The sequence below is a fragment of the Octopus bimaculoides genome, chromosome 2, assembly GCF_046866305.1.
Source record: "Octopus bimaculoides isolate indiv1 chromosome 2, ASM4686630v1, whole genome shotgun sequence".
Lineage (NCBI taxonomy): Eukaryota > Metazoa > Mollusca > Cephalopoda > Octopoda > Octopodidae > Octopus > Octopus bimaculoides.
The window spans coordinates 20,589,874-20,659,873 of record NC_142929.1 but is presented as its reverse complement, the minus strand read 5'-3'; the positions used below and the strand labels follow the sequence as shown (position 1 = coordinate 20,659,873).

The window sequence follows — 70,000 nt, the reverse complement described above, 5'->3', positions numbered from 1 at the left end:
AATATATGCTATTCTATATAGAGCCATTATGTGAGAAATAACAGATTTCGTAATTTACTTTCCAGATTATTTCAACAAAAGTTCCTTTTTCCTTCATATCTAATGAGAAGAATTCAGATGTTTTAGCAATGAAGTTTACTGTTCTAAGCTGGGATTAATAGTTTTATTTAGTTTATAATACTTCTCCGTAAAGGTTTCTATTCAATTAACATTTCATTTATAGAATGTATGCATGTCAGAGTGAGTTTTTATAACAATTACCGCAAATGTTCAATAATCTACGATCAACTTCATTTAATAAATATATATATATATATATATATATATATATATATATATATATATATATATATATATATATATGTATGTATGTGTGTGTGTGTGTGTGTGAGAGAGTGTGTGAATGTGTGTGTGTGTGTGAATGTGTGTATGTGTGAATATGTGTGTGTTTATGTATATATGTATGTATGTGTGTATGTATATATATATATATATATATATATATATACAGAGAGAGAGAGAGAGAGAGGGGGAGAGAGAGAGAGAGAGAGAGAGAGAGAGAGAGAAATACACATGAATATCTCAAAAATAAAATAAAATGAGTGGATGTTTCAGCTAATTACTACTTATGTTTGTACAGTATCCATATATATATCTGTGTCTGTGTGTGTGTGTGTACAAAGATAGAGAGAGAGAGGAAGGGAGAGACAGAGAGAGAGACACAGACAGGCAGAGACAGAGACAGATAGATAGATGGATAGATAGATAGATACATAGATAGAAAGATAGATAGATAGATGGATAGATAGATAGATAGATAGATAGATAGATAGATAGATAGATAGATAGATAGATAGATAGACAGACAAGGTAGCTGTATTAATACCTAAATGCAAACTTTATAATTACCTTAACGTGTATGCCTCTTTAAATCACTTTATACTGCGTTATTAGCCACAATAGAAGTTCTCATATAGGTGTATTGTATATAAAAGCACACAAATGGATCGTAGCAGACAGTAATCGTCTATCATGGGCGCGGAAACGGCCATATCAAGCGATTCCAGTCTATGGACATCATGAGTGAGATAGGATAGGCCCCACATATCAAGCAAGCCTCAATATATTTTCAGCCACTGGTGTTATAATCAACCGCAGGCTTATTAAAGATTAATTATTAGCGACGTTGGCAGTATTAGCACTAATAGGTGATCTTAATATCTATATTAACGTGGGTTCTCTTGTTTGAACACCGAAAACAGTGTTGTTTACGTTGAGAGAACCGCATTGCCTTTCGATAGTAATACTACTTACACACACATACACACGCACATACTCACATGTATATTCATCCATACGCATGCATACATACATGCATCTATATTTATGAATACATACATACTTGTATGTATGTATAAACATCTACTATACACATAATGAATTCTCTTGTCACTTTCGTCTTAACTCTGTCTAACAGCATTCTGGCACTTTTGTTCGGCATTCACGTGCATGTCTCTTTTGAGTCTTTAATCTAGCCAATAATTTACACTTATCTCCCACTATATTTGCTTTAGTTCTTTGATATGATCCAAACATCTCAATTCATAATTCTTAACGGCTTTGCACCAATAGCACCTCCATTCGTTGTTATTCAATTCCATTAAATTTATACACCTTGGAGAAAATATGTTACTCGTCGGTGATATTTCACTTTATACATGGAAATAACCATGGTGCCACTAAGCGTCCCCTTCCATATTATACATACATACACACACTCACACACACACACACACACACACACACACACACACATACATATATATATATATATATATATATATATATATATATATATATATATATATATATACATATATATATAAATATATATATATATATATATATGTATATGTATATATATATATATATTGTACAGAGTACAAAGAGAGACTGAGAAAGAAAGGGATATATATTAATGCATTTTAGATTGCTCTGCATTTTAATTAGATGCTTGCATTGTACAAAACTCATTGCTTTCATGTAAATACACACAAAACTTTTAAATTCACAACGTATCTTTTATTTCATGTGTAAATTTTTTCTCTAGCAACATCGATGTGGTTAGTTTCCTGCAATTTGATCTCTCTGTCAATATCTGTTTTTCACAGTTTGGACAAATATATTGTCATCTCAAGAAATAAATGAAAAGGGAATTTGGGGATTAATAAAATGATTATTCTATTATTATGCAATTTATCTTCAACTTTAGTTTTAAATTCATGAAGCGATTTACTATACAATTATCAATGTGGTGTTATTTCAATGCTTAGTTTCTCTGCCTAGAAGTCTGAAGATGTAGTTTGCTTTTTATTTTTATTTATTATATTATTTTTGCTGCTAATATCTATACAATCTCTAAACGGAGCTATTCAATAACTTCTAGGAATAAAGGTAGTTATGATAGAGAAATATTGAGACAGCAGGTAAATTTTTAGGCACCCGCTTTATGCAGAAAATCTTTGTTGTTATTAGTTAACTAGTTTTACATGAAACATAAGTTTCTAAACGAAGTTCTTTCCACTCACTTGCATCTGCGTACATAGAATTTTAAACCAAGGATGGTGACTCATGCAATATAGAAATAATATCCAGCTATCCCTCGCCCAGTCCCTACTCAATTCGTGCTTTGGCGTTTGCTTCTCAGACAAAAAAGACAAATGATCCTAAGAAGAAATACATTTGCACGTATTACTACTTAATCAGAGATAACTTTAGAACGGAAAAAGAATTTAGATGATAATTTGTATACAACACAAGAGGAAAAAATATTAACATGTTGAGATCTTTGTTTTAAAATATTCCAAATATATTAAAAGATGAGACATTAAAAGCGTTCGAAAACACAACAATGTGCAGTAAATTTCAGGTGATTTGAAAAATCCATGCCACGTTTATGGCTTTGATCACCAAATATTACTTATGTGTGTGTTCTTTCATATGCAAAACATGCTACATAACCACTTTGAATAAACATTGAGAAACAATTAAATATATGGAATTTTGTAATCGGCCTCCGCTAAATCTATTTCCATATTTGCAGACAAAGATGGAATATGTATTGGGAATCAACTCAACATAAATAACGGAAGAACCAAAAACTAATTTGAAATAGAAAAATAACAATGACTACTTATTGATGCACTACTTATTGATGCACAACATGCAATACACATGGGGTACATGATTATATCCAGGAAAAACGGGTGAGAACGTTTCAGATAAACAAAAACTACAATAGTTTTCATAAAAACTAAAAGTTATCCAATCACAGTAGCTGACCTTTGTTAATAACTACAGAAGAAGAATAACATTGCCTATTGTATGAGTGGGAAGAAAGAGTTATACAACCTATCCAACGCTAGAATATCAATTATATTCAGTATTATATGTGTATTCTTATAATGTCAAATACACACACACACACACACACACACACACACATATATATATATATATATATATATATATATATATATATATATATATATATATATATATATATATATATATATACATATATACATTCAAACATATATATATATATATATATATACATATATACATTCAAACATATATATATATATATATATATATATATATATATATATAATATATATATATATATATATGAATATATATATATATATATATATATATATATATATATATATATATATATATATATATATATGAATATATATATATATATATATATATATATATATATATGTATATATATATGAATATATATATATACATATATATATATATATATGTGTGTGTGTGTGTGTGTGTGTGTGTGTGTGTGTGTACATATGTATATATGTATATGAATAAAATCAAAACAACCAACAGGATATCAAGTAGTAATGCAGTACGACCGTTTCAAGCGACTCCATCTAATTGAACTATACAATCATTACATGAATTTAAATACAGCGATATCTTCAGATATGTATACAAAGAAATGTATATATATATGTGGAATTTAAACTGGTGGAAAACAGTAATATAAACAGAGTAAGAAAATGGAAGAAATTCATATTGTCGCTGTTGTAGCAAGAGTGGCTAAGAAAACACAGACTACAATTTCTTAGAATAGCATGGAGCATTATGGGGTTATACGATTGTAATTAATTTCCAATTTATTTATCTCTCTATCACCTACTAAAATCTGAGATTGTGCGAATTTAGAATAAAGAACAAAAGTGAGTTATCAGCTCATGGTTAGCTATTGTTCATAAGCATTTTCATTGGTATCCCTTTCTCCACAATAGAAAAGAAACAAAACTTTAGAAAGAATCTTATTCCTTTTTTTAACTCGTCAATATGTATGTGTGTACTTTTAGTGACACTCACACATATATACATACACACACACACACACACACACACACATGCACACACACACATACACACACACACACACACACACACATATATATATATATATATATATATATATATATATATATATATATATATATATATATATATATACATTTATATATACATGTGTATCTTTCTCTCTTTCTTTCTATCTATCAATGTTTTTTTGTTTATGCGCACAAACACACAATTAGATAGGCAGGGTAGGGGTAGACTTTAATTCATGATGTTAATTACCAGTTAAACGGGCATGACACTATGAAACTTAAGATGCCGATATAGGGGGAAATATTATTTGGGGGAATGTATTATGTTGTATAGAAAAGGAATAAAATTTTTGAATTCAAGAAAATGATATCATAAGCAAAAAACGTATTAATAACCATTTTTCATTATTTAGACTTAAACATAAGGCTAATAGTACGTCTTTATCTACTAAGATCTGGGAACTTAATGAAAACGGAACGGATTTAGCCTTAAAAGGGATATAGTACGGAGGGTGCAGCCTTATAGAGATAGACGATATAGGTGTGAGCTTTGCTCGATGGAAACGTATGAGATTTTTAAGTACAGAGACAAGAACAAACTGATTAATAATAGATTAGACTTAAGTGTATCATGCATGCATTGCATCACGCGCACATTTAAGTATTTTCGAAACTAATAATATTACAATTAGCATACTTGAACTTTGATGGTGGGAATTAATTTTGGTGTCTTATCCGTTATAACTTACCCTCTAGTATGATATATAAATTTATAGGATATTATGTTCGATTAGTTATATGATATGTGTTGTGTTTTAAGGTGTACTATATGTATTATTATCCCATGATAACCCCTGCCTAATTAGTTTGGTGATTACACTATTTTTTTCCTTTCTATGAATTTCTACCCTACCAGACATATTATGTACATTTGTAATGATTTTATGAAAGCATGTCTCCCTTGACTAAATCGAAAACCTCCTAGAATCTATACGATCATACATACAATAACACTTGTAATATTACAACTTATAAAACCTCTTCGGTTTGAATACATTTAACTGCCCTCACTACTTCTATACCTATTACTCCCACCTTTTTTTAGGTTCCCTTTGGTGACGTTTATCTCTAGTTGATGAAATACATTACAGAGAATATGCATAATGTTAGGCCTCCTTTATTTAAAAAAATTAGGATACATTTTAAGGAAAGTTTCCCTGCAAAAAGTTAGAAAGTTTCCGAGTATTAATCATTTCGTAAGATCAACTCCCAACTGAGCCTTCACATGCCAATATACTATCATGAAGCTGCGAAAGCAAGTTTTATGCAAACGTTGGCCCTATACAAAATCTTGTACACAGACTTTCACGTATGAAAAGTCAGTAATCATTATTCTGTACCTAGAATTCAGAATTGACCTGAACAGTACCAAGAGTGCTGTCTGTATGTTTTCTTTTTATTTGATGCAGCGAATTAGCTTCATTTGGCCCTATTCAATAATTTGATTTTGAAGACATTCAGGTGTAATTATCTCGTACATTTTTTTAGACATGTCTCTATAATTATATTATCTAATGTTAATTTTATTCCCTTACGCTTTTAGAGTGTGGTTTGGGGGAGACAAGCAGTTATATATCTAAGTTCGAAAGGTCACGTAGTTCTATCGTGTTACTGATAGTGTTTCAATTCAGAAAATGTTAGCGCTATTACCTTTTGCACAGTTGAAAGTGGAATCTGGATGTGAAAGAAGAATTTATATTGCAATGAAATTCGGCACGACACCTTTCTAGTCATCTATATATCAACACGTTCCCCATCCGAGGTACAAGTCCGGGCAAGTTCGTTTATGGAAGACCAGCAGTCACCCATCCATACCGACCTCCACATTTCACACCATTGATGTTCTCCAAGTGAAAGGCAAAGGTTGATTCAGCTTGGCACCAGTGACGTTGCAACTGGTTCAACGTTAAATAAAGTGTCTTGCAAAAGAACACAACACACAGCCCGGTCCGGAATTCGAACTGACTACCTATTGATTGAGAGCCTGATGTCTAACCATTAACGCCATCTACGTAACAATTTGCTTGCTTGTTCACCTGTTATACTTTACTTAATTAGAGAAGCGGAAGGGGAGTGAGAGATGGAGTAAAAGTAAGAACAAGAATGAAGGAGGAGATGAAGGAATGTGAACAGAGAAAAAAAGAATTGAGGAAGTGGTAGCGAAAGAGGTATAATAAAGGTAAGTGCGTCACATGGCTAGTAGAAGAGAGAGAGAGAGAGAGAGAGAGAGAGAGAGACGAAGAGCAGGTGAAAGGAGCATTGAGAGAAAAGAGGGAGAGAGTTTTAAGGACGTACTGTAGGGTGGGAGGAAAAGTAAAGAGAAAGCGAGATGTTTGGGATACAATATTTAGCAGAGGACAATGTTATGATGGTGAGGTTAATGAAAGGCAGATAAAGTGAGATGGGCAGAAGAGGCAGTTAAATTAAGAGAGATAGAAAAAAGAGAGAAAGAAAAAAGCAGTGGAATTGAGAGTCGAAGAGAAAGAGGGAAATGTTTAAAACATGAAGACGAGACGGGAATTACTCGGTTAAAAAGAGTATTGAAGAGGTAGAGAGAAAGAACGAAATATCAACCTTTTAGTAGAAAGAAATTTTAAAATATAATATATTATTGTGACTGGAAGTGAAATTCTCAACAAAATATAAATAAAAATGCAAATCATCCTGTCTTTCTTAAATAGCTTCTCTTAATCTTATTAGTTCTATGTAATTTCCACAGGACCAACTAATAGGATATTAACCAGTATACAAAATATAACTTCGTGTATTATAATAACTTAATATATATTCATCTAAAGAAATTGAAAAATGTAGTTATCACTAATCAATTAATTATGTCAACATTTTAAATTTTATATAAACTATTTTAAACTGATTTAGATAACGGTATAGTCTTAACTTTAATTCTTAATAGCAATCAGCAATTTCAATAATTATTATCTCTTCTTATAACACGTGTTGTATTTAGAATATATTAGTGTACATTAAATAACTTAGCGTCCACTTTACTAAAGCAAGTGCGGCTAGGCATTTAGTACACAGGTAAAAATAGCACCAACCTAATAGATACATGCTTTAGAATATTATTTATAAAAATTAGTCGGTAATTTATAATATACTCTTTCTTTTTTTATTTCTTTTATTTGCTTCGGTCAATTGACTGCAGTCATGCTGGAGCACCGCTTTAGTCGAACAAATCGACCGCAGAACTCAGTTTTGTAAACCTAATACTTATTCTATCAATTCTTTGCTGAGCCGCTAAGTTACGGGAACATAAGCACACCAGCATCGGTTGTCAAGCGATGTTGTGCCGGGGACAAACACAGACACACGAACACACACATGCATACATACATCCATACATATATATATATATATACACACGACAGGCTTCTTTCAGTTTCGTCTTTTTGTCTGCCAAATCAACTCACACGGCTTTGGTCGGCCCGAGGCTATAGTAAAAGACACTTAGCCAAGTTGCCACGCAGTGGGACTGAACCCGGAACCATGTGGTTGGTAAGCAAGCTACTTACCACAGAGCCACGCCTATATTATTTAATGATAAAATATGTTGCGTACATGCTTTTACTTATTATTCTAGCACATTTTAAATATTAATTCATGATTATGTGTGTGCGTGTATGTGTGCGTGTGTATGCATGCGCGTGCGTGTGTGTATGTGTCAGTCTGTATGTGTGCGTGTGTACTCTGCAGCCGTTGTGATGGGGTAGATGTTTAATGTATCAATCTCACTGGTGTCATGGGATCTGTTGAAGTAGAAGCGCTATACATCCAAAAGTAACAAATAGTTCGTTTTTGCATCTGGTTTGCAATATTCCTTATGTAGATACGTGTGTAGAAACAAATTCTCCTGTGCCTGCGGAGAGTCATAGCACCTTAATAAAATGCAGACCCCCTTTTCAATTTCCACTTATTTATTTATTTATTTATGTATACCAGAAATCCTTTTTTGCCGCTGCATTTTTGACCATATCAATGGACGTTATTTAAGCTACGTTCTTTTCTATTTATTTTTTATTTGTTTCTTTTTGATTCTTCGGGGGTTTTTTTGTGAGAATTGTGATGCGAGATTTTCTCGTGTGCACGTCTTTATGTGTACGCGCTAGCGTGCTTGTGTACTTGTGTATGTCGAAGTGACGAGTCCTTTGGTTGCTTGGATAAAATGAAGATCTCAATTCGGTCCAGTGTGCCTCCTTGTTGGCCTTTGACGTGTTTATAAAGTATGGAGGACTGTTTATTGTCATCATATCGCTTCCAAAACCCCCTTAATCCTCTCTGTTACGTTCGTACATGTCTCACCAATGTATGCCATATTCTTGTCCTTATAAGCGCCTTCTATGTACCTTATGCTGTATTTAACGCGTGGAAGTATCAGTAGCTTCCATAAAACATGAAATATTTCAAAACTTTGTAATTATTTACATTTGTTTTTCCCTTTGGAAATCCTTCCTTAAATATTGATTTGAACTATAAATAAACGTTCAGTATTCAACGAAATTCATATATGTATAAATATGACAAAAGAAAAGAATTACAGTAACAATCGTTATAGACATCGGAACCTGAATAGCAATAGGCATACTTTAAAATTTACGCTATAGCACAACGCAATGTATCAAAGATTTCATTATAAGCAAATACAAAATTTAATAATTCAAGACAAATCAGAACTATTTCGTTTTGCAAGGAAATGGAAAGTGAAGAACGAAATCCGAATAAAAATATTCAAGTGGGAATGTTTCTACTTCAAATAAAATAATATTCCTTTTGACAGGTCACTCTAAAATGAAGTGACGAGAGCAGCTCCAGTACTGCGTATCCTGATTTCGCTACCATAAGTTTATATTTAACTTATATTAATATAACACAAATGCAAACACATATACATACAAGCACTCAAACACGCACACATAGATATTTTTACACACACACACGCACGCACACACACACACACACACACACACACACACACACACACACACATACAGATAGATAAGTTGATAGAGATTATGATATAAGTATATGTAAATTTCAGTTATTGTACAGTGGCTTCGTCTTACAATCTCGTCTCTCATTCTGTATCTAGATGTGCATCTTCCTGTCTTTCTCAGTTTGTGTCGTTGTCTTTCTTTTTCACGGTTTCTCTCTCCCCTATTCTCTTTCTCTCCCCTCTCTTACTCTCTCTCTCTTTCTTTCACTCACTCTCTCTCTCTCTCTCTTTCTTTCACTCACTCTCTCTCTCTCTCTCTCTCTCTCTCTCTCTCTCTCTCCCTTGTTCTCTCTCTCTCTCTCTCTCCATATATGTGTGAGTATTTGTGTGCGGGAAAAGTAAAGCATGAACACACAATTAGATATGACACACACACGCACACACACACACAGATGAGTAGATACAGACAGACAGACGACAGACAGACAGACAGACAGATAGATAGATAGATAGATAGATAGATAGATAGATAGATAGATAGATAGATAGATAAGGTTATATAAATCGATTTGTGTGACTATATGATTTATTAACAGCCCTAATAATAATTGCAGCATAGCTCGCAAAGTCAGCTCTGCATATAAAATATTTCCTGTAGCCAAAAATGAAATTAGAAATAAATAAATAAACAGGCGTAGGAGTGGCATTGTGGTAAGTAGCTTGCTTACGAACCACATGGTTCCGGGTTCAGTCCCAGTACGTGGCACCTTGGGTAAGTGTCTTCTACTATAGTCTCGGGCTGACCAGAGCCGTCTGAGTGGACTTGGTGGATGGAAACTGAAAGAAGCCCGTCGTGTATATGTGTGTGTGTGTGTGTGTGTGCGTGTGTGTCTGTGTCTGTGTTTGGCCCCCAACATCGATTGACAACCGATGGTGGTGTGTTTACGTACCCGTAACTTAGCGGTTCGGCGAAAGAAAACGATGGAATAATAACTAGGCTGACAAAGAATAAGCTCTGAGGTCGATTTGCTCGACTAAAGGCGGTACTCCAGCATGGCCACAGTCAAATGACTGAAACAAGTAAAAGTGTAAAAGAGAGAGAGAGTATAATATCCCAGGAGAACCATGTCTCAGAGAAATCCAAAACGATTCTGCTAACAAGTACTGCCCACATCCTTAGAAGAACCCTATATGTTTGAATGTCTGTGTTGTTTTATATGAAGATATTTCGAAACAGCCCCTGCCACTTACCCTTCCCAAGCTCATAGTCATACTGTAACATCACTAATTCTTCACTTGCACTAGGACGCTGGATGTGTCTCGGCAAGTGATTGTAACAAGCATACATATTACAGGTAAATGATAATAATAATATTAATAATCAAACCCAATATAAAATACTAACTAAATTAGCATACACTAGCGTAATAATAAAAATGATAGTTGCAGTAGTACTAGCTGTTGCAGCAGCTGTAAGAGAAATGTTAATGTGATAACGTGAATATTAAATGAACGTGTGATGGGAATAAATGATATTATAGAGTATTTAAAAATTGATTTTCGGTGATCATTACATACAAATAATATCATGTGACAATATCCTGTGTGCAAAACACTAAAATTCTACACATTCGTGCGCGCACAAACACACACACACACACACACACACACACACACACACACATATGTACTAAAGCTTCCACCGATTTCAAATGGCGATAAATAGCTCATGTGAGTTCCTTCTCTTATATTATTCGCATATCTTTCATCTCGTTAGGAAATTATATCCGTCATCTCAAGACTTGTTAGATTCCCCGTAATATTACCCAGTACATTAAGAAAATTGGAACACCTTACCAAGATAGCTGACCAACACCTACAGCAAAAACTCCTTGCAGATTGCAACAAAAAATGCAAAGTACAGCGTAAATGAATGAAAATTTCTTATGCAGCCATGATAGTTCGAAGATTCCAAAGCAGAACAACAAACCTGACACATTGAAATTTAGCGGTCAGGAAAATTGCAACAACTAGAATAACAGCAGTGACAACAACAATGGCAAGTAATACAGCAATACAAATACTTAAAAATATATATTCAAAATAAATAGCATATATTAATATTAATTTTAGTAAAATGAGAACCACGTTACTAGGAATTTATTCACTACATATTGCTGCTACAATTAACAGCATGTTATATACTAATCTTATTTCAATTGTAGCGCATCTTCGCTTAATAATCTGGGGATATAAGTCATGATTACTGTTCATTAGTTGCGATATTCACAGTATTAACCTAACAGCAAATTATAAATTGTGATATCATGATACGATATAGGTTCAAATGCTTACTTCCATTTAAACCACTTACCTATTATAACTTTATGTCCGTAAGACCACAGTATATACTTTAAATAGTAAGATTAATTATGACATGCTTATCAAAATATCACGCACGGTGTGTTGTAATCGATTAGCTTGACGCTGTTACTATTAGAATTATATTTGCATATATAGGTACTACGTCTAATACTTATCAAACATCTACCATTAGCAATGGGCTTAATATTCGATACTTACAGATTAATGCTATAAAATGTACAGAATATATTTCCCACTTCGTGGATGTGACATTTTGTAGCAACGAAATTTCATATATGATCCTATGTTTAACCTTAATCAAATATTGATATTTGAAACTAATATGAATTAAAAGCCTTAGACGAGGCGATAAATGTAGAAATGTTTGGATTGGAATGAAACGATAAATATGAAACTATTTTAATATGCGAACATTTACAGTTGATGCATTATTCCATCACCTAATATTGCTTGACAATCTATAAACAAGCAAAGAGATGTCAAAGTTATTTGATCTCATACTTAAACGTGATTTTAACGATTCTTATCCTTTCAGCCATTGTTCACTCTGTCCACGTGATATTCCGGTTCGAGTATACTAGCAAGCATTGACGTAAACTTTTTCATTTTACTTCCGCTAAAGTATGTAATTTATATTTGACAAAAAAAGACAAGAAAAAAAAACAATAATAATAGAACGCAAATCTTTTTTGTAGTGGTAAGTTCGCCATAAACTATGTTTTATGAAATGAGTTACAATAGCTACGGCCCGTCTCAGAGAATTTGATGTTATAAGTTACTAGCAAAGTCTTCCTACTATTTTTTTTAAATGTATACTCTCAGTATCATGAACAATCGACTGAATTTTAGCACACACACAAACACAGACACATACACACATACACATAAGCACACATTTTCTTTGGTGTATTTGTATAGTAGAGACAGTCCCCGATTAAGAAACTAGTTCTTTTGTTTCATCTGTCAGACTGAAGAGTTAAGTATGCTTCCATCTTTTAACATATATTGCACATTTTATTTTGACATTCTGAACGCAATTAACAACTCTATAAAACCATCACTCTGATCCCAATATTTTCTGTGATAGCTGCAGATTTCTTCTTTCTGTAATCTCAAGCGACACGCAGGTGCTTAGGATACGTCCATTAACTAGACAATTCCAACTACATTCACACTTGTGATTATAAATTTACTGGATGTGCAGCACCTGCCTCCCGGCACCCAATGAATTTCATTTCAAATTGAAATTTGAAAGAGTCGATGAGTGACTGGCTGAATAAGAACGTATCTATGGGCAGTTCGTTTAGTCGTGCCCAACTCACTTCCCCTTCCGCCATGACGTCTTCCTTATTCGGGTCATTTCTCTGACAACGCGACGCACTTCGGTTGCTATGCCTTTACTAAGTGTCTCTTCAAGTTTCCTAACTAGGTGCCCCTCTATTCTCGACTTTTCTATCGCTATTTCGTTGCTAAACTGTATGCGTAGCGGACTTACTGCCTGCAGCATTCAGTACTATGCTATTAATTCTTTTCAGTTATCTACTACTTTCCTGATTATTCCGACCGTGCCGAAGAGACAAACCTTTTGTAACAGTTCTACTGTGCACTCTATCCCAATTTCCTTTATATTCCTCTTGATGCCTTCTGATACTGTTCTCAAGGACCAAACAATAATTGGCACTATCTTCACCTTCTTCATTTTCCGTAGCCAGGCTATTTCGTACTTAAGCGGGGTTGTCTCTATCTACCATTTCGCCTTCCTTCTTCAGAATTCGTGGGTCAAAGAGACATACAGCATCAACTACATAGCATATGCGGTGCACCTTGTGCACCACCACAAGGTCCGGTCTGTTATGCCTTAGCACCTGATCTGTTTGGATTGGGAAATCCCAGAGGACTTTACAAGTCTCCGACGAAAAACTAAGTCGACTTCGGCGGGATGTATATTATATATATATTGATAATATTATGCAGAGATAATATTATCCTCTACTTACCAGCATAAATGCCAACACTGTATCCCAAACCATTCATATAATGAACCTAAGGTAACACTTGTTGTTAATTTTATCTATAAAATAAATAAAGCAGGGCATAGCTTTGGAATAAATGAATTTGCCTAAACTCGAGAAAACAGAACGATTGGGAACAAGTGAGAAAAGTTTCCTTATATGTACAATGAATCCGACGACATAACGACAATACAGTATGACTTGTTAAACTAATACGTATTGAAAAAAATTCAACGCAAACTTTATGTCCGTTTGTATAATATAAGAACATGAATACCTCGCTAAAATGAGAAATATCAGACTGGAAATAGAAAAGTTAAGTGCAATTACTCACTCTGTAAACTTGGAAATAATTTATCTATATTGATAATTCTTATTAATATTTTATTTTCAATGCAAAGAAAATAATAAATCGCAGAGAAGAACAAAATATATTTTAAGAGAACATACTAATATAATCTAAGCTTAGACTGAAGAAACATGAAGAATTTTCCTAAAATAGATAACAAGTACAAATAACTTCACTGAATCCAAACATTATAAAATATAGTTACAATGTACTGTTCACATATAAATTTTTCTCCTTTCTAATATAGGCAAAAGCCTAAAATTGGGGTGGGGGTGCTAAAAAATCATATGGACCCCAGCGGTGGATTTGTACTTATCATGCCGACCTTGATGGCACATCAGATAAGACATAAAGCCGGAAGAAATGCTACTGAGCATCAGCTTTGGTGCTAACAACTTTGGTAGCTCCCCGCCTTATTGGTCATGTATGAAATACAAATAAATTATTAAACAGTAATAAGACTGAACATTGATGCAATATTGATACGCAGAAAAGTTTGAGGGAACTTATCATGATTAAACTTATGAACAATATTAGCAAAAGCTTAATTTGTCGAACATACCGGTATCAAACTAACTCTTATCATAAATCAACTTAGAGAATGCGGACAGAAGCAATTTCATTTAAACATTCAATTGATTCCTTCCATTATATATATCCTTTATAGAATATATATATATATATATATATATATATATATGCATAGTGGGCTATTCTTATTGGTACGTAAAATGCTGGGTTTTATTACGGACAGGTTCGCCACTCTCACCTAGAAAAATGACTTGCTGAAATGTATGCCTAAAATATCGGTCCTAGTTGGTGAATATGTACGTCACTAGCATGACCATTATGCTTTGCTCCATGTATTGTAAGAAAAGATTGGATTGGCTGTTTTACTACTTCTTGTAGATTAGAAATGTTTCATTTGCTAAGGACTTTCTCTGTTCAGTAACTCACATATCGGTACAGATTTCTGGACAGTGTGCATGGCTGAACGCCCTCTGTAAAACATGTTCAACTATATCCCGTGGCTTTCACGGAGCTGCGGTCTTAATTAAAGGAAATTCTAAGACTCTACGCTTTGCATCTGAAATACTGTAGAGCACTCACGGCTTCTGCAAATCAGACATTCGTTGGATGGAATTTCCATGATAACACACTATAGAGATAAGTGACTACGTATTCAGAGGAATTGTAAGAGTCGACATGAATCCAATAATTGGTGAGTTCCGGAGAAGTTCCTATCATGGACAATTGATAAATGCTTGAACTTATTGATTTAACAGGCCTGTACAAGACGTGTGAAGCAAGACGGATTCCTCTGGTTAGCAGACCTTCATTTTCAAGTCTTTTCTATCCTGTGCAGTTTAGATTCGTTAGTCATCTAGGTAACTAGTAAGAAGGAACGTAGTAGACAACTATATACGGAGAATATATTTTTCCTTATTTACTAATTCCATTTTGAGGTCATACCTGTGTTGTTTTAGAGAAGCATTCTTTCAGAACGATGACTGTCATTAATCTCGCTTTCCAACATATTCACATACTACTTATACTATTTTCATCGACGTTGCAGTTATAGAACAGTTACTGTCATTGGCGATGCAGTCAGGACTCTAACTATCTGTAATGGTGCTAGCGTTCCACTTGATGCTCAACTGTCGACATTGACCTCATCCAGCTATTAATTACCCGCGTATCAGTGTTGATAATGTTTCTCATTGATGTGCATGAGTACTTCGTAATGTCAGTGCTACTAAAAACTACATTTCTCAACGATATTATTTTAAAAATTCTCGAATCAAAAACGACGCCCACAAACTGGGACTGTATTTGTTAGTGAACATTTTAGATTATTGCTCTTCTGTCACACTGATACAGGTTCATTCTGCTTTCTATCACCGCCATTGAACGTGTTCTTGTAGAGAACGTCTACTGTTTCGGCAACTTTAACAGAAATGATTTTATCTTATATACTACGTATTTCTTCTCTCCATTCAAGAGCATGTAGTAGTAGTAGTCGTAGTAGTGGCAGCAGCAGCGTCAGCAGCAGCAGCAGCAGCAGCAGTAGTAGTAGTAGTAGTAGTAGTAGTAGTAGTAGTAGTAGTAGTAGTAGTATAGTGGCAGCAGCAGCAGCAGTAGTAGTAGTAGTAGTAGAAGTAGTAGTAGTAGTAGTAGTAGTAGTAGTAGTAGTAGTGGCAGCAGCAGCAGCAGTAGTAGTAGTAGTAGTAGTAGTAGTAGTAGTAGCGGCAGCAGCAGTGGCGGGCAGCAGCAGCAGCAGTAGTAGTTGTAGTAGTAGTAGTAGTAAGAAGCAGAAGAATAGGATTGCGAGGACGAAGAAATGTTAGAGGAATAGCTAGCACATTAATAATAGACGTTACTACCAACAAAAATACAGTCATATATTTCAAAGGCAACTATAATCGATTAATGCATCACCGTTCCACTGCCATTCTACACTTACGTGTTTGTATGTGTGTGTGTGTGTGTGTGTGTGTGTGTGTGTGTGTGTGTGTGTGTGAGTGTGTGTGTATGTATATGTATATGTATATATATATATATATGTATGTATGTATATGTACGTACAAGCATGCTTGTGTGTATCTGTGTGTGTGTGCACGCACGGGTAGATGTATGTACGCATTTATGTATATGCACGTATTGCACACTATGCGCATTGATCTAACACAATGTCCAGTGAAATTATAATAATAATAATTATTAAGAAAAAAAAAAGCAACAATATAATTATTACTAATATCATTTCCATCGACAGCAGCGGCATCATTAATCATCACCATGCTCCTATTCCTCTTCCTCCTCCTTCTCGTCTTCCTCCTCAGCATCATCATCAACTTAATTATTTCTTCCATTTACCGAGTGCATATTCCCAATGTCTTTGCTCTCCAAGATATGGCTTTATTTCTTTTTGTATTTTCTTTCAGTGTTCTTCTCTTTATTACGTTCTTTCCATCTCCAACCCGCAACTTTTTCGTTGCTTTCATTCAGTCAATCCTTTCAAAATCTATCTAATGTTGTTTAGTATAAATATTAGGTGCTGCTTAATTCCCTCGTACCAAGTTACTGGGCGGTCTTGTTTTATAGAAAGGCAGTCTATTATGACAAAACACATCAGAGAAGAGGCAAGTTAGACTGCTAAACTGATTGCTTTTCTGTGTCGGTTTGTTACAAATCTGACAAAAGACATTTTATAAGAAGATGGATATTGACTTCCACCGTAGGCCAATTTCACCGTGCATCGCCATTGTGTACTGATTTTAGAATGATTGATCGACATATACAAAAGCGAAGCGAGACAGAGTTATGGCATTTTAAAAGTAGGTCATACCTATCTATCAGTTCTAATTTTAATCAATTCTAAAGAATAATGTATTTTTCTTTATTATACAGGCATTGTGTTATAAATACATCTGATTTATTCATTTCATTTCATTAAAAACACACACACATTGAAGCGGACATTTATGTATGTATGCATGCATGTATGTATGCATGCATGTATGTATGTATGTATGTATGTATTTATATGTATGTATGTATTTATGTGTATGGGTTTGTATGTTTTTGAGTGTTTGCGCGACTGAGTGTTTGTGTGTCTGTGTGTATTCTATTTTTATGTTAGCAACACAATTTCGTTTATTTTTTTTTTTTACTCACTTTATGGAAGGACTTCATTAAATTCTCTTTAGAAAAGATGATGTAAATAAATGTAGTTACTACATCTTCCCCCTCACTTAGTTTGCCTTCATTTCACTTTCTTCAGATCTTTTTATATATATTTATCTTATCCTTCCCTTACTCTAAGTTTTAGATTCAGAAACATAAATACTCTCATGTAAAATTGAGGCAAGCAAAGATGCACCAGCATTTACGCGCGTACACAACGAAGCTTGGACGTACGCAAACATGAAATCACAATCACACATGCACAAACATAGGTGCATATAGGAATAGAGAAATAATGCACACACCTACACAAAAACAAGGATATATATATATATATATATATGTATATATATATATATATGTATATATATATATATATATATATATATATATATATATATATATATATATATATATATATATATATATATATATATATATATATATATATATATATATATATATATGTATATGTATATATATATATATATATATATATATATATGTATATATTTTATATATAGAGAAATAGACGAAGACAAACAGACAGACAAAGAAATATATATATATATATATATATATATATATATATATATGAATGCATATGTATATATATATGTGTGTGTATATATATGGATATATATATATATATGCATATGAATGTATATATATATATATATATATATATATATATATGCATATGTATATATGCATATATATATATATATATATAAGATATATATATATATATATATATATATATATATATATATATGTACATGCGAATATGTTTATGTAAAAATATATGCGCACATATAACATACATATATGTGCGTATATGTTTCTATATATGCATATGTGTGTTACGTATAAAGATATATATAGTACTGATAGAGATATAGATAGAGAAGAAAGAGAGAGAAGAGAGGACAATAGACAAGTAAGAGAGTGAGGAACGAAAGAAGCTTGAATCGTAAATATAATTTTAAAAAAAGAAATAGAACCTAATTAGACAAGTCTCTCAACCAAGCAGCACATTTCATGTTGAAGTAGATGTTATTAACATAAAATGTTTTCCAATATATTTTTTGTTTGCAGACATATTTGCAGAGATTTTCTATACAGCTTTCTTTTATTTATATAAGTTGTGGATTTATACCTTAATATCTCTTCTTGCTACCATGTTCGTATATTTTCTGTCATATATCTCTCTCTCTCTATATATATATGTATATATATATATATATATATATATATATATATATATATATATATATATATATATATATATATATATATATATATATATATGGGAGAATATACAAATAATAACAACAGACGAGGACAGGTGGTGTAAATAACAAAAGGATATATTAGTATGACGCTCGGGAATACGGAAAGTCTTTGACGTTTCGAGCTACGCTCTTCAACAGAAAGAATACGGAGACAAGGAGAAAAACACGGAGAAAAAAATTGAATAGTGTTCAGTCAACGGTCAATCATAATAATGGCCGATCATAATATTGGCCGATCATAATAATGGCCGAATGTATGTATGTACGTATTTATGTGTGTATATATATATATATATATATATATATATATATATATATATATATGCATTGCATACATATATGTATGTCTGTATATATACATACACACATATATATATATGTATGTATATATATATATATATATATATATATATATATATATATATATATATATATATATATATATATATATATATATATATATATATATATATACATATATATATATATATATATATGTGTGTGTGTGTGTGTTTTAGCCTGCGTACATGTGTGTATTCATGTGACTGCCTCAATATACAGTCATGCGTCACTTAATGTAGTAGACGTTTCTCGAAAACGTGACGTTAACCGATTTGGACGTTCTCTGAACGTTACATTTTGAACAGTGTATTCGTATTTACAAACATAATGGTGCTGCATACAATATCGACAAAGGTTGCCAGACAATGTATACTAACTATGAAACACGGAGGTTGAAAAAGCTAATAATGTCTACATTAGCTAATATATTAATGTGACAAAATACCTGTCGTATACATGCATACAACGTTGCACAAGTGAAACTGGTGCAAAGCTGTAAAGCAAGTTCAATGGGATTTCCCTGTGCCGTAAAAATACCATGTAACAAATGTTTTGTGAAATTATTGTCCCTTGGTCATTTAATCTTTTGTGCAGCACGGATTAACTTTTAAAAGCCTGTCATCAGGAAGCACATTTCGAAACAAAAAATGAACATTCAGATATATGCGACTCTGTGTGAGTGTGTGTGTGTGTGTGTGTATGTGTGTATGTGTATGAGTGTGTGTGTGTGTGTGTGTGTGTGTGTATGTGTGTGTGTCTGTGTCTGTGTGTCTATGTGTGTGTGTGCGTGTGTGTGTGTGTGTGTGTGTGTGTGTGTGTGTGTGTGTGTGTGTGTGTGTGTGTGTGTGTGTGTGTGTGTGTGTTCTCCAATGAATCTGTAAAGTGTCATTCGGGCACACAAAAATGAGACCAATCCATCTTAGAATAGAAGCAGCTGTAAACTCATGAATTTCATAAGACAATCGTTTATTCCTGGGTCATCTAGTTTTCTTATATGTAGAGATATATTGATATAGATGTATGTACATTTATCCATAATTATATATGCTTTGGTTAAGTAATTATTAATTTTGAGGATCAGCAGCCTCAATTTCACCGGCTCCATTCCCTCGATTTCGATATTTCGTAATTGCTAACCGTGAACTATAAAAAGAAACATTTTTTAGCTTATCGGACTTTGATATGGAAAAAGAAAAAAACTTCTACGCAAATAAAACGTTATTGTTTCTGAAAGTCGTTTTTCATACCTACGAAGGACTGCTCAAGGCTTACTAATTTCCCACAGCTAGATCCGTAGATTTTACAATACATACACACATACACACACACACACACACACACACTCATATCCCCTTTCAGTCTAATGTGAAATCTGAAATTAAATACTTTAGCTCGTTTTCCCTATATGAAGTTAATAATGATTTATGCGATAAGTTGCTAAAAGATACCATTTCCTGTAAATATCAGGAATCTAACGTAGTTAGATACTATGGTATCAATGATGAAGCGAAATTCCTCGCTAAACGTAACAATATTGATGATAGATTAGAATGCTTATCTGGCAGAGAGGCGTTTATTACTTTAAAAAGACCATAAGCCAAATGTTCACGATAATTTTACTTGCAGATTGTTAAACTCAGAAAGATCTGCAATTGGGTCAGTAGCCCCAAAAAGATACTTAGAAATATTAATATTGGAATTAGGGAAATTACTGGGCTTCAACAATGGAATAACAGTTTTACTGTAATAGACAGGTTCAAGAATATCAAGAATAAGAATACGGCTAGATTTACGCAGTTTGATATCATAGACATTCATCCCCCTATATCTAGATCGTTGCTTGATAAAACTTTCGAATTTGCTAATTCATATGTTGAAATTGTCATGATAGATCTAGATTTTATTAGGCATGCGAGAAAAACACTTTTGTCCCCTAATGGATTAGCATGGGTATAAATGTCACATAGTGCCGAACTATTTGATGTATCTATGGTGTCATATGATAGTACTGATGTGTGTGATCTGTCCTTTTGGTCAGTTGAAAGCAGTTTTTGCACTAACTTGGAGACACAAATCTCATGCCCAAATCTTCAGTGATAATGGACTGAACAGAACCGTAACTAATCAGCACATCCCCTGATACCCCTGGATAGTGAATTTACGATTTCCGATCACAGCAGCACGTACATCTGCAATGTTTTTCTCAGTTATGCTGGTTGCGGGACTCGCAGAACGTTCGTCAATATCGATATTTTTTCGGCATTATGGAAACACTCGAACCTCTCGTACATTTGTGTGCGGCTCATATACGCCTCTCCATACACTTTCTGCAACTTTGCGTAGGCCTCTGTGCAGGGATCGCTATGACAACATTCTCTGTCATGGACAATGCAACAATCACACCTTACACACCTTCCTTCCAAACACAGCTGTAAACGGCTCACATACGCCTCTCCGTACACTTTCTACAACTTTGCGTAGGCCTCTGAGCAGGTATCGCTATGACAACTTTCTCTGTCATGGGCAATGCAACAATCTCACACTACACACCTTCCTTCCAAACACAGCTCTAAACAGCCGAAGTGAGCTGGAACGTTAAAACAGTACACAAATGGTGAAGGTCAAATATTTACTTGCCAAGCATGTAACTATGTTTGGATGTACATATATATGTGAGTGTGTATGTTACTATGGCAACAGTCCGTATACTTATTGATGACTGATGACACCTCATAAATATATAAGTAACAGGATGTCAAGTATAGGTATATTCCTGTTATTTATGTTGATTTTATTCAACATATTTCGAGCTTTGCGAATAAAACCTGTCTGATCTAGTGCCTCAACTTAAGTACCTAATTCAACTGAATCTTATTCATTTCTCATATGTGTATATATACATACATATATATATATATATATATATATATATATATATATAAATATATATATATATATATATATATATATATATATATATATATATATATATATATATATATATATATATATATATATATATATATATATATATATATATATATATATATATATATATATATATATATATATATATATATATATATATATATATATATATATATATATATATATATATATATATATACATATATATATATATATATATATATATATATATATATATATATATATATATATTGAGAATTTACAAAAAAAAAAGATGAAGACGTGTGTGTAAACAAGAAACAGATGTAGCATTAGTTTAACGCCCGGGAACTTAGAATGTCCCATCTTTCTGTTCCCCACGTGACCATCTTTCTTTTCTTGTACGGACGTTCAGAAGAAGGGAGTGTCTCTCTCTCTCTCTCTCTCTCTCTCTCTCTCTCTCTCTCTCTCTCTCCTATCTTTTCTCTTTTCACTATCTTCATCTCTTCTGTTCTAACCACCCTCCATGTTTGTTTCCGTTCAGTTTCCCTGTATGTCTTCACTGTCATGTTTTTGCTCATAAATTTGACCCTCCATAAATCCTAAATTTTATTATATATATATATATATATATATATATATATATATATATATATATATATATATATATATATATATATATATATATATATATATATAAAACTCTACCAGGAAATAGAGGAGAGATATAACACCGAATTTAGGAAGCTTATAGAAAAAGCATGGAAGAGATACCTGGACGATTGCTTCATAATCTGGACCAAACCTCAAATCATTGTGGAAGAATTTAACACCCTCCTGAACAACCTACACCCATCCATCCAATTTACAAAGGAGATGAACAGTAGGAAATTACCATTTCTAGATATAATGGTAATTAAAAAGAACACCGCCATTACCACAGATATATATTACAAACACACAGACACACACCAATACTTGAACTTTAAATCGTGCCATCCACCCCATACAAAACGCAACATACCATACTGCCTAGCCAGGAGAATATGTACTATTGTAGAGGATATAGAGACCATAAATCAACGCCTGATGGAACTGAAAGAATTTCTGGTGAAGCAAAAATACCCATCACGACTCATAGAAAATGGTATTCAGCGGGCTTCAAAAATACCCATACAACAACTGAGGACACCGCAAAGAAAAAACAAACAGGAAAAGATCATTCCATTTATAGTGACACAAAACCCATGCCACCAGAACATCTTTAATATCGCCAAAGCTAACTTACCGATCCTTGCACAAAGTAAGGAATTGAGAAATATCATTACAGATCAAAATATAACTCTCAGTAAGAGACAACCTAAAAACTTGAAAAAGCTATTAACAAAGGCAAGGTTTGACCTCAGCAACAAAAATCATGCCGATCAATCCATACCGGCCGATATATGAACACAAAAACAGGGAAAATATTCACCAATGCGAACATGAACTGCAAAAGTAGAAATCTAATCTACTGCATCAAATGCCCTAATTGTGAAGAATTGTACGATGACCAGACAGGTAATGCACTATCGGAACGCTCACGGGTACATCGACAACAGATTAAAAACCCAGAAGTCCGCCAAATACCACTGAGTAACCATCTAGCAACATGTGGTCATCAAACTTTTATTATATTTCCATTCCATAAACTTTACAACCCACACAAAACAATAAATTAAAATATCATCATTTCTAAAAATAGATTTGACATCAATTCTAAAAATAGCCAAACACCTACTGCTGCCGTCCAAAGGAATTGGTATAAAAGACAGAAAACCAGCCAACTTATTACAGTCTGTTAAAGTCTGTCATACCGGCCATGACGAAGGGAAATGGCCCTGAAACTCGAGTCGCCTTTATATATTTATATTTATATATTTATGTATTTGATCCTTTATACTGAACACTCAATATTTCATCTACATTCAATGCTTTCTTTCATGGTGCCATCCATTTTTATTTTATTTTATTTCGTATTATATATTGTATATTATATTATATATTGTATATTCCATATTCTATACCCCACATTAGTTCTGCAGGAATATAAATAAAACATAAAAAAACAGACAGTGTTGGAACTCTTTTTTTAAACAAAATAATATATATATATATATATATATACATATATTATATTTTTTTTAATATATATATATAAAAATATGCAGAGTTCTTGAAGTCGCGTAACATAAAATTTAACGGATTTCACACATGTTAAGGATGCAGGACACTATTTGATATATACGTATGCACACACACGCGCGCGCGCACGCACACACACACACACACACACACACACATACACACACACACACTCGCGCACACGCACGCACGCGCACACGCATACACAAACACATATATATGTACATCCAAACATGCAATAACTTGCTTGGCAAGTAAACATTTGCGTGTATATGTATATGTTGATGTCGTATATGCATATTTTTTTATGGGCGGGGGCCCTCTTTCCCTCTGTCTCCCTCTCTGTTCTTATATATATATATATATATATATACATATATATATATATATATATATATATATATATATATATATATATATATATATATATATATATATATATATATATATATATATATATACATACACACACACACACACATATGCATACACACACACACACATATATATATATATATATATGTACATATATATCGGGAGAAAGAGGATGATGTAAATGTAAGTATGTATGATGTGTACTTGTATCAGTTTGTGCATGTGTGTGTGATTATGCGTTCACGCTTTTGAGAGCGAGATTACATTTACCTACGTATATAACACTTCCCGGTTGAATAGCATACATTTCAAATTTATATGGTGTGCTATGTTGATATTTCTTTCGTTAAAATCGCACTGTCCAAATTTAGTAGGTGTAGAAACCTCTTTCTTAAAAGTTACTGAAATAAAAGAAAGTTTATAATTTCATTTTCTGTAAATAAAAATTTTACAGCCGGAGAAAGTTTTACAGTACTATAGAGTAAATGATTATATTGTAGTATTGTTGTAGTAGTAATAGTAGTAGTAATAGTAGTGGTAGGAGCAGTAATACTAGTTATTGGTGTTATCAGAAGACGAATAAGAACTAAACGAAGGAAAAGAATTTTGAACAGTATTAGGAATTATTGTACATGCACCCTCGTACATGTGTCTGTACACACACACACACACACACACACACACACACATACACACACACACACACACATACACACACACACACAATATATATATATATATATATATATATATATATATATATATATATATATATATATATATATACATATAATTTCTTTTCACTTTTCTTAGTTTCTTTTATAAAAATTATTATCGACGTGAAAAATTAGGAGCGACACGATGAAACACAAACACTTTTAGCGTATTCGTATGAACATCAGAAGACAGCATTATATATATGTGTGTGTATATATACATACACACACACACACACACATATATATATATATATATATATATATATATATATATATATATATATATATATATATATATATATATATATATATATATACATATATATACTTATATACCTATGTGCTGTTTTTATGTGTGTGTTTGTGTGTGTTTGTGTGTGCACACCTCTGGATGCTACAAATTTTACGACTACGTTGTAAAATTGTACCTTGTTATTTTTGTTCTTTTTTGTTTATTGTGTTGAAGTTTATAATTTGCTATACAAAAAAACAAGTGAGAAAACGCATATACCCATGTGCAAACACGCACAAACTCAAATAATATATATGTAGACATAGTTTTGTGATTGTCACATGCCCGTGTCTATGTGCAGATTTGTGTATGTGTCTGCACTTACTGAACACGCAAGAACATCACACCTAATGCGTCAGTTCTTTTAGTTCCAAATTACTGTTCGATATGGAATTTTTGGTGGAATACAGAGCAACCTTTTTCAATAAGAATTGAGTATGAGTTTATATCTGGTTTTCTTTAGTTGGTGAGAAATGTCAATTTTGTACTCCCAGACGATAATTGTGTTCACTGCTTTGCATGGCAATAAAATACATGTTCGAAGATGAGATTTTCCCTTCAGTTTCATACTATCTTCAAGCCTGATGCTTCATACAAAATATAACACGAGTCCCCTACCAATGCTTGTATCTTGGGAACATTTTAAAATTCATTTTGGAAACAGTTTTCTTGCGTGATGATAGTACACTTCCTAAGCCATTATTCTCTTCTTATCCTTTCAGTTGGCAATTTCTCTTCGTAAGTCGTCATGTTCCACTTCTAATGGCCTTCTCCCTCTACACTTAGGAGAAGGCCATTAGTGGTTTAGGGTGCAAAGAGCTTCTCCATACACCCTACAGGATAGCTCCTTCTCTTTGGCCCGTATCCAATGTTATTTCGGGCTGGCACAGCGGAAACAACAGCTCGAAGAAGGGAAACATTATTTCCACTCGTCAGTACTTCAATGACCCTTCAGAGGAAAGTAGGTGCTTGAGCATCTCCACTGTCTCTAGCGATCAAACCCTACCACTTTACACAGCAATCTTCCCATTAGTAGGAGCGCAAAGTCTTTTGATTATTGGAACTTTCCTACCCATGTCATTAGAATTTCTCTATATCAGAACCATTAGAGTTAGAAATGGGTCGCCTAAGTGACGATATTTCCAATCCGCTGCCGATTATACACAATGGTTTTCGATCTTTGGCGTGACCACCACTCCAGATACCGCACAGTTCACAATCGAAGTGAAAGTTTCGTATTTCATCTCCCCAAACATATCATTTCCCTCTAAATTGTTCACCTCAATACTTTACTATGTGTGTCCACTTCTTCCATCACTGTATCCCGTTTTTTTTTATTTCCCTGTCTACACTGTCGCACACATGTAACCCATTTTCGGACATACCCTCTACACTACCTACCTCTCACCCTACGACCGTCAAATACATCTGTATTCCCTTAAAACACCAACACATTCCTCGTGATCACACCTTTTCCTACAACTACATACCTCTCACGCATACACAATCCTCATACCTTCTAACCCTGAACACCGCTTTCACATACACATCTCTCAAAAATACACATACAACGGTCGACTGGAAAATCCATAGGCTGACCAGGACACTTTCATGGAACGTGACCAAATGAGGTTTGTTTTTTCAACATAGTCCTCCTTTGCGATCCGCACTTATCTCCGTTGGAGTTGCAGTTTTTGGTCCCCACACGCACCACACACCTCATCTCTTTTGCAACTTTGTCCTCTTGTCACCCTCCCGAACACCAGATTACACACACATATTCACATTCACCGTCACGTTAACACACATATAACTACTCAAATCCAACCTCCGAATATATATACCTTCGTACACACGCGCATACAGGGGTTGGACTAAATAATGGAAACACCTAGCATCATAGAATCATAATGTTGAAATATCTATAAAACTGTCAAATCTTGTTTATTTTTATGCTGTTTGATTTATTATTAGTGCTGCTTAATATGTTTTGCTAAAATTGCTGTTTCTTTTCAGATATCATCAGGAAAAGGTAATTAAAAATTCATTAAAATGACAGATCAACTGGTCTTTCAAAGAGGTCGAATTGTTGGTGCTCATATGGCAGGGACTAGCGAAACGAAAACAGCCGAAATATTTGGTGTGTCAAGAAGTACTGTCTCGAAAGTAATGACAGCCTTTGAGAAAGAGGGAAAACACCTCTCGTCGAAACAAAACTCCCGAAGCAAACCAAAACTTACGCGAATTGTTAGATGGATCAAAAAAGTACAGCTCCCAAAATTACTGCAGAGCTTAATGGCCACCTCGAGAATCCAATTTGCACAAAAACTGTTCGCCGGGAGCTGCACAAAGCCGTATTTCACGGGAGGGCTGCAATCAGAAAACCACTACTTTCAAAAACAAAAGCTGCAATGCGTTTAGAGTGGAGTAAAACCCTACAGAAGTGGTCCTTAGAGCAGTGGAAGAATGTTATTTTCTCTGGCGAGTCATCCGTTACCTTATTTCCGACAACCGCCCGAGTATACTTGTGCCAAAAGAAACATTTCATCAACACTGCCTTCTTCCAACTGTTAAACATGGAGACGGATCTGTGGTGATCTGGGTGGGGGTATATCTTGGAAATCCGCCGACCCAATGGTTTCCTTTTATGGCAGAATTAATAATCAAGACTATTTAAGCATTTTCTCTGATCAAATTCATCTTATGGTTGCGGAACTGTTTCCGGCGGGAAAAGCAATCTTTCAATATGATAATGCACCAATTCACACAACTAAAGTTGTTACTGAATGGCACGAAGAACATTCTAGAGAAGTTGAACATCTCATCTGGCCACCATAGTCACCAGATCTCAATATTATTGGACATTTATGGTGCATTTTAGAAAAAGAAGTAAGGAGTCGATATCCTCCATCATCATCACTACAAGAATTGGAGACTGTTTTAGCTGAAGAATGGACAAACATTCCTTTGGAAACAATTCAAACTCTGTACGAGTCCATATCTCATACAATTCAAGCTGTAATTACTGCCAAAGACGGTCCTACCACATATTAAAATAACACATACGCTCTCACTCCCACATATAGCCAACCGCACACGTTCATATATCCTTTTTCACACAAACCCACACACTTTCCTCCCCACAACTTTCCCTCATTAAAAGGCTCACATACACCCATACATATTCACACGCGCATGCACGCGAAATTACTCATATATTCTTCCTTCTCCAATTCTTCTTAGCTTGTTACTTCCCTTTCTCTCTGCAGTTCTTATTTAAGAGATATTCTTTGCGCGTATGAAACTGATCGCCGTGCGTTTATCAGCCTTAATCGATACTTCAGAACAGCGTATTTTGTCCTGACATTTAATTCCATGTTTTCTACATTCCCACGATACATCTGATGTATGAATAATAAAATACCGTAGCCGGGGGTACGCATCTGATATACAATTATGGACTTATATAAGTAAACATGTCCTAATGAATCATAAATTTCGTCTTATTTACAGGAACAAAGAAAATTGTTTTTGCATCCGATAATTACCGTCAGGTTAATTTTCAATATATTGAAACTAAAATAATATAATTTCATTTCGAATCCATACGAGAGAATCTTGTGTTTCATAGTCAGAACGCTAGTTCCCATCGAAATGCCATGTTATTTAACTGTGTCCGTAAAATAGAAATATAATTCGCTTAATTAATAAGCAAAGTTTCATAAGGTTAGCAAAAACATCTTCTGGTTCAAATATTTAGCACAGCGTTCTTTGTTTTTTTTTTTTTTAATCTGAGCTTCGATAAATAATTCTACTAATAAAATGGTATATAGACTGAGACTTTGGATGTACTGTATAAGATTCACAATGAATTCTTAATGAATTATAATTTACCTCTTACAGTAATGAAGATTGTAGAGGTATTAGTTAGCGCTTCATAAATAAATGAGCGAGTAATTTCAATAATTAAGAATGAATTGTAATCTGATGGTTGTTTGAAATGAAGCTGAAAGCCACGGGCCATTTCTCACTACTTCTGGATCTCGTATTCCACACTAAAAGCCGATATATAATTAAATATGGGATTTTACATAATGAATATCCGTTGCTAGTTAATTTCTGATATCAATTTGCATAGTGAAAACATATCGTCCACCGGAGACACCTAAATACGACATTGCAATGCGCACACAGTGAGTAGTGTATGCAATAAATCTTAAATTGTAAATTTCTCTCAGCGTGAGAGAGAAAATATCACACTAGCTGCATTTGCTAATGAGCCACAAAAGATGCGATTATAATTATCATAAATTGAGAACGAATTAACACAAATTAAATCCGCATGCATGATGTTGAGATTGATGGATACTGAAACCAATGGGGAATGTTTGTTTCTCTGTTTTTGGAAATCCCTAATGTATACCATTTAGTTATCGGTTTCAAATTTTGGCAAAAGGCCAGAATCTACGGAGGCAATGGCTAGTGCTCAACTGTTACTTATTTTCTCAACCCCATAAGGATGAAAGTCAAAGTCGAGCTCAGCGGAATTTGAACTCTGAACGTAAAGAAAATGCACCTAAATATTAGCGACTCTGCCAGTTCACTGCCTTAATGTATACTATTTACTATCACCGTGTCATTTGGTTAGTAAGCAAATGTAATTTTTCCTTGAAAAACGTGTTTTAGGGCATGTCTTCGCTGGCAGTATTTTACATAAACCCAAAATAATATTGTCCGATTTAAAATATTTGAAATAAAGGAATATTATGGATAAGGGTCATTCAAGTATTTGTGGATGTATTTAATGATGTTCGCAAATAATATTTTATACAATGATGGTTCTACTTAATTCTAGAACTGGAAATAATGAATGTGTTCGATAACGTATAAATTATGAATAAATTTCAATAATTAAAAAGTACTCAAAACAGATATTATTCACATATTTAAATGGAATTTCAAAAGTTGCAACAGAGGATGACAGTATTATGACAACATTATATATATTATAGTTGTAGGACTTCTATTCGAAGGAGAGATGAAAGCATTTTGCTTAATCAATTATTACATATATCATACAATTCACTTTCCTGTAATAAATTTAGTATCAAGAAAGAGCATGGATGAAGTTAAGTATAAAATGATGCGCAGTATGACTTAGTAATAAAAAAAAATACATGACTTTTTAGGTTTTTTTTTTTTAGTACAAACTGTGGTCACAGATTATTAAGTGAAATAAAAGAAAAGCTTAATAACTGAGAATTAATTTCAAAACATATTTCGCTTGCTTAGATAAAAGTTATTTTGTTCGCCAAAGTGAAAAGATTTGTATTACTGTAGGTAGATCAGATAGGAAAATTTAGTGTTATCGGTTTTAAATATTGATGAATATGTAATAAAGATTTGAGGAAATAGAAATGTTTTCAATAATGTTTTCATTTCACTAAGTAATATGGACATAATTTTCAATTTGGTGTCTATTATTGTAAATGTATTAAATACGAGATAGTGGAAATTTCTCGAGAGAGTTCCATGTTAGACAGACATCTTATTACATGAACTAAATGTCATATAACTTTCGCATTCGCAATAAGTCATGTTCTTTCAGAGAACCGAAATCCGGATCTTATAAATTCTTACCTAAAAGCATCGACAAATTTCTTCAAATGATATCGATGTGAAAATTACAATTTTTACTTTTCTGCCTCAACACCTATTAAGAGTAACATAAAAATGGTTGGCTGGAAATCATTTCAGTAGATGCTTTTATAAACGGATGTAGTTATGGTCAACATTAGCTAAAAAGGAGATGACGCTTCGGAACAAGGCATACTACATTAACTTAAAACATTACCCTGACACGTCATCATTACATCACAGACAATTAATGGTGTAAATATAATGGTGAAACCAATCCTTTCTCGAATAATACATAGCTACCAGTGAAATATCAAAAATCCATAATTCCTGTAGACAAAGAAAAGGACAAACTTAACAGATCATTTATTGACGGAAAAACCAACTTATCAACAGTTGTAGAAACATGAAGATAGTAAATATGGAAAAACACTCGTATACTGGACACCTGAAATTTCAGTGCATTATGTTAAGTTTTGATGATCATTTCTGCCGACCTTTAATGATATAGATTTAACCTTTATATAGTAGCATCTAATAAAGAAACAAGAAGAATACACTGACGAAGATAATTGACTGAAATATAAAAGGAATTATGCATTTTCTTCTTTTTATGTATATATACATACATACGTACATATATATATATATATATATATATATATATATATATATATATATATATATATATATATATATATATATATATATAAGGCAGCGACCTGGCAGAATCGTTACCACACCGAACAAAATGGCTAATGTCATTTCGTCTGTCTTCATGTTCTGTGCCCAAAATCTGCCGAGGTCAACTTTCTCTTTCATTCTTCCGAGGTCGATTAAATAAGTACCAGTTAAGCACTGGCAATCGGGTTTTCCCTCTCCTCAAAAAATGCTGATCCAGTGCCAAAATTTGTAATTATTATCAGATGTCTGTGTATATATATGTGTGTGTGTGTGTGTGTGTGTGTGTGCGTGCGTGTGTGTGTGTGTGTTTGTGTGTGTGTGTGTGTGTGTGTGTGTGTATGTGTGTAGTGCATGTATATGAGTGATTGTATTACCACCCTTACGACGCTTGATTTACTTTTTCTTTAGACACCTTGAAATATATATGCCCGTTAAGGCGGTGAGCTGGCAGAATCCTTAGGAAGTCGGACTAAATAATTGACTCACTTCATTACGTCATTTTACATTCTTTGTTCAAATTCAGCCGAGATCGACTCCACTATTCATCCCTTCTGATTCGAGAAAATAATGTACCAATCAAGTAATGGGGTCAATATATTCGACTAATCTCATCCACCCAAAATTGCAAGCCTTGTGTCAAAATTTGAAACTAATATACATCCATATTATTTTCTCAGCACCAGGTAATCCGTGTATGTAGCTTAAATTTTCAATTCAAGATCCAATTCACTTAGTGAACTATATATATATATATATATATATATATATATATATATATATATATATATATATATATATATATATATATATATATATATATGTAGCTTAAATTTTCAATTCAAGATCCAATTCACTTAGTGAACTATATATATATATATATATATATATATATATATATATATATATATATATATGTATATGACGTCTTTGTTAACTTTAAGAAATGTCAATTCTTTAGTAATATATCATGGGAGCTTTGGGCTCGTTTCCAGAAAGTCGCTAAAACATTTAACTAAATAGTTCATTTAATAGCATTAACTGCTAAATAGGTGTTAATATTCAAATGATTAATGCATTTCAAATTAAACGTGATTAATGTTTCCTTTATTCCTTCCCTACTTCATGTGTAAGCTGAATTCCGCTCACGCTCCAATATCCTGTAGCTTTCTAACTGGAGAGCTTCTCATTTTTGGTTAGCTTGTACAAGTCAGTACTCGTCAAATCATTGGACATTTATCCTGACTAACCAAATAATATATGATGCATTTAAGTTATCCGAGCCATCAATTTAATCTAGTTCATCGATCATGTCGAAACATATTTGGCAAATTTACGGGAGTTGAAAACTGCGCTGGTTAGAATTTCAAACTATATTTACTTTGATCAGCTTTGCATTGCGAAATAGTTGCTGTTATTTTAATTAATCAATTATCAGAAGTTTACATTCTACTTGAATTTTCCATGCATCAAACATTAAAATTCATTTGGCAATTACATTTTCAACCATACGATAAAAATATTAATACGTTTTATTCGGTTTTAATTTCTGAATCAAGAGAAAATTTGGTAAATGCTAAAACCAAGCTACACTCTTCCTTGCGTGAAAATAGTATCAATATCTATCATGTTGCCACACTATCCAAATATCACAGTCTATAATCATTTATTCAGTTCTTAAGAATATTAGATATTTTCTTCCATAAATCTGTTCAGTATGAAGGAACATTATGACATTTTTCTAGGTAGTTTTGCACCGTGTTATATGATAAATCTCTCTACCGTTTTGGCAATGCTACCGATTGCTCATATTCCAAATTCATAAGGGATATACAGTGGTTTAGTGATAACTAGAATATACCATATTATTTTCAGAACAATTTAGAACGTGTTGACTTTGACAATGGAAATTAACTATTTTGAAAATGATTTATTAGTTGTGAAGATATTTTACTTGGAAATTGACTACATAGAAACTATTTCAAGATGTTTAAATACTTATGAAAGTTTATATCACTTTCATTTTTTTCTATTTTTCTCTTTCTCTTGATAATGAGCCTAATATAGAATAATGCAGTCTTCATGTATTTCCATTGTGCTGCATATTTTATGCAAACAGCACAAACTATCGCATGTATAATAACATTTTTGAGGTTGTTGATATACATCAAAATGTTCCAAACAAACTTCAAAACTGAAGATATACGCTTGCAATTTAGCAATATAATTTTGATTTATTTTATTGTTTGTATTAAGTATTTGAATATTTTTACATGAAATGAATCTTAATCTTACGCTTAATCCAAAAAAATCTGTTCGCAATTTAATCTCTAATACTTTGTACAATTAGCGTGTGATTCCTTTAAGATAACGTATTTTACAATTATTGCTATCGTTCTTTTAGAAGGTTATCAAAAGAAAACAACTGTATAAAAAATAGCGAATTCAATTTTAAATTATAGTGTAATTGGATCATCTCAGCGGATCATAAAAACTCACGGCACTTACCAAATAATCATAGAATTTAAAAAATTACCTTTAAGATATGAGAAATGAAGAAATATAAGACCAAAAAATTGTGAAAGTAGCTAATGTTAGTAGTTTTCTAACATTAATATTGGACATTTATCTTGAATGTCTTGTCTTTTTTTATTTTCTATAATTATACCCAAAGTTTCTCCTACAATTCAGGTGAAGTTATCGTTATATGAGCAGTCGTAAATCGCCTTCAAAATGATTGATCTCTCAGAAAAGAGGAATTTATACACACCCCTCTTCCTTTCAATGCGTCAATATATAATACAATATACTGTCAAACGTACACCGGGCAAATATGCATGTGCATTTCGTTATACATGAGGTCATTTACATCATCAGATGCATTACAAGGACATAAGCCATTCTAGATAAGGTATAGGGAGCAATACAAAAACGAAACCATACTTTATATCTTCCCCGCAGTCAAATCTTGTTTATCCGAAATACGTGAACTTCGAACTTGCTCTCCGACCCAAGATTACAGGGTTTTAGGAGTTGCAAGACATTCAATAAACATTTACTACAATACATGGAATCACAATCTCCAGTAGTCAGGAGACAAAAATAATCTGTGTAGGCCAACACAGAACGCTAAAGAGACAACTAAATGTTGAATCCTTCTAACTACATTGAACATTACTCGTGCATATTTCTATACGTATTTTCTATTTGCATTTGCATGGTATTTTTCTTCACCACTTGTTCTACCTATTGAACAATGCCCTATTGAACAACGCCAGGTGATTATTTCTGTATATCTACCCGCCTAATATTTTCTGTTTCTTGTGAGCTTTATTCGCCTGTACGTATGTGTATAAGTACGGGATAAGAATTAAATATATAGCATATATGTTATCCATAACGGCTTTGATATGTATTGTACAAGCGTACACACATATGCCAACAGAGTGTGTGAGCATGCATAAAGGTATTCGGAAATGTGTTAGTATAAATGTGATGAATGCTTTGTGAACGTATATATATATATATATATATATATATATATATATATATATATATATATATATATATATATATATATATATATATGTATATATATATATATATATATATATATATATATATATATATATATATATATATATATATATATATATATAGGCATACACTAGCAGGGAGAGTGATACATGTAGCTTAATGATGTAAGCGTTCAGACATCAATAAATGGCACCACCGAACTGTGTCTTAGATATTAGCTCTCATGAGCCATGATCACTTTTGTTGATATATATATATACACCATTGTGCATCAGGGTATATACATCGCAAATATATCGCATATGTTTATAGTTCTTTATAATTATGTGTGGGTATTTACATATATGCCTAGCTGGCTGAATGAAAGAGAAATAGAGGTGCCAATACGTCCAATACATATATGGTTGACAGAATATTGATGCTGCTTTGTGTATAAAAGTCTCGATGCATATGGTCGTTGTGAGTATACATCTGTATAATTTACATGTTTATATACAATTATACGTGCATATATCTACATGATTATCCAAAACATCTAACACCAAAATGTTATAAAACTGCTAGCAAGTTGTAATCAACGTAAAGATTTCTTCTATATTTCGTGTTCTATAGATCATGACCAATATCATATGTATAAATATGTATACTCCTTTACTTTTACTTGAATCAGCCATTTCACTGCGGCCATGCTGGAGCACCACCTTCGGTCGAGAAAATGTCCCCCAGGACTTATTCTTTGTAAACCTAGTACTTATTCTATCGGTCTCTTTGCTGAACTGCTAAGTTACGGGGACGTAAACACACCAGCATCGGTTGTCAAGCGATGTTGGTGGTGGTGGGGGGCAATCACTGACACACAAACACACAGAAATACACACACATACATATATATATATATATATATATATATATATATATGTATATATATACATATATACGACGGGCTTCTTTCAGTTTCCGTCTACTACATCCACTCACAAAGCTTTGGTTTATATATATATATATATATATATATATATATATATATATATATGCTCACATACAGCCATGGCGCATGCACGGGACAAGAGACATGTACACACAAGTATAAATAACTGTTATGAAATGAATACTATATAACTAAAAATACTGAAACTGTTACGTTTTATAGAAAAGATCACAACGATGTCCAAATAACCACGTACTATATTTGAAGATAAAAGTAATAGATATACAAGGTCTCTCGCTGTTGAGTTGATTGGAAGAATATTTTCTTAAATAATTATAATTTGTAGCATTTATCAAAAACTCATCGCGTCTTGTTATATTGCTTAATAATGCAAAAGCATTTCCCTTGATAACGTGTGTTTTTGTGCACTTTGGTGGCCCTTGAATTCGTCATGATTTAAAATTACTTCAGATATTTTTTTGTGATTACAGCCAATGCGACTTTTATAATGTTGAATTTCCGTGCTTGTGGTGCGTGTGTATGTGGTTAAAAAATTCTGTATATTGGTCAAATACACTACAGTAAGTATCTTCTTGAAGAATAACGGTATATGTGGGAAAGATAGATTTTTTGGGTTTTGTTTTCATTTACTTTCCTTTGAGTATCACTTTAGTTTGATTTATTGGAAGCTTGAATAAAGCATATGGAAATATAACTTATATAAACTTTAAACAATTATTTTCACTACAGTGAAATGTGTCTATTACACTTATAGAACTACCCAAATATTTCTCATAGAGTTTTATATTCGCAGCGTGATTCCAATCAAGAAAATTTCATTTCACTGAAGATGATTTTATAGAGCATTCGAGGTTACATGGAAATTCATAAAATGTAATGTAAACACGCCAAATACACCATAAATCATGATTGGAATACTTCGTTCATATTTTAATAATTTAAGCTCTGCAATATTTCTCCTACATTAATAAAGAATTATTTTTGCAATATTTTTTCCTTTCATTTTATTTTTTCATTTTCTCTAGTATGAAACATCGTCCCTTTTCAATATTTGAAAGGAAATAGCCATCAATCAATTATATTTGATCGATTATTTTACATAGTTATCCGGACCATCCATTTTCTTTATTTCCGAAGCTATTCTTGCAAAAACGATACCTCTCAAAGGACAAAATTTTGAAGATGGGATTGGAAAACTTATAAACTGCAAACATGGAAGCAAAAACACAAAGAAAAATGTAGTCATGATTTATTACATTTTTGCAAAATGAAACATGGTTGGATTTATTTAATAGCAACAATATAGCTTCTTTAAAAGTACATTTTCATATATAAATATTAAATATATCGTCCAGTAAAAGAAACAGCAAGTTAATCAAACAATACCTTATGTAGTACTCGTCAACAACATGTGCTGAGTTTATCTCAAGACAACTATTATAATATAGTCTATGAGTTTCTGCAAAGGGCCAGAAAAAGTTAAGAGACAGTACGAATTATTAAGAACCAAATAAAAAAAATTGTCACCATTTGACAGTTATTGACTACAAACACGTGGGTAGCATTTCCCGAAATAATAGTCATATACTTTGCTGCTAGACACCAGACCGCGAAAGCCTTGTCAATTTTCAATAAAGTAGAGGAGCAATGTGGAAATACATATACAATTTAACAGATACGTTAGCGCAAGCTATCCAATTCCCAGACAGTTTACACGGATTTCCTGGGGCACCATATCTGAGAAACACTATATAGTGTCTCATCGAACTTTTGCAACTCAAATCAATATGAATAATGATGGAAAACAACCAATAATAACAGGCTGCATTGCGTGGTTGTCCTAATAGGAGAATTAACTCAATGCAACATTCATAAGTTAAGGCCATGATAAATACAAGAGCAAATAAAATCAAATTATGAGCATTCGCAATTCTCAAAATTAGGATGGTCATGCTGCTAGAGACGAATTTTATGATATGTTCATTGATGTTTTGTAGTCAATATCTCAACTGAATGCAGATTAAATATTAATTTGGCAATGTTGCTGGCAAAGATGCGTGAGTTATTTCAATAATATCGTCAATGCAACTTGGAGCTGTGCAATGTCCGCAACATCTATATTCTAGAAAGAATCCTTCATCCCTCCATGTTGTCCTTCGAAAACTCAACTTCGGAAATTTTCAGTTTTTCACATTTCCGAAACGATCATCGCTGCAAAAATATTTAATGTCACGGCCTTCGTTAAAAGATTGATTGAGAAATATGAGCAATCTAAATAATTTCTAATGCTGGACGCACGACACAACTTTATGCTTAACCCATTGATTCAATATTGTTATACACACGAACTAATGAAATTGAGACGGCGGAAAGTGAGTATAGAAACTGTGCTAGGATTATGCGAAAATGTAAAATTAGTGTATGCCGTCAAAGAAAAAACTAAACACCCTTGAAAAGTGATTCCTAGTGATATGTGGTGGAAATAAATGTGGCAAAATAACTGACAACAGCATCAACACTTCCAGGATAAACTGAAATCGTAGCTAAAGGTGCCGGGTGAGCTCGTTGTTTATTTCTAGAAACAGCTATCTATTTTGACGCTGCCACGGAATATCTCTGCTACATGCTTCTCTAGAATCGGCCAGTATGCAGTGCCTCCTCTCATTGCAGTTTTTGTTCTGAGTATACTTCTTAATAAATCTTCTTTAATCTCCAAACTATTACCACCGTTTCGATTACACCTTATTCTCTCGCAGTACGGTGTATGCTTCTAATGCAGCTTAAAGCCAGCTTTATATTTCCTTCGTTTATCAATCGGAGCCATGAAGGGGTTTTACAGTTGCTGGAAATTGATGCTTACACAGTGAGAGTACTGCTGCTTATGGAAGAGTGACAACTTGAGCTTTTTCAAGAAACTCTGTAAATGTATAGAAGTAATTGGTAACTGAAAGGTTTATTGCAACTGATCTGACACGAACTGGCCAGTCTACTCTGAAAGCCCACGGTTGCCTGAGCGCTGTAGAAGAGAGAGTTCCAATGAGGCAATGTAAACAGAGATGAATATATCTATTTGCTCACGTGTATATATAGGAATTACTTTTGTGTCTTGAATCCTGAAATGAAGAAAGTTTTAGAACGCTATGTAAGAAATTTAAAATATGAGATATCTTTATCCAGTCCACTGAAAGCTAATTGGTTAGTGGCTAATATTTTGATTCGAAGGTTCTCCGGTTATAATTTCAATTCTGGAGATGACCATTCAGTGGTGTTCATTAGGGTTGGAACAGTTTACTAAGATTCAAATGATTACCAGCCAGTTGCTGCTAATCATTTACGTCCTCTCTTTTTATTGTTCAGGTTTTACAAGTTGAGAGGATATAAGCATGTGCTTACTACTACAAACGCACCTAAATCAATTAGCAAAAGTACGGTTCGTGCTCCCAGTCAGACTTTCTCACATAGAACGTCTGGTTGATTGGTTGGTTGGTTGGTTGTTTGGCTGGTTGGCTGGCTGGTTGGTTGGTTGTTGATTGGTTGGTTGGTTGGCTGGTTGGCTGGTCGGTTGGTTGGTTGTTGATTGGTTGGTTGGTTGGCTGGTTGGCTGGTTGGTTGGTTGTTGGTTGGTTGGGTGGTTGGATGGTTGGTTGGATGGTTGGTTGGCTGATTGGTTGGTTGGTTATTGATTGGTTGGTTGGTTGGCTGGTTGGCTGGTTGGTTGGTTGGTTGGTTGTTGGTTGGTTGGTTGGATGGTTGGTTGGATGGTTGGTTGGTTGGTTGGTTGGTTGGTTGGTTGGTTGGTTGGTTGGTTGGATGGCTGTTTGGCTGGTTGGTTGGCTTGTTGGTCGGTTGGTTATTTGGATGGTTGGATGGTTGGTTGGTTGGTTGGTTGGTTGGTTGTTTGGATGATTGGTTGGTTGGCTGGTTGGCTGGTTGGTTGGTTGGTTGTTGATTGGTTGGTTGGTTGGCTGGTTGGCTGGTTGGTTGGTTGTTGGTTGGTTGGTTGGTTGGGTGGTTGGTTGGATGGTTGGTTGGATGGTTGGTTGGTTGCTTGGTTGGTTGGTTGGTGGGTGGTTGGTTGGCTGGTTGGTTGACTGGTGGCTGGCTGGTTGGTTGGATGGTTGGTTGGCTGGTTGGTTGGCTGGTTAGTTGGTTGGTTGGTTGGTTGGTTGGTTGGTTGGCTGGCTGGTTGGTTGGCTGGTTGGTTGGATGGTTGGTCGGTTGGTTGGTTGGTTGGTTGACTGGTTCGCTGGTTGGTTGGTTGGTTGGTTGGTTGGTTGGATTGTTGGATGGTTGACTGGCTGGTTGGTTGGTTGGTTGGTTTGATGGTTGGTTGGATGGTTGGTTGGTTGGGTGGTTGGTCAGTTGGTTGGTTGGTTGGTTGGTTGGTTGACTGGTTGGTTGTTTGGTTGGATGGTTGGTTAGTCAGTTGGTTGGTGGGATGGTTGGTTGGCTGGTTGGTTGGATGGTTGGTCAGTTGGTTGGTTGGTTGACTGGTTGGCTGGTTGGTTGGTTGGTTGGTTGGTTGGTTGGTTGGTTGACTGGTTGGCTGGTTGGTTGGTTGGTTGGATGGTTGGTTGGATGGTTGGCTGGTTGGTTGGTTCGTTGGATGGTAGGTTGGATGGTTGGTTGGATGATTGGTTGGTTGTTGGATGGGTGGTTGGTTGGTTGGTTGGTTGGTTGGGTGGTTGGTTGGATGGATGGTTGGTTGGTTGGTTGGTTGGTTGGTTGGTTGGTTGGTTGGTTGCGTCGCTGACTGACTTTATTGAAACCTCTCTGGTTTAAATCTGTAAAATGAACTAAATATTTATTTAGCAATACATCAGATCAATGCAGACTGGAAACGTACAAAACAATCACAGTTTATAATGTATTAATTAAAATGTGATTTTATAATGTATTTGTTCATTACACCCAAATGGATTATAAATTATAAAGAATGTTTACATAAATCTTTATTCTTTAATCTTCTTTCACGTAACTCCTGTTTAGGTTTAGTGTATTGCAACATAAAAGACAAGGCTACCATACCTTAAAATATGGGAAATGTGATATGGTGTACGTCTGTTTATATTTGTACTGTTATATACCACAAACTCTATTCCATATTGATGTCATGAAAACACTCTTCACAGCAGATTCTGATAGTGTGAGGAGTGTATTATTATTAAAGACCAAGTGTATATGTTTATGTGAATATAGTTTATAAAACGCACAAATCATATTGCACGGAGAAAATAACAAAATTTGATTCATTATTATAACTACGGTATGCATCAAAAATTATATACCCATAAAATACCACTGACATTCACTACAAATCTTACTAAATACGGGGGAACAGTTTACAATGGTCTTAAATTCCATTCTAGTTAAGAAAACAGTATAAGTCAGGCAATTATAAAGCACAACGTCTGAACGTCTAGAATAAGCTACGTATACAGATACGCGGTGTGGCTGGTATTATCTTATTTCCAAGCATTCATTTCATTTATCATGTACACATAGTGACATTTTAGGCTGTCTTGTTGCGTGCTTCCTGCCTCAATCCAAAAGCACAGGAAACATATTGAAATCGCAGGCTCATCCGACAATAATGGCACGAGACTACTGAATATAGATTTACGACATAGCGATAATATATTTCTAAAACCTCATTCACCTTTTATATCTTTCTTTAATTCCTTCTCGAATACACACACACACACACACACACACACACACACACACACACACACACACGCGCGCATACAAACTTAACTTTAGCTTTATAGACATATAAGTGTGTGCGTGTATGCGTATGTGTATGCGTGTGTGTGTGTGTGTGTCTGCATGTATATGTATGTACATGTGTATGTATACATGTGCATGTATGTGAGCACGCACGTGTGTGTTACGTGATTAAGAGATACAGAACATGAACGCCTTATATGTACACCTTTAATCAAGACGTAAATTACAACACACAGCTACCATAAATAAGCTTTCTCTTGTCCTCTTCTCAGGATGATTAATTGCAGCGTTTCAATGTGTTATACATTTAGTTGTAATGTTGAACTAGAGCCCACTTTCTGTTATTTAAAAGACTTTTAAACTATTACGCAGATTTGGATTTATACATTTATACATTTATGCACATTCGTATTAGGAACTAGAGAGGAGGAACAATTATTGAATAAGAATATTGACTATCAATCAGTAAAAATATTCTTCCATTCGTATGGTACGAGTGTTATCTCCAGATCGGTAACTCTATAATTATCCTGTCTTTCGTTGAAATAGTCTATCTAATACTAATATTTAATGTGATCATAATGATATTTAAGGGAGATTTGTCAGTAATTTCTAAGAGATCGTATGATCACATAGTGGTTCCTTGTCTGATAGTGTGATGTTACCAATACATACACGTATAACAATATAAAATTTGAATCGAATGGCCAATCAACATAAACAATCGCAAATCCAATTTGGTAAAATTAGCTACGCTAGTTGGGCCAAGAATTAAGAATCTTTCATATTGCTAGTGCACCTAGCGTTATGTTTGTTGCAGTTAAATGAATGATAAGATTAACATATACCATATTATGTACAGATATACACAAATGTGTTTATAAAAGTGTTGAGAGGATATAAGCATGTGCTTACTACTACATACGCACCTAAATCAATTAGCAAAAGTACGGTTCGTGTTCCCACTCAGACATTCTCACATAGAACGTCTGGTTGGTTGGTTGGTTGGTTGGTTGGTTGGTTGGTTGGTTGGCTGGTTGGTTGGTTGTACATGTTTTTATTGTGTCATATGCTATTATCATATCTTTTTTTAAAATAAGCTTACTTGGTTTGAAGAATATAACAGTGTCTCTAGCTTTAGCAGATTCGTCGAATCTGGTGACATGTAGTTAAAACTACGCTTAAGCTAAAGAAAATCATTAATTCAAAAAGATAAAAGAAAAATATGCTCCTGGGGAGTTACTAGGTTTCTGGGATGTAAGACTGAGAATGTTGATCCTCTTCTGTGCCCTAGTACTTGATTGTACTGAGTTTCTGTTTGACTTATCATAGGTACGAGTGGATGATATGCAAGAAAGTTGCCACTGTCAAAGTGAAACACGGACTTACATTAAGGAAATAAAGGAAAACAACTAGAGAACGGAGTGTCACTGAATTTTCTAATGCCAACGAAACAAGTTGTTTGCTTCTGGATAGGGAACAGAAAACCTGTGTGTGTAGGAAATTCAGATTCTTTTGCTGTCATTCATTGATGATTTTATTGACCGTGTGGCTTCTGAGATGTCTTTAAATGTTTCTTAATATCATTTGTGATATTATATAAACAATGAAGAAAATTAGACTGAAACAGTGTCATATCAGGAGAGACTAACAACTCAGAGTTATGCATGAAGGATTTCTGACGAATATATGACGTTTCGGCAACTACGTAATCCAGTATAGTAACTTCCTAGGGACTCCAAATACGAATGGGTTTCTAACAGAATTCTACGCACAACATATTCGAAGGTCTTTCGATGTCAATTTATTTTGAATCAGTATTAAATTACCTTCCACTTCATCACACAATTTGAACTTTTTCAGAACCCCTTTTCAGCAGAAACTCACACCGCGTGTACCATGCTAGTTTGCAATGGAGTCATAATGATAATTGTTATTCTCATAACTTAAACAATTTCAATGATTAAAGATATATAGCCTGCGTTCATCGATTTAATCTGGAGATGAACCAGATGAAATAAGTTGATGCCAGCACTCTTTCAGAACATTATAAGGAACCTGTTTCTAAGGTGATTTTATTATTAATTATTGTCGTTATTATATCCAGGTTACCGAAATGTATGCCTCACAGGGTTTATGAGTGGGGAGAGGATGTCACATTCATCAGTCATTTTTTAATATATGAAAAGAAGAATTAGAAGCGAGTCTAAATTTCAAAGTGATCGAGTCTTTCTAAATTTCCTTCGATAATTAATAAGGGATTCGTCATGCCACTCTACAGAGGATATTTTTTTTTTTTTAGTGCTATTTTGTTGGTGATGTTCAGCTGCTGTTGTACGCATTATTTTGGCTTATTGATCTATTCATTTACTGCTTTAAACGTCTTCCTTGGTAACATACAGCTACTTTACTTCACAAGATTTGATGTGGTGTATTCTGAGCTTACGTTAGAACCTCTAACGCGATACTTCTCTTGAATGAATATCTGAGAAAGTGGATATGTAAAAAAAAGTTGACAAGCCTTTGGGTGTGTATTATTCACCCAAAACTACTATTTGCGGATCCACATTGTGAAATACATTAGCTGGAACCAAAGTGTTTGTTTTAACTTTTGCATAATGTACATTAATGTTACAGGGTTCCAGATTATTTTCACAGAAACACATTTCTTCCTTCAACTGAAATATTACGGTTTGTGGTTTTTAGGTTGCTAAACACTAGTTCAAAGTTACATTTTTAAATCAGTGGAACCATTGGATTGAGAATGAATTGAGTGAGGAAACATCCTACTGTTGCTTTCTTTGATAACGTGATGTAAATTCTTGGTGTCAAAATATTTGTCAACCAGTACTCACAGAAAACTTAGACATCAGCAACGGTTAATATATTTTCACGTTTCAATTGTTACATATGACATTTAATTTGGTTCAAGCAAACTTGAAATGACAGTAGATTCGTTCGAATTAGTCAATCGAGCCTTATTGCTGCCAGCCGTTAGAAATTAGAAATAATTTATTTGCAGCTATTGTAAATGAATCGAAGAAAGGAGGTGAAAAGCACGCTAGAAATAGTAAGTCTCTAAATTTCAGTCTCGCAACATTTTGTTCATGTAGGTCTTGTTTTGGCTGAAGAGATGTGGTGTGAGGATTCGGTAATCGGCAACAAAATAAATACAGTTCTCTATTAATGTACATTGATAAATGCAATGCAGTTGTGAATATATACAACGATATATAACGTTGACAATAAAAAATCTGTTTGAAGGCCTCTATATTATGTTCACTTTAAGTTTGATGGCAGCAGTGGTAGAGTGTGTGCGCTACGCTGAAAGCAACGGTTGATGTTGCAGTATATATATATATATATATATATATATATATCGTCCCTGATAGAGGGATATCCATGATATCCCAGAAAATGCTGTGAGACTACATCTATATCCTTTTCATTATTAAAGTCCTGAAAACCCCTCACAGCCTTGGCTTACTTATCGCATTTTATGTAATATATATATATATATATATATATATATATATATATATATATATATATATATATATATATATATATTCTCTTATTTTATTCTTTCACTTGTTTCAGTAACTTGACTGCGGTAATGCTGGAGCACCGCCTTTCGTTGAACAAATCGACCCCAGGACTTAATCTTTGTAAGTCTAGCACTTATTCTATAGAGCTCTTTTGCCAAATAGCTAAGTTACGGGGACGTAAATACACCGACATCGGTGTCAAGCGATTGTTAGGGGACAAACACAGGCACAGAAATACATACATACACACGATGGGCTTATTTCAGTTTCCGTCTACCAATTCCACTCACAAGGCTTTGGTCGGCCTGTGGGTATAGTAGAAGACATTTGCCTAACTTGCCACTGTACCTGGAACCGTGTGGTTGGGAAGCAAGCATCTTACCTCACAGCCACTCCTGCGCCTATATATATATATATATATATATATATATATATATATATATATATACACACAGATAGAAAGACAGATAGATCGATAGAAAGATAGATAGACAGATAGATAGATAGATAGATAGATAGATAGATAGATAGATAGATAGATAGATAGATAGATAGATAGATAGATAGATATAATGTTTGAGTACAATATATATAAAGAGGTCAACACAAAAGAACTCACTCTCACGAGAGTTTATTTGTAATAGAATTCATATTTTCTGGTAGCAGATATAGGTCAGAAAATATTAATTCTGTTACTATATATATATATATATACATCATAGAAAATATGTTTCAAAATGAAAATAGAAACTAAACGTGGAAAAAATATGGTGAAAGAAAGAGGAAAAAAATCGAAAATGCACATTGAATATCAAAAATAAAATAAAGGTTTTTTTATGAAAAATAGCAATAAATAAATACAATGAGATAAGCTGAGTTAGAATTAAGAGGAATTAAACTCATTATTTTGAATTGTTAAAGAGATTCAAAGTAAAACCGGTGTCGTCATTACTGTTCACTGGCTTTGAATGCGCACCGATTATCAAACGGTGTCAGCTCTACTAGTTCCCGAGTATAAAAGATTGTGTAAGGGAGGTAAGTAGTTCTGGACGTGGTACAGTTAGGGTCGATATAATACTGTAATGTGAATGGTATAAAGAATGTATGGGTGTTAGTGGCATTATTGATAAGGTTAGTAGTGTTCTGTATTATATTATGTTCATGTTAAGTTGTGGATGATATTTATTGATGAAAGTTGCTTCTTTATTCATTCTTTGTTGTACTGAGTTGTTCTGTGAACATCGATAGAAGGGGAAAATTAGGAAATTAGGATTAAGGTTCCTAGCACACCTATCTAAGTGCTCACTGACCTGTATCTGTCTGTATTGTGTGACGGATTTGTTCTTTGTGGAGAGTGGTTCTTCGACGGAGTGATATTCCTGTTTGGTCGATATATTGATTACTGCACCCCAAGCAGGTAATGGCATAGATTAGGTTTTCCGAGGCACAGGTGAAATTTGATTTAATCTTAAATATTTCACCTTGTTTAAAGTGGAACTCTGTACCTTCCAAAAGGCGGGGGCATGTGCCACAGTTAGGCCTACCGCATTTTTTCACTTTTAGTTCCGTTGTTAATAGATAAAGTCTTGCGTTGGTTAATATATTTTCAATGATTTCGGTTGCATTTTGCTCTTGATAATTTTGTGTGAGCCAAACAATTTTGTTCATTGTTTTATCTCCTGTGAGAATTGGAAAATTTGGAGTGATAATGTTGAAGGCTTCGTTGTTTCTAGAGTTATGTGTAGAGATGTATGGGAGTATTTTTAAATCTGGTGTAGTATTTCGGTTGACTTCCCTTAATGTGCGTATGTCTATTTCTTTTGGTCGTTTAATCCCATCATTTATTAATGATGTTGGGTAATGTATCTTGATTAGTATTGAGCTGAGTTCAAGGAGTCTTCGTTCAGGAGTATTGGTGTCCGAAACTATGGTACAGATTATTTTCGCTATATTATAAGGTATATTAATTTTATGTATTTTGGGTGGTATGAGCTGAATAATAGGTATTTCTTTTTTAAATCTGGGTTTGTAGAAGATGTCTGTTTCGATATGGTTATTGACTATTTTAATTAGGATGCCAAGAAAAGGGAGTTGTTTATTGTTGTGTTGCTACTGATATTGTTGAGCATTATTTTAAAATCGAGGTGTTTGTCCATGCTATCTTTCAAAGTATGAAGCAATCATCTAAATACCTCTTCCAGTTCTCCTTTAAGTAACAATGAAATGAGGTGCCATATTTCTGTAGTGATGATTGGTATATTTTAAGTATATTTCAAGGTTCGCGATCACTGGGGCAGCTCGGGTTCCCATCGCAATTTCACATTTTTTGTCGATATTAGATTGTATCGAACATGAAATAATTGTTCAGTGTGATAAGTTTCAGTGCTGCAATTACGAATCTGTAGTTGATGGGTCCTGGGATTTCTTCTGAGTATTTTTCTAGCCAGGAGGTGATTGTTTGTATGCTAATATCGTTTGGGATATTGGTGTACAGGTTCACCACATCGAATGATACTAACAGGGATCCTTCATTTATTCTCTTCGGTGGGTGGTTAAGCATGTCTGAATCATCCCTGATGAAGCTTTTCACATATTTTAGAAACAGTTTGAGTAAGATTTCGAGGAAATTGCTCCATCGGTGAGTTTCACAAGCAGGGCCAGCAATGATGGGTCTTAGTTTGAGTTCAGTAGTGGGAGGAACATTAATGCATAGGCTTGGAGAATCTTTGCAAGCTTTAGAAATATGTAGATTTTTGTGTATTTTACGTGATCCGTAAAATAGACTTGGTCTCTATTTAAAATTGGATAAATAGTCAATTTCGTTTTTAGTGAGGCCCGTTCCATGTATTTGAAGTGAGGGGGATAAGTTTTTAAGTGACTTCTGTGGGTTATATTGTATTATCTTCTCATAGTAAATATTGTTTTCCATCGTGGAGAGTATTGAATTTTTATATTACTTTGTGTCCATCACTACTACCGCACTTCCTTTATAGGCTTCTTTAATGGTCAGGTTTATATAATTTTTTAACTCGATTAGGTATTTCCACTCATTTGTGTCAAGGTTGGATATAATTCCTTGTTTTTGTAGGGTATTGAAAGGAAAATCAGGTGTTTCATTTCTCCGTTTTGTATGACGGTATTCGCTTTTGTTTTTTCACTGTTGAGTGTAGTTGTGGAGTGCTTCTGTGAAGCGCAATTTGCGACAAAAATCCATAGTGTTATCCTTAATTTCATTTGGGTTCGATCTGCGAGGGGTTGGTGTAAACTTTAAACCTCTTGCTAGAATTTTAGTTTGTGTAGTACTTAGGATTTTCTTTGATAAGTTGATTCTTTTCGGTTATTCTTGTACATTTTGATGCATTTCACATCACTGTTTCTCTGAATGTAAGTCTAAAAAAGTGTTGTAGTAGGTGGATTGTTGCGGGAGGTCTCTATTGTGTTTGGTTTCAGGAAGAGAAAATGGGTGTGTAATGTGTCTGTGGTAGTATGACTGTAGTGGGGTGACTGTATAGCGGACTAGATTATGGTTGTACTGAGGGTTGTTATATTGTCTATGGTTGATGTAGTTTGGGTTAAATTTATTTTTTATTTTGTAATGTGGGTGGAGGGAAAAGTTATGTTGTCTAGTTAGGTTGTGTCTAGTTGAATGCTTTAAGTATCCATATTGAGGGTTAAGTCTAGGAAGCAAATTTTTCCATTGGCTTTTTAGATGTTGGGGGTAGACTGGTAGGTAGTGCTTCCCGAAAGTTTAGGTTAATCTGGAGGCGTGGCTGGATCTTTTGATTTGTATGTAGGGGTCCTTGAAAATTACATCCAGATTTTCTATTACGAGCTGAATTCCTATTTGTTGTTTGAATGTTATTTTGGGGTATAAGGGAGGTTAGGTCGGTGGAGTTGTGTCCCCTAAAATGTCTGTGGTTTGAGTTAGATAAATTGGAGGTAATTTCTGCGTGGGTTTTGGGTCTGTTTTTCAACAGGTAGGGGTTATCCGATATGTTTTCTATGTTGAACTGTGTTTCGTAATAATTTACATATGGAAAATACTAGAAGGACTAATACCAAAATTTGGCAACAAGTACTATACGAATGCCCGCACAGGTAACCACTGTATAGTATCAAGGGTACCGTCCACTTCATCTCACGTAAGAACAAGGTATTGCAACAGCCTCGATTTCAGAGGACCTCAGTTCTTTAGTGCCCTGCCAAAACAATTGAGAGACCTGCAAGACATGGATGTAGAGGTCTTCAAAACAAAACTCGACACTTTCCTATCCACAATACCAGACGAAGCGATGGCTCGAAATGAGTCACAGTTAAGGGCAGCGATGTCAAATTCTCTTCTACACCAGATGTGCCATCGAAAGTCTTGATTGGACTACGTCAGCTGGCGGAAGAGAGCCATGCAAGGAACGTGCAGATAGCATAAGGAAGGAAAGTCATGGTGGTGCTCCAGCATGACCGCAGCCACTTAGCTGAAACGCATAAATAAATAAAGGAATAGGTATAGAGATACATGCATATATGTATATAGACATACATATATACATGCATACATACATAAATACATACATACATATACATACATACATATATATATATATATATATATATATATATATATATATATATATATATATATATATATATATATATATATATATATATATATATATATATATATATATATATATATATATATATATATATATATATACATATATATATATATATATATATATATATATATATATATATAGAGAGAGAGAGAGAGAGAGAGAGAAATGAGAGAAAAATAAATATAATGTATATACGCATGTACGTGCGTGTGTGTGTGCGTCTATTACCATATCAGTGTGCATGTGCACAGAACATACACACATATATGTGTCTTTGTGTTGATGCATAATTATATCATGCTACCTAATATTTATTTGAATCAAATCCTTTATTTGTATGTGCATCTTTACATCCTCATATGTACTACTGACGAAACATGCGACCGTAAAATTGTGTACGGTTTCAACAAAGAATTTGAAACTGTGTGTAACACTTGATGACGCTGTAGATAATATAATGAGTTCTATGATCGTAATGTTAATGAACTTTAAACTTTCTTGAAAACAAAACAATTTGTGTCTATTTTCTCTAAGATCACTTGTATATTATATTCTAAATGAACAAAGAAACGGATGCAAAGCAGAACAAAATGGGAAAAGTGAAATTTGTAAATGGAATTTCGATATTTTAAATTCTATAGATTATTTCGTTTTTTATATATTTTCATTGATGTTAGGTCATTGTTACATGCATGCTGTTCTATATTAATTATTAAACTTTTCATAATATTTCATTAAAACGGATCTCATAAACAACGTGATTGATATAATAAGTGCGCCAAAATATGTGAATAATAACTGAAGGTATAAAGAAATAGCGTAAATACGATTCGAAATGAAATTATATTCATATATAGCAATACATATATAGTAATTTCATTGTTTAAACTTATTCAGTAATGGAATCACATCCTTCTACATATAGTACACTATTATCCGTAGTGTAAAAACGAAAGCGACGAACTAGCAGAGTTGGTAGCACTCTGTACGAAATGCTTAGCAGTATTTCGCCCGTTCTGAGTTCAAATTCTGGTAAGGTCGTCTTTGTCTTTTTATCCTTTCGGGGCTAGATAAATATGTGAGACACTGGGATCGATGTAATCAACTATTCTCCTCCCCACCGAAATTTGTGGCCTTCTCCCTCCAGTAGAAAGGATTATCCTTAGTGTAATAAAATGCAGTGACATTTAAAACAAAGTCAATTCAATTAGAACTATATCCTTTATTCATGCTTTTTTTATTTAGGCTTTGGAGTGGCTCTGTGGTAAGTAGCTTGCTTACAAACCACATGGTTCCGGGTTCAGTCCCACTGCTTGGCACCTTCAGCAAGTGTTTTCTAATATAGTTTCGAGCCGATGAAAGCCTGGTGAGTGGATTTGGTAGACGGAAACTGAAAGAAGTCCGTCGGATATACGTATATATGTATGTGTGTATATGTTCGTGTCTGTGTTTGTCCCCACAACATCGCTTGATAACCGATGCTTGTGTGTTTACGTCCCCGTAACTTAGCGGTTCGGCAAAATAGATCGATAGAATAAGTAGTAGGCTTACAAAGAATAAGTCCTAGGTCGATTTGTTCGACTCAAGGCGGTGCTCCAGCATGGCTGCAGTCAAATGACTGAAACAAGAAAAAGAGTAAAAGAGTATTACGTCGTAATTAACTCAAATTAACAACCACGCTGCCTGACATCGTATATTACTCTTAAAAAAGGCGGAGAAAACATCGGATAAAATAATACAAGATCATACTTGGCCATTGTTATTGGTTCAAAACCGTTTAAGGTTTGAATTGGGTTTAAATAGAACCACCAGCACTAAATCTTCCACCACTGTCAGCAAGATCAACAACAGCGACAACAAAAACACTGACAACCACAACAAAATGAACAAAAACAACTCCACTTTCTTACCACTTCATTGAATAGGAGCTAACAAAAGAATGTATTCAATTCATATGAGACCACTTTCTTTTACTCTAGATGGCTCCGGGGCTACAGAGCAATTCTAAAACATATTCAGCTTTCATTACAAACTCCGAAAGCGTTTCAAGGATACCATACAACCATTAACTCTGACTGCAGAAAATTGTCCCTGTCTATGTACAGTCTTATTTCTGGACGGTAAATAATTTCACATAATAATCCTTTAGAATTTTCTACTTTCGCAGTGTAAGAGCATTAATATGGCTATATATATATATATATATATATATATGTGTGTGTGTGTGTGTGTGTGTGTGTGTGTGTGTGTGTGTGTGAGTTAAGTGTATGTTTATAAGCATTAGGGTGTTTGTGTAGGTGTGTAAATATACCGGTGAAAAATGTATATGATTATCACCGGAGTTGAGACGCATTAATACATATATCAGCTGGAGATATCATGTTTATTTTACAAGATTCACACTGTCTCACCTAAACAGGTTTCAGTTGATAATTTTTGCGCATTGTTCAAAAATACACTGTTTGCGTTTATATGTCACTGTGTATTTATGGGGGGGGGGGGGGTGAGTGATGAGTGAGAGAGTTTGTTAGAGAAAGTTAATGTGTGTGTGTGTGTGTTTGTACGAGTTCACCATGCGTTAGTGAAGCAGAAGGCAACTTTTCCTAAAATTATAAGCATAGAAAGCCCCTGCAGAAACAAAGTTTTTGACTTTGATACAATCTGAAGTTTTCAAACCAACCAGAGCAAGTGATCTTACTTTCTCGTCCATCTACTGTTCCACAGATTTGAAGCATCTTTTTTCTGCAACATTTTCCGATACTGATGTCACTGAAATGATTTGCATATATTTTCGTGTACAGGAGATCTCAGCAATATATATCTCTTTGTAAGATTACTTACTTTGGTTGATTTGCAAAATTTACAATATATCACAACCAAAAAACTTCGCTTCTGTCGGGGATTTCTATGTTTATAAATACTATCAAAGATTATGCAATCCGTCACTGTCTGTCATAACCTTGTTTATAGGCATTGTCCAGTCATTAGTAACAAATCCATAAAGATGCAGGAGTGCATTCTTCAGTAGAGTACAGAGAATTTAAGCAATGCGGTTAGAAGACTTAACACAGATACCGAATGCATCACTGAAAGGCGTATAAAATCTATAGAATTTAAATGTCATAAAATCTGCGTAAAAACATACGCTAAAGATGTATTATTATCAACTTCAAACTTTATTTTTAAACAACAAACAATTAGAATCCTCCGAATAAGCTGTGCAGTAAGAAGCTTGCTTCTAAGCCACAAGGTTCTGGGTTCAGTCCCACAGTGTGGCAACTTGGGCAAATGTTGTCTTCCACTATAATATCGGACCGACTAAGGCTTTGTGGGTGGATTTGGTAGAGAGAAACCGAAAGGAGTTCGTAGTGTCTGACTCCAAGAGCAATTGTAGTTGGCAGTACCAACAGCCACAACTCAAAGTTTCCATGTGTGTATATATATATATATGTGTGTGTGCGTGTCTTCGTGCCTGTGATTGGTCGCCATCATCGCATCAAAACCGGTGCTGATATGTTTACCTCTCCGTGTCTAAGCGGTTCAGTAGAAAAGGCCAATAGAATAGGTACCGGGCTTATATATATATATATATGTGTATATATACATATATATATATATATATATATATATATAACATGATACTGGCGTCGACTCACTCGATTAACATTCTTCAAGGTGGTGCCTCAGCATAGCTGCAGATTAATGTTTGAAACAATCAAAAGACAAATGATTTACTAAACTCAAGCAACCCTGCACCTAGAATACTGATTTCAAATTTTGACGTAAGGGCAGCAAATTAGGGGCAGTGATAATTCGATTATATCGACCCCAGTGGTCACCTGGCACTTATTGTATCAACCCAGAGAAGATGAATAGCAAAGTCGACTTCTATGAAATTTGAACTAAGAACGTAAAGACTGACGAATTAACGCTAAGCATTTTACCAGCCCATTCCATTACTTAGTACAAGAATCTTCTATTCTACTCTAGGCCCGAAATTTTGGGGAAGGGGGCACATCGATTAGATCAACCCAGCTGGTACTCAACTTATCGACCACGAAAGGATGTAAGGCAAAGTCGACCTCGGCGGAATTTGAACTCAGAACGTAAAGACAAACGAAATATTGCTAAATATTTCGCCCGGCGTGCTAACGTTTCTGCCAGCTCACCACCTTCCAATAGAAGAATATTATCACATATACATTACTTTTATACACAAATGCACAAACATCATGGAATTGACCTGAAGCGAGGAAGCTGGTGGATTAAAATAGTTAATTACTGGTGTGTTTGAAAAGATAGCTTTTCATAATCGCGTATACACATACGCGATTTAACATATCTAATTATTCCACTGCTACTACAAAAAAAATTAATTAATCAATTGAGACTAGCACTAATTGTTTGTCAACGGATGTTTAAGGTTAATAGAATTTTTAAGAGAGTAGCAGATCTAGGCTATCAAGCATTAACTAACGGAAACGGATATAGAGTAAAGATGTTTATTGGTATGGGGATTGCAAAAAATCGAATACAGTAAAATCGAAGATGGTTGTAGGCGAGAAGTGGCAGGAGGATAGCAAAGCTGCTGGTGAAGGCACTCGGTAATTTTAGGGAGGTAGCGTGTATTGTGCGGGAGATGAGTAGATACGAACACTCGATGAGTAATGAATGAGATAATAAGAATGAAATTAATGAATAGGGATGTTGGTTTCGAACTAGACGAGTCTGAGGTCTCCGGTTGCTATATGTTGGGCTTCGCTTTCGGTGCAGAATGTTAAAAAAATAGAAAGGTGATAAAAAGTGGAGGGAGTAGCGCGAGTAGTTGAAGTGGCAAACTACTACTTTCAAGATTCTCAAAACGTTATTACGAACATCGAAATAATTTTCTTAGAATCGACTGCTCAGACGGTTGTCACACTAACCTATATATGCAGTACATTAGCTGGCAGAACACCTAATCGAACTGTGTAAAAATTTTGGAAGTGCACTTAATATCAAAATCGTTATGGGGATTTATAAAAAGAAAATTAATGACTACAATTGAAGCAAGTGAACGTTTCGGAAACAGTAGCACTTTACGACTAGGACAAGCACTTTTTACATGTTTGAAAGAGAGGAGTAGTTATTCAGAAAAGAAATGTGAAGTAGCAAAGAACGTAAAAGTTACCCTTTTTGTCTGATGACTTATTAGAGATGTTGGGTAGCGGAGGTAAAAGAAGAATGGGAAGAAATACGTATAAGTAAGAGCAAGGAAATTTGGGGGGGGGGGTGATAGCAGAAGAAGAAGAAGTAGTCCATTTTCTACTTAAATGTTTCATATATATATCATTATATTCTCCTCATTCTTTCTCTTTATATATCTGTCTGTATGTATTTCTCATTTTTTTCACTTCCATTCTTTGTCGACTACCCAGAAATCTAGTCCACTCGTTACTAACTCCGAGCAGCACACACGCGGCACAGTTGTGTGTGCATGTATGGTTAATTTAAAATATTCTTGTGCGCAAGTATTTGAAATGCCAAATAATCTAACGTCGCTGTACAAATATCAGTACTAAAATAGCTGTAGCAAAATGCTCGCTGTTTTGTTGTCTATATTTATATATTATTTGCATATAAATAAAACACCAAACGTCAACTAGGAATGAGATGACAAAAATAACAGACACTAAAGATATTTTAGGCATTTAGTAGAATTTATGGTTTATAAACGTTGAAAACGAGTCAAGAAAATTTCACATATATCACGATATAGCTGACATCTGAACTGAAATGCTATTTTAATACCTCAGTATCATTATATCAGAAGGTAAATTCCATTCGTCATTGCGTTCTTCATATGCAATATTGATATTTTCATTCATTCACTGATTCCATCTCAACTGCTATAGACATCATAACTAATGGCTACAGTAGTATGAACAAAGATTTTCTCATAATCATGACAATCGTAATCAGTATCATCCTTCACAGTAATACGCGCCATTGTTTTCTAATGGATACGAAGCAGACTGAAGAACATACAGCTGTCAAGAAGAACTGTCAGGAGAGCGCCATCTGTGATGTTTTATGTGGAAGTCATTGTCACACAAAGAGCTCATTTACTGTACAAATTACACGGAAAGGGAGATGGCATGTGTTTATTGAGTATAAACTAAATTAGGCCACCAAGCGTTTAAAGCTAGAAAATAATGGTAATAAACAACACCATATTAAAAAGTAAATATTAAATTTGTTGAGAAGTGTGCAACTCACTTGTTACCTAGGAAACAAAAACGTCATGTGTATTGATTTAAGAATTCCAATGCGGTGTAAATAAAAAAAATTGTCGAGGAAGGCAGAATTTTTTTTTCCCCTCTTTTGTATCAATCATTTCAAATAATGTGTTGTATCTTCACACTGCACTCTAAATCATACGCTGAATTTTGTCATTATAAATACTAATCAATATTAGCGAAGATCGTTAACAACCGTGTATCTGTTTGTTAAAGACGAACAACAGCAATTATTATTTCTGATGTCTTTTATATTTCAATTATTTTAAACAATTTTAGTTAAAACTAGCACCTAATACATTTTACTAGTTAAACAGAAGATAACGTTTCAACGTTTGTTTAGCATTACTACGCAACAACAGCAGTCACTTTAATATAATAATCGTAATTATCCTTTCTAGCAAAAGCTCAAGGGTTGAAATTACATCGACCCCAATATTTCACAGGTACTTATGTTATCGACTCCGAAAGGATGAATGGAAAAGTCGACCTCGGAAAGCGTTACTCACATAGTAAGTGAATGCAGCATGCTGGCACAGAGAAAATACAAGAAAAGACATGACAATCTAGGGAGAGAAATCCACAGTGTGCTATGTAGAAAGCTAGGATTTGAACATACTGATAAATGGTATGGACATGAAAAAAGAAAAGTAATATAAAGTAAGAAATATAAGATGTCGTGAGACTTTAACATTTAGCCTGACCGAGTAATAGAAAGCTAGAAGACCTGATTTAGTAGTAGTAGTAGTAGTAGTAGTAGTAGTAGTAGTAGTAGTAGTAGTAGTAGTAGTAGACAAAGAGAACAGTAAGTGCCAGATAACTGGCTTTACTGTCCCAAATGATGAAAAAGTTAATATGAGGAGTATAGGAAAAATAGCATCGTACCAGGACCTAGCTACTGTTTTACAGAGACTATGGAACGTGTGGGTAGCTAATAAATGCTTTGGGAATTATCCCTAAAGATCTGAACAGATGGATACAAAAAATAGGCATAAAACCCAGTTTAGTACAGCTCCAAAAAAACAATATTATTAGGGACAGCTAGGATACATAGGAGCGTTCTTGTCATTTAAGGTTACTCGTTGTTGCCCGATGTTAGGATGTTTTCATATCTAACAGCCTAATCTGTTGAGTGTTTATAAATAATAATAATTAAAATAATAATAATAATAATAATAATAATAATAATAATAATAATAATAATAATAATAATAATAATAATAAAATAGCTCCTACTCTGCGAAACTTTTTATCTGTAAGTATGAGATCATGGAGAACCACACTGATGTTGAACAATGACAATGAATCTCTAAATGCTGGAGATGTAAGAATTTCATGTGGCATTTTCCAGGGTGACTTACTATCACCACTCCTCTTCTGTCTAGCCCTAATACCGCTCTCAAAATTGCTCAATGATGCACAGTATGGTTATAAAATATTTGATAAAAATATAAATCATCTCATTTACATGGATGATTTAAAGCTCTTTGCAAAAAATGACCAACAACTCAAAGGCCTACTAGCGATTGTTAAACAATTCAGTGATGACATCAGGATGCAATTTGGCCTTGATAAATGTGCAAAAGCTACCTTTATCAAAGGAAAAATGACAAATACATCTAAGGTGAACCTTGACCAGCAAAATGTCATAAAAGAGTTAGAACCAGCGGAGAGCTACAAATACCTAGGGGTAATTGAAGGGGACAATATCAAGCACTCAGTGATGAGGGAAAGGATCAGAAGAGAATGTTATCGCAGAATGAGAGCAATACTGAAGACAGAGCTGAACGCGAGAAACAGGATCGAAGCGATCAATGCTCTAGCCATACCAGTCGTGACTTACAGTTTCAACATCGTTAACTGGTCAATTACTGAAATATGTAATGTTGACAGAAAAATACGAAAACTGTTGACAATGCATAGAATGCACCACCCTAAGGCAGATATAGAACGTCTTTATCTGCCAAGAAAAAAAGGGGGCCGAGGACTTCTACAGCTGGCATTATCAATGAAGGTAGCCACAATTGGCCTAGACACCTATCTGAAAAACTCTGAGGACTGGATGCTAAAACTTGTCTTAAAATATGAAAGCAAGAAAGCATCTTACTCAGTAACACAACAGGCAAAGGAATATCTAAGTGAATTCCAATTACAACAGATTCAAGAATTAGACGAACTAGAAACACCTGCAGAAAAAGCTAAGCGCTTGAAAACCCATGCTAAAATTGCTGCCTTAGCTATTATGACTGAAAAATGGCATGGAAAACCTCTCAATGGCAAATACCCAAAGAGAGCGAATAATGCAGATATTGACAAAGCCCTTACCCACCAATGGTTAATGGCCTCTGGCTTGAAATCAGAAACAGAGGGGTTTATCATAGCAGCCCAAGATCAATGCCTACCTACAAAGAACTACCAGGCCAACATATTAAAGAACGGCAGTTCCCCATTATGTCGTATATGCCAACAACAAAATGAGACCATCGATCATGTTGTCTCCATGTGCAGTCTGCTTGCGCCTACAGAGTATCTCAACAGGCATGATAGAGCTGCACAATATATTCACTGGGTAATATGCAAAAACCTGGACTTGCCCCATGATAAAAACTGGTGGGAACACAAACCACCCCCAGTACTTGAAAATGATCACATTGCACTCCTCTGGAACTTCACCATTCAAACTGACAGAAAGATAGACGCAAATAGGCCAGACATCATACTGAAAGACTTCAGACAAAAATCATGCCTCCTCATTGATATGACTGTCCCAATCGATATAAACGTATCTGTCAAGACCTACCAAAAACTGAGCAAATATAAAGATCTTGAAATAGAAATTAGCAAAATCTGGAATCTGAAGACGAAAACAATACCTATTGTCATAGGTGCCCTGGGAATGACAGCAAAACGGGCTGATTACTACCTAGATCAGACTCCAGGAAACCCCAAAATGGCTGAAGTTCAAAAGATAGTGCTCATGGGAACTGCCCATATCCTACGTAAAATACTGTCTATGTGATCTCAAATTTTAAAGCAAACACATAATTTTCTTATGGTTTCTTAAACATTCACTTGAACAAAACTGTACAAATCCAAATATATGGTACCCTAGGCATAACTCCTACATTAACTTCTAACTTGTTGTCTCTTGAGGTCTCTGGGTGAGACTTGGATCCAACTTGTACAAATGCAAAACAAAAGTCAAACATAAAATAATAATAATAATAATAATAATAATAATAATAATAATAATAATAATAATAATAATAATAAATGGAAATGTATAAAATAGCTCCTACTCTGCGAAACTTTTTATCCGTAAGTATGAGATCATGGAGAACCACACTGATGTTGAACAATGACAATGAATCTCTAAATGCTGGAGATGTAAGAATTTCATGTGGCATTTTCCAGGGTGACTCACTATCACCACTCCTCTTCTGTCTAGCCCTAATACCGCTCTCAAAATTGCTCAATGATGCACAGTATGGTTATAAAATATTTGATAAAAATATAAATCATCTCATTTACATGGATGATTTAAAGCTCTTTGCAAAAAATGACCAACAACTCAAAGGCCTACTAGCGATTGTTAAACAATTCAGTGATGACATCAGGATGCAATTTGGCCTTGATAAATGTGCAAAAGCTACCTTTATCAAAGGAAAAATGACAAATACATCTAATGTGAACCTTGACCAGCAAAATGTCATAAAAGAGTTAGAACCAGCGGAGAGCTACAAATACCTAGGGGTAATTGAAGGGGACAATATCAAGCACTCAGTGATGAGGGAAAGGATCAGAAGAGAATGTTATCGCAGGGTGAGAGCAATACTGAAGACAGAGCTGAACGCGAGAAACAGGATCGAAGCGATCAATGCTCTAGCCATACCAGTCGTGACTTACAGTTTTAACATCGTTAACTGGTCAATTACTGAAATATGTAATGTTGACAGAAAAATACCAAAACTGTTGACAATGCATAGAATGCACCACCCTAAGGCAGATATAGAACGTCTTTATCTGCCAAGAAAAGAAGGAGGCCGAGGACTTTTACAGCTGGCATTATCAATGAAGGTAGCCACAATTGGCCTAGACACCTATCTGAAACACTCTGAGGACTGGTTGCTAAAACTTGTCTTAACATATGAAAGCAAGAAAGCATCTTACTCAGTAACAAAACAGGCAAAGGAATATCTAAGTGAATTCCAATTGCAACAAATTCAAGAATTAGACGAACTAGAAACACCTGCAGAAAAAGCTAAGCGCTTGAAAACCCGTGCTAAAATTGCTGCCTTAGCTATTATGACTGAAAAATGGTATGGAAAACCTCTCAATGGCAAATACCCAAAGAGAGCGAATAATGCAGATATTGACAAAGCCCTTACCCACCAATGGTTAATGGCCTCTGGCTTGAAATCAGAAACAGAGGGGTTTATCATAGCAGCCCAAGATCAATGCCTACCTACAAAGAACTACCAGGCCAACATATTAAAGAACGGCAGCTCCCCATTATGTCGTATATGCCAACAACAAAATGAGACCATCGATCATGTTGTCTCCATGTGCAGTCTGCTTGCGCCTACAGAGTATCTCAACAGGCATGATAGAGCTGCACGATATATTCACTGGGTAATATGCAAAAACCTGGACTTGCCCCATGATAAAAACTGGTGGGAACACAAACCACCCCCAGTACTTGAAAATGATCACATTGCACTCCTCTGGAACTTCACCATTCAAACTGACAGAAAGATAGACGCAAATAGGCCAGACATCATACTGAAAGACTTCAGACAAAAATCATGCCTCCTCATTGATATGACTGTCCCAATCGATATAAACGTATCTGTCAAGACCTACCAAAAACTGAGCAAATATAAAGATCTTGAAATAGAAATTAGCAAAATGTTCAATCTGAAGACAAAAACAATACCTATTGTCATAGGTGCCCTGGGAATGACAGCGAAACGGGCTGATTACGACCTAGATCAGATTCCAGGAAACCCCAAAATGGCTGAAGTTCAAAAGATAGTGCTCATGGGAACTGCCCATATCCTACGTAAAATACTGTCTATGTGATCTCAAATTTTAAAGCAAACATAATTTTCTTATGGTTTCTTAAACATTCACTTGAACAAAACTGTACAAATCCAAATATATGGTACCCTAGGCATAACACCTACATGAACTTCTAACTTGTTGTCTCTTGAGGTCTCTGGGTGAGACTTGGATCCAACTTGTACAAATGCAAAACAAAAGTCAAACATAAAATAATAATAATAATAATAACAGCACCGGTTCACAGAGAAATTAAGGCAACATAAAAATAGTTGTTCCAGCCTAAAGTTGGGATGATGATTTTAGATACAAAACCAGTTTTCACTCATCACCTCTAGTTTTTGAGATATACGTTATCATGATTTTACGACATTTCACGTTACCATATATATATGATCAATTTTTACTTTGTTTTCCATGATACATATCTATACAATGGATTCAGGCACTTCATACCACTGAGGATGCATCAAAAAGACAAATTCATTCTGCTACTTGGGTGGGGGGTCTCGATAGTTGTACAGCACCGAGCAATTACTTCTCTCCTCAGAACTGCTTAGTTTCATTATTTTGATGATAAACTTTGCGATCAGAAAAATTCTTGGTCGCCACTCATCTGTTGTAAACCCTGCTACAATGAACCAACTGCATGGTTTAACGGCAAGAAGGTAGCCTTCAACTTTGCTGTTCGATAGTCTGGAGAGAGCCACGAAAAAATGCAGATGATTGCTATTTGTGTCAAACAAATACAACGAGTTTCAATGTTTCTTCTAAAAGAAAGATCAAATACCCCTGCCTTCTCTCAGCTATAAGACCTGTTCCTCATTCAGATGATCTCTCTGTCCTTACACTCCCAGCAGATAAGGATCTTCTTCCTGCATCAGATGAAGAAATGCCTTCTGGGGAAATTCTGCCAAGTCGCTCTCATGTGAAGGCAATGCCTCGGTTTATTCAGGATCAAGTGGCAATGAGCTCAACTGGATCACGGAGAAAGATCTGAATAACCTTACCCTTGATTTGTATATATCTAAGCAGCAGTCAGAGCTCCTGGCATCCTGGCTTAAGGCAGTGGAACCTGGTCAAGGCAGATGTATCACCAGTTCCAGGACACTGATCCAATGCTTTGCTTCGTTTTTTGATGTGGAAAACAGGTTGTGCTACTGCACAAATGTCTCTGGCTTGTTCACCTTCCTTGGTTTCCCACAATCCCTCAGACTGGCGTGTTTTCATAGACCCTTCTAAGCGATGTCTGAAGACTGTGCATATGCAGAATGGGAATAAATATCCCAGCATTCCCATTGCCTACTCAGTCCATCTGCAGGAATCGTGACAATACGGAGCACCCTTTGGGGGCTGTCAAGTACAAACACTACCAGTGGAGTCTCTGCGTGGGCCGCAAGGTCATTAGGCTCCTTATGGATATGCAAACAGATTTCAGAAATTAGCGTTGTTTTCTCTGTCTCTGGGACAGTCGGGCTGTGTCCCAGCACAACAAGCAGAAGGACTGGGGATCTAGGAGCACTTTCGTACCTGATGAACACAGTGTCCAAAAAATCCTCTGGTGACATGAACAAGGTGATTCTTCCTCCTTTTAATATCAAGCTTAGTTTAATGAAGAATTTCGTGAAGGCATGGACACAAATGGCGCTACCTTCCAAAACTTGTGCACAATGTTCCCAGCTCTGAGTTCTGCTAAGCTCAAGGAGGGCATCTTCATCGGAGCTCAGATGGGAGAGGTGCTGAAGTTTAAGGTTGAATGGACATTTATATTTAGAAGGCAATAGCAGGTCGTACTTATTTGGATTTGCTGCGATCCTCTGCCATACTAAGTATTCAAGAAGATTGTGCAGCTGCAGAGTTTAAGATGGGGCATCTACACACTACCATAAGGACCTACATAGAAGAGATTTTGCAGTGAAGAGGATTGGACAAAGAGATTGTGTAGGATATTCTCCGCGTTCGAAAGACGAGGCTTATTTTTACGGTATACTTCAATGATAATTCTTATCGTTCAAAACTGCACAAATACAAACGGGAATATTTGATGATATTTACGATTCCATTGCGTCGCTCCTGATAACAGTAGTGGGACCAGAATTGTTATCAGTTTCAAAACAGGCATTCATAAAAAAAAAACTCCGTTCTAACTATGAATTTTATTAAATGTTTAAACTAAAACTTTTTTTAATAAACAGGGTCTTTATTACTCAGTATTTTGGGGAGGACATAATATAAAATACGTAAGTAGCACAGACAAAACACACATGCATGCGTGTGTATGTAGCTGTCTGTATATATATATATATATATATATATATATATATATATATATAATATAATAAATGCGAAAACTAATTTCTGTATGTCAATGTGTCACACTTAAAGCCCCTCTCGCACTATTCAATAACACACCTACTATTCCTCATGACGGAGTGAGAATAATAGTAGTCGCAGAGACGGTGAGGGCGGTAGCGAAGACAGATAAAGAGAAATAGAAAGAAAAAGAGAGAGAAAGAAAGAGAGATAAAGAAATTTAGGGAGAGTTGATGATATCTTATTAAAAGTAGTAGCGTTGGTGTTGGCAGTGGGAGTACTGATCAAAGAGAGAGAGAGAAACAGTGGATATGTGAGAGAAAGTGGGAAATGATGTACACATTTGTTTAACCATGCCTCTTTAACAGAAATTCCTGTCGCCGACATACTGAACACTATCATTTTTTGTTTTATTTTTTGCTTTCTTTAAAACACACACACACACACAGAGACACACACATACACACACACACACACACACACACACACACACACACACACACACACATATATATATATATATATATATATATATATATATATATATATATATAAAATACCTTTTAACTGAAATAAAGATTCCCCAAAATTAAACATCTCATATAATTAATGCGAAAACTAATTCCTGTGTATCAGTGTGTCACACTTAGACCTCATCTCTCACTATTCATTGACACTCCTACCATTGCTCCTGTTTGGCTGAGAGTAACAGTAGTCATAGAGAAGGTAGTAGATTGACGGTTGTGATGGTAATGGGGTGATAGTAATAGTATGAGCTGTAGTTGCGATAGAGGCTGAGACGACGATGATGATAGTGGTAGTGGTGATGGTGGTGGCAGCTGAAGCAGTCAGGGACAATGGTGATAGTAAGTGATGTGAAAGACTGTGGTGATGGTGGTGGAGGGCAATGCGGTCAAGTGAAAGGTATTGATGGTGGTGGCATCAGAAATCTGAATGGTGTCGCCTTAGAAGTCTGAATGGCAGTTGTGGCGGCGATGGTGGTGGTACTGGTGATGGTTAAAGTTGGAAACAATTAACAGAGAGAGAGAGAGAGAGAGAGAGAGAGAGAGAGAGTATAAGAAAGAAAGAAAGAAACAAACAAACAAACAAGCAATCAAACAAACAAACAAACAAACAAAAAAGAAAGAAAGAGTTTAGACAGAAAAAATTGTACTGACCCCCGAATGGGAAGACAAAGAATGTTGTTTACCTTGCAGCTTTGCAATAAGGTCTATGTCGAGAAATCATATCATTATTTTGATGAGATTTGTTCATTGCTTGAAAAATATTGGTCAAGTTTAATAAAATGTAATATATACTGAATGCATGTTGTGTCATTCTTGCGCCCAAGGCCCAATAGGGCCCTATTAAGTTAGCATATATATATGTATATATATATATATATATATATATATATATAGAGAGAGAGAGAGAGAGAGAGAGAGAGGGGGGGAGAGAAATAGACATATAGACATATGTATATATATGTGTGTGTGCGTGCGCACGCATGTGTGCGTATGTGTCTTGAGGAAGAGTATATATATATGTTTCTCTCCTTTTTTCTCTCCTTTTTTTCTCTCCTTTTTTCTGTCCTATTTTTCTCTCCTTTTTTTTTTCTCTCCTTGTTTCTTTCTGTGTTCCTTTCTGTGGAAGAGCGTAGGCTCGAAACGTTAAAGACTTTTTCACTTCTCGAGTGTTATACTAATACATCTATTTGTTGTAAACACCACTTATCTTCGTCTTTTGTGGGGTTTTTTTGTGAGTTCTTCCCCTATATGCATATATTTTATTAATTTACTCGTTCGGCTGACAATTCGATTGCCACTCGAGATGTTATTTTAATGATACAATCCTTTCCTATATTTATTTATAAATAATTTCACGCATTTCGTTTGTCTAAATAGTGTTTGGTCCCTTGAAAAGAACTTCCGAGGGCATGGAGGACGAAAATTTTAGTAGTAGTTAGCTGGCAGATTTTGGCTAAAGAGAAACAGGCACCTATTTGGTTCTAATTTCGAAACCTGTACGAAACTGACCAGTATTAATTGTGCCGACCTAGCAGAGATAAGACGTTTTTAATGTTCACTGGAATTTTTCCTACCATGCATGGAGTAGATTTGTGACTATTCTGTGGTACAGAAGTATTTTTGATTTCTATTTGTAGCGATGTAGCTGCCTATGTAGTGTATATATCTTAATATATTTGTGTGTGTGCATATATAAAACCTATGAAGACAACGCATTTCCGAGTACGGACTCTTTTTTCCTTTTCTCACATATACAGAGGCTCTCACGCGCACTCTCTCTCTCTCTCTCTCTCTCTCTCTCTCTCTCTCTCTCTCTCTCTCTCTCTCTCTCTCACACACACACACACAGTTACAGAAAGAGTGAAAATAAAGTGAGAAAGAGACACATATAAACCGTATGTACGAATGCTTTTAAGAGCGGCATATCAGAGAGATACCCATGCTTATATATTGAGTAAATATGTGAATGTGCATCTCATCGATTTGAAACATAACTTCAACTTGCAATCTAAATATATATTAGTTCCATATACATTTTGAAAATGGGAAAAAGGCATGTCAGACATTGATACAAATATATTTGCTGGTGTAATGGATGTTTCAATCTTACATACACATTTATACATACTGACACACACATGCACACAAACGTATGGTGTGTGTTATTGTGTAGAAGTGTGCATTCTTGTGACTATACCTGTGTGTAAGCGTTTGCATTGCGTGTGTTTATTATGAGTAAAATAATATATGGAATTTTAGGGTTCTGAAATCGAGTGAATGCCACAACTTTGACATTTCGAAGTACATCTCCATCCAAGAATCAATGACGCACACAAGCAAATCTCAAACTAAACCAGTTGAGATGCAACAGCAATGGTCAATAAGCTTGTCAGTTATAGCAGTTATATAAGCCATGGAACAGTTCTTAAATTAATAAATCGAATGCCATCTTGTCAACGGATTTTGTCACTTTAAAAGCAAATGTATTTCAAGCAGTGCTAGAACATACAAATTACCGTTGATAATTCTGATATATACATATTACAGAGACGAGCTTTTCATCAGATTCATTACACAGACAACTGCTGAACATCAAGTCTCCTTCTTTTCAAAGAAATGACGAAGTTGCTAACATGCATGCAGATATAAAAAATACATACATAATATATATAATATATAGATATTTGCAAATTTACAAGTTATAGATTTATAGTATTTAAAAGTTTTCAGTAAGTGGTGGAAACTCCTTCGACTTTAAAGATAAGCATTCATCTATCTGACTGACTAAATTTCTACTTGTGTTATAAACTTGTACCTAAGTATGCTGCTCACACGTAAACATTTTAGCAATCATCAGTCCTAATTAGGTTGACATTATACGACAAGTCTGTATATTTGAATTAAAATTGGATCACAGAGACAAATAGTGAAACATAAAATTGCCCCCATTAGCAAACTAGCAATCTATTTATGTGATCCTCCTAGACAAGAGAAATTGCGAAGTCCAGCGCTCTGATATTAGAAATCACAGCCTCAGAACTATGAGATGTATTTAAAACTGAATTCATTTTGCCAGGAACTTTATAGATTCTCTACATTTTATAGTGCTGCGAATGTAATTTTATATAATCTATCTGTCTGTCCGTCACAACATCTCTTAGCTGGAGAGAAAGAAGGCGAGTGATCAAAATATACGTCACAATGTATTTTTGAAGAAAGGGAAGAAAACTTTGTAGCTGATGAGAAAGAAATATGTGTGAGAGAGAGAGAGAGAGAGAGATAGAGAGAGAGAGAGAGAGAGGGCAGGAGGAAGGGTGTGTGTGTGAAGAGAGTGCGTGTGAAAGATAGATAGATAGATAGATAGATAGATAGATAGATAGATAGATAGATAGACAGTCAGTGTTGTCTCCATAGCAACTAAAATGACTTTCACTCTATAACAGTCTTCTATTAAAAAAGTATGTTTGATTAACAAATATATTTACTAGCAGTGTAGCAACGGATAAAGACCTAATAATTATTATTACAAAATATATTTTTCGGTTTAATAGCACTTAGTATGAATTCATACTATATCAACATCAATTCAATGGTCATGGAATATTTAAACTTTATATTATGGTGCATATGTACCTATTAAATATATTTTACTTATAATTGAGGTACCATATTACCGAAGAAAACTTTATTGCTAATATCTTTTACAGAAAATCCTCATCTTTCGTCGGCTCAAGAAAACTACTTTTTCCATGGATATTAATAATAATAAGGTGATGATCAGTTGCGTTATTTTTAAGAAAACTGGCAGGAAGCTGGAAATATTTTATTCGATATTGCAGACGTTTTTGCTATGAAAATATTTATATATAGAAAAGATTTCTAGATTTCTAGAATTTTGTTTAATAACTAAAACTCGAAATGGAATATTTGATATACACAGAATGATAAACAAATATTTTATTAGTTTGAACTATATACGATTAATTTAAAAAGAGAATTTGAATGTGCTTCAACTGTTATTCCGTAGCATATATGCTACATAATAACAGGAGACAAACGATGAAATTGCACATGGATCGAACTGGAAAATCGCAAATGGAATGTGTAGACGTCAGTACCGTGTTTTGTTGAGATGTAATTAATTTGTACTGCAGCATTTCTTCTTTAATTAATAATTCATATGGAAATTATTCCAATTTATAAATGATTTGTTTCTACTCTAACATAAAAAGTAGAGTAACAACATCTGTCATGTAGACTTTAAACATTATTTATCTATCGTACATTTTCCTGCGGATATTCCTCTTATCTTAGTGTACATTCAGTAAAATTGATGTAAACAAATTACAAAAGATTTGTCATTTCTTGAACACCAAATACAGTCCAGTGAAGTTCATTTTTAATTAGAATTATTCACGTTATTTGTATTTAAACACTTTCTCATTTCGTTTCAATATTATTTCTACTTATTTATTAATAATTACTTTTACCTTCTTTTTCAAAACTAAAAAAAATACTGTAACAAGCATTTGGCTACGTCTTATCTGATGTATATAGCTTATCTGACACGTTTGAAAAGGTTGTTTCTTTAAGTTAACTAAATGCATCACTATTGTATCAAAAGTAAACATATATGTTTCACTGACTTTAACTTTGTGATACGGGGTGTTTTACACATCAGCAGATATAAACCCATCAACACACTTTTATTGAAACTCGGGTACTTTTCCAAATGAGGCTTGATGGAAACTAGAGGCGATCATTGAACTTAGCGATTCAGTTGTCTTTACAGCCCAGTAGGTCATTCTTCCTTCTCTTGCAATAAGAGACAATAAAACCTGAAATATACCAATGAAACTGATTACACTGATTTAGTGAAACAAAAATGTAAATACATGAAAGTATTTTATTAAACTTCAGTGTAATTGTTTTCTATTGTGTTCTCTCAACAATTTTATTTAGTTAACGTATGAAGGGACACGAGCAGAAAATAAGACATTTGTCTAACAAGGGTGAATGCAAATCATAAAATGCAAACTGACAACTCATTTCAATACGATAAAAATTATTTGTGTTTCTTATCTCCATACATACGTAATTTGCTTTTTCTCAACTTTGACTTGCAT

The 70,000-nt window shown here is 34.4% G+C and overlaps 1 protein-coding gene across 1 annotated transcript; it reads right to left on the bottom strand.

The window, feature by feature from the left end:
- Positions 1-40,245: 40,245 nt before the first annotated feature.
- On the bottom strand, positions 40,246-41,208 carry LOC149136887 (uncharacterized; the record flags this gene model as incomplete). Its single annotated transcript, XM_089338019.1, has 1 exon — positions 40,246-41,208. A coding segment is annotated over one exon (963 nt), but the record flags the coding sequence as incomplete, so codon positions are not given.
- Positions 41,209-70,000: the final 28,792 nt, after the last annotated feature.